The following is a 68,954-nucleotide window of genomic DNA, read 5'->3' as shown; positions in this document are numbered from 1 at the left end:
TAATATAATGGCATCTAACTGCAGGGACCAAAGTCTATGCTAATCATTCACTGGCACCAAAGAATTAACTTGAAACCTAGTAAAATTTTAACAGCAATCTCTTAATACAAATGCGTTCTATGGACTTACCATTGCATAATAGACTAGAAGCATTGACTTATGTTCTTGGATGTGGTAGGACTCAAAATATCAGCAGAAGATACAATAGTGCAAGGATTTGACCAGGGATGTGTGTGTGTGTGTGTGTGTGTGTGTGTGTGTGTGTGCACATGTGTGTGTGTTTATATTGTTGTTTAAAATAAGACTTTTTTAATATTTATTTATTTATTATGTATAAAATATTCTTTCTGCGTGTATGCCGGAAGGCCAGAAGAGGGCACCAGACCTCATTACAGATGGTTGTGAGCCACCATGTGGTTGCTGGGAATTGAACTCAGGACCTTTGGAAGAGCAGGCAATGCTCTTAACCGCTGAGCCATCTCTCCAGTACCCCCTTTTTTAATATTTATTTTTAAAAGAAGACTTTATTTATTTATTATGTATACAATATTCTGTCTGTGTGTGTGTCTGCAGGCCAGAAGAGGGCACCAAACCTCATTACAGATGGTTGTGAGCCACCATGTGGTTGCTGGGAATTGAACTCATGATCTTTGGAAGAGCAGGCAATGCTCTTAACCACTGAACCATCTCTCCAGCCCGTGTTTATATTGTTATACAAGGTCACAAGTGTGGAGCTGTAACAGCATAAACAAATGCAGACAGATTGTAAAAATATATACAGCTTTAATGGAGAAATAGGCCATTCTGTTGTAATAGGAGTGGCAGGGCTGCATCCCCGGCACCTTGGCTGCCTGGCTAGCTTATGCCCCAAAATAACAACACACAAATTGTATTCACTTAAACACTGCTTGGCCCATTATATCTAGCCTCTTCTCGGCTAACTCTCGCACCTGGACTAGCCCATTTCTAATAATCTGTGTAGCCCACGAGGTGGCTTACCAGGGAAGATCTTAACCTACATCCATCCTGGGTCAGAGCTTCATCGTGTGTGCCCAGGAGAGGGGAGCATGGCATCTGCTCCAGAGAGCAGAGCTGTCGAGTCTGAGCTCACTTCCTCTTCCTCCCAGCATTCTGTTCTGTTTACTCCACCCACCTATGTTTTAACCTATGAGAGCCAAGCAGTTTCTTTATTATAATTAACCAATGACCTTCCTCCATCATGGAGCCCTGGCACTAAGAAGTTGTTATGTAAACCAGATTGACCTTGAACTCATAGAGATTTATCTGTCTCTACTTTCCAAGTGCTGTGATTGAAGGTATTGCACCACTATGTCAAGAATGACTGTGCCTGTCTTAGACTGTTAGTTTCTCCAGTCATACCATCATGGGAACATGAATGTCCCCATCCTGAATGTCCTGTCTTAAGTTGAAAGAAGGCAAAGAAACTTAATTGTCATTGGTTACCATCTTCTGGTATAATAAGTTAAGGGAATGTGTGAAGCTTTACTCTGTGAAGTTTTGAGTGTACTTTCCAAAGCAAGTTTATAATCAGTTTGAAAATTACAGATAATAAAATAAAAAAATATGCAAATAATTGATTCAGAGAAAAAAAGAAAATTATTGGTAAACAAATTATGCCCAATAGAACACATGCTCCCATAACTGCAATACTACTAAGAAGTGATGTGAATGTTGACCATGATGGAACAACAGCCTTTTGTTAGAAAATATCTTCAACTGCTTTTGCTACAATAAAATCTAATTTAGCCATTTTCGTTTCCATAATCTTTTGCTATAATTTAACCAAATCTAAGGATTCAAAATGCCAAATTTCTTTAAGATGTGATTTAATTCTTTCCCAAACAATAACACTTTGATTACACACAGAAGATGTAACACAAATCCATGAATAGCATGACATTTCAATTATACTTTGTTTTTTAGGCTCTGTAGCTCATCTCATAAAAATTATACTACATTATACAAGCAAGGTATTCAAGTTCCATCTTTATCTTCTTGTGTCTCCTATGTCATAGAAACATTCTTAGATATTGATTAACAAACTCCACATTCTTTTTTGTTGTTGTTTTGTTTTTGTCTTTTGAGACAGGGTTTCTCTGTAGCTTTGGATCCTGCCCTGGAATTAGCTCTTGTAGACCATGCTGGCCTCGAACTCACAAAGATCTGCCTGCCTCTGCCTCCCGAGTTTTGGGATTAAAGGCATGCGCCACCACTGCCTGGCTCAAACTCCACATTCTTAATGGACAGAGACAAAGTCACTGAAGAAATCACAGTAATAGTAGGCATAACAAGAGCTGAACATCTCATTCCTTCATGTTATCCTCCTTCTTCCCCTTATCCCCCTCTGTTTTCTGTTCCATCTTCCCTTTGCCCCCACTCTCAATTTTCTAAGGAGAACTTCTCTATTTCCCTTCCCAGAGGATCCATGTATGTCTCTCTTAGGTTCTCTCTGGGATCAAGGACTATAGGCTGCTTATCTTTTGCTTTACATCTATATTCACTTATGAGTAATACCTTGTCTAACTAGGTCTGGATTACCACACTCAACATTTTTTCTAGTTCCACTTGCATGCAAATTTCAAGATGTCATTGCTTTTTTACTGAGTTGTACTCCATTGTGCAAATGTAGCACATTTTACTTATTCATTCTTCACTTGAAGAGCACTTAGGTTGTTTTCAGGTTCTGACTGTTACAAATAATATTGGTATAAACACAGGTGAGCAAATGCCCTTGTGGTATGAGTGTGCATCCTTTGGGTATATGCTGAAGATGGTACTGTTGGGTCTTGGGGGAAGGACAGAGAAGGAGAGAAAGGAAAGAGATACCTTGATTGAGGGAATCATTAAAGGACTAACAAGAAGCATAGCACTAGGGAAATTTCCAGTAATCCACAAGGATGACCCCAGCTAAGACTCTAAGCAACAGTAGAGAGGATGCCTAAATTGGCCTTCCCCTGTAGTCAGATTGATGCCCACCTTAATTGTCATCATAGAACCTTCATCCAGCAACTGATGGATACAGAGATTCACAGCAAAGCATGGGGATGAGTCTCTTCAGACTAGTCCAAGACAGGGAGGAGCAGTAATATGAACAAAGTGGTCAAGACCATGGTGGTGATTCCCACAGAAGCAGCTGGCCTATGCAAGTGAGAGCCCACTGACTCTGGACTGATAGCAAGGGAATCTGTGTAGGACCAAACTAGGCCCACAGAATGTGGGGAATATGTGAGGCATAGGCAGTCAGCGACATCACTGACAGTGGAACCAGAATTTATTCCTAGTGCTTGAAATGGCATCTTGGAGCACACTCTCTTTGGAGGATTACCTTGCTCACCCTAGATATAAGGGGGGAGGGGCTTAGTCCTGCCTTGAAGTGATGTGTCAGATTTAGTTTACTCTCAAAAGAAAGACTTACCTTCTCCGAGGATGGGGAGAGTAGAGTGGTAGAAGGGTGGGGTGGGAGGAAGGGAGGGAGTGGGCAAGGGGAAAACTATGAAAAATGAGAAAAGATTGCATTAAAAAAATAAAAGAGCCGAAATCCCTCTATAACTAGTCTGATAGCACATATCTGCCTATTTAAAACTTTCTTAATTTCTTCAGTCACTTGTAACTCTTTGTCATCAAACCATGGATCATTTACATGCACTGGAAATGTTACAAAAGATTGCTTTAACAGATGGGTATTATCATCCCTTTGAGAAATACACTTAGTCAAAGTGCAATTAGAACATGATACATTAAACACAGAAATTATCCACAGAAATATTCACCTTTCCTACTAAAAGAACTTAAGACATTTAAAAATAACCTTAAGCAGTTCTTCTTAGGGGAAAACAGATTTTGAAGAACTGGATTATTGTTGCTATTCTTGTTGTTTTGATCCTTTTGAATTTTTTTCTTTGTCTTCATTTTCAAAGTATTTTTAAAAGATTTTTTATTTTATGTGCATAATGTGTCTACATTTGTAGCAGGGAGGCTGCTAGTTTGTTCCTGGCCACTTAGCCCCAAAATAATCACACATAAACTGAATTATTTAAATCACTGCTTGGTCCATAGCTCTAGCTTCTTATTGGCTAACTCTTACATATTAATTTAACCCATCTCCATTAATCTGTGTATCGCCACGTGACAGTGGTTTGCTGGCTAAAGGTTCGGCATGTCTGACTCTGGTGTTGGCTCCATGGTGTCTCTCTAACTCCACACTTCTTTCTCCCAGCATTCAGCCTAGCTTACCCTTTCTACTTAAGTTCTGCCTTGCTATAGGTCCAAAGCAATTTTCTTTATTTATTAATGGTAATCACAGCACACAGAGGGGACTCCCACATCACCTCCCTTTTTCTGTTTAAACAAAAAGGAAGGCTTTAACTTTAAAATTACATATAATAAAACAAGTATCAAACAAGAATTACAGTTACAATATTTATATCTATTTTCCTTTTATCAAAACTAAGGACAACTATAACTATAATTCTTCAAGTCAATCAAATAATCCAGAAAGATATATTACCTAAGTAAACAGGAAGTACATTGCAAGCACCTTCCAAAACTCTAGAATTGACAGAGACTTCTCACTGCCTCTCACCCAAAATTCTTCTATACTGTTAGGGTGTCCATCTTCAGCCTAGAGGCCCATAGTATCTAGCAGACTTTTCCACAAAGCAGAAAGTTTCAAAGACAGTTCTGTCTATATTGGCAGTTTGTCAGTCCCTTTTTTTTATTCTGTGTCCCGAAGAATTCTAGCAGACGCTTTCATGAAGCAGAAAACCTGAAGGATCATCTCACCTTTATGCAAGCTCAGCAGTTATTTCTCTGTGGGTCTTAAATGTCCAGTTAAGCAGTCCAGGAAAAAGCAGTTTCTTGCCTAAATGGCTAACAAACTCCATAAGGAGCCTCTTTGATATTCATCTTCCTCTTGAAGTAGCTTGGTGCTGCCAGGAGCAGATGTGTCTCATTGTCATAAAAAGTCTTAAGCTCTTAAAACATTTTAAATGCCATATTCTGATGGTCTTTGAAAGATTTGAAGAATACCCATCTAACTGAAATATGTGTGTGTATATTTATATACATAAAACATAACTAACATGACTACCAGCTTGACTATTATAGATGATTATCAATTAACCTATATTTATTAATTTATGCATTACATATTTAATTTAACTACACAATCATAATACCTTAATCAAGAGCAGAAATATATATATATATCAGAATTGACCTTAAATTTGTATCAATAAACTAAGATTCATACCAATGCAAATCTCTATAACACATCCCCTTGTAAATGTAAACAAACATTTATAGACAATATTAGGGAATATGGGCATAGTTTTCTCCATACTGCTTCCTGCTGATTGGGGGCACTATTAATCATATCTTTCATGGTGTATCCTGTGTGCTAGGTTCGTCTTAGTCAGCAGTTAGGTGAAGTAATTTTTGAGGGTGTTCACAGCAACCTTTCAGAGGGGCATGGTCCATCAAACCATATTAGCCTGGAATGAATTCACAGGTTCTCATCTTCTGTGGAGACAAAAGAAGAACCTCTTTTCCAAAGCAACATATCCTTAAACTCAAATTCTGAAGTCAAGATACCTTTATAATATACATGCTGGTTTAGTTTAGCAACCCATTCAATTAAATCTCTCTGTACTTAGCTCCTTCACAGTAAAAAAAAAAATCAAAGAAAACACAATAATATACATAATCCAAACTCTCTGTGTCTTTCCCATTTTTATGTGGCTTTTTTTCCTTTACTCCTTTTTTTCTATGAGTATCTGTACTCTATCTCTTTAAAGACTTTACACATTTTTAAAGCATTAACCTTATTTTATGACTATACTCTTTTTCTTCTCTCTTCCAAGCCTATATACATTTATCTAACACTATGACTCATCTGGATTTGTCCTTATTGCATATTTGTAATCCAGGAGCGATTTTTAAAATGCTAAGTGCTTTTTAAAACTTAAGCTGCACCATTACTATGATATATATGGTACTTCCTACTTGCCCCACCCAGTTCAGCATGGTGGAGCCACTTGTGCCTTTAGGCCATGCACACCACCCCACTTCTAGGCACAGAGTCAGTCCAAGTTGCGGCCAAGCAAGCTGTAGCATGCTGCTTACAAACCCCATAGGCATCCTCCTGAATATTAACCTTCATCAGGCGATGAAAGGAGACAGAGACAGAGACCCACATTGGAGCACCGGACAGAAATTTCAAGGTCCAAATCAGGAGCAGAAAGAGAGAGAGCACGAGCAAGGAATTCAGGACCGCGAGGGGTGCACCCACACACTGAGACAATGGGGATGTTCTATCGGGAACTCACCAAGGCCAGCTGGCCTGGATCTGAAAAAGCCTGGGATAAAACTGGACTCGCTGAACATAGCAGACAATAAGGACTACTGAGAACTCAAGAACAATGGCAATGGGTTTTTGATCCTACTGCACGTACTGGCTTTGTGGGAGCCTAGACAGTTTGGATGCTCACCTTACTAGACCTGGATGGAGGTGGGGGTTCCTTGGACTTCCCACAGGGCAGGGAACCCTGATTGCTCTTTGGGCTGAGGAGGGAGGGGGACTTGATTGGGGGAGGGGGAGGGAAATGGGAGGCGGTGGCGGGGAAGAGACAGAAATCTTTAATAAATAAATAAATTTAAAAAAAAACCCATCCAAATGCTCGGTTTCCCAAAAACATCAGAGTTCAAGCTAGCAGCACGGCCCATGGCCGTGAAGCTGCTGTTTTGAAATGGCACTGCTGCTACCTCTGAATTAGCAAGACCTCTCTTAAAGGAACTGCAACATGCCACTTCTAACAAAGTCCATTTGGAAAAATGTGGCTAAACATTGTTTTTTAGTATCTAGAATTTCTTTCCAAGTCCTCTCGGGTTTTACATAGATTTAGTCCACTACATTGGCATCAATCAGTTGGCTATGTCTGTTATACTACTTGTGTGCCTGATTCCCATGAATGAGAGAAAATAGCAACAGATTCTCTTGGAACTGCTGATAGACAGTTGTAAGCCACCATGTAGGTATAGGTAATCAAATCAGAGCTTCTGTAAGAGTAACCAATGATCATCAACCATCCCTCCAGTCCCTATTCAGGGATTTTTTGCTTTTGGTCTTTGTATGGTTGGTTTCTTTTGTTTTTGATTGAGAAAAATCATGAAATTGGGTGAGTTGAGAGGTGGGCAGGATCTTGCTGGTATTAAGGGGATGAGAAAAAAACATAATAAAAATATATTATGTGTGAAAAAAACAGAAAGAAAGTAGGCTCATAGAGGATATTTATAGAATTAACTTAAGAGCAAACAAAGGGATAAAGGATATCCAAGAAGTGACATCAAGGCAAAATAACGTCAGGTCAGTATATATGTTATGTGGTAAATATCATATATATGTCAATGCAAAAACACAACTCTCTTTCAAAGGGGATAAAAGAGTGACACTATGAACCAAATATGAATGAGTACATCCCAGAACCTGAGATTTTGCCTATGCCAAATCCCATGTTCCTATGTTATATCAGTTTCCTGCAGTGTTATACTCACAAAAAGAAAAAAATTATACATCATGACATTTTACATCAGATGGAGGGTCACAAAAAAGTGGGAAAATATCAGCTATGGATCTCAGATCCTATCAGATGGCAGCATAAGATTTTTGATTGTCAGAAAATGGGGATTTTTGTACAGTCCAAAGACTATACTTAATGCTCACAAAGTCATTGCTCACAAATAGTAAGGACAGTAAACAGTTATTAGAAGGATGAGCAAAGGCCCTGAGTGATTTGACTCAGAACCAGCAACATTTTTTTGCACCACACCACTGAAGTTCTATTCATTTGATTAGCCTTTGTAGTAACAACCCCTTTCCATTCATTCACATGTGTATATATGTATGTATGTAGGTAGATAGTTTAATATGTTATACACATGGAGATGAATTTAAAATAGCATAATGTAACTCCTTGTGTACCTCTCTATTACTCACTGAACTGTAAGATCTCTGACACTTATCTTTCACTTACTGTTCTTCTGATATTAGAACAAAAGTTATTCTTACATTTACTACTTGAATCAACAAACTTTTTTTATTAACACATTTTTTATTAAGAAAATTTTTATTAAGAAATTTTTAATACAATCTTTTCTCCTTTTACATAACTATCCATATCCCTCCCCTCTATGAGGTTGGCACCAGTGAACTTTAAGATTCTGTCTTTATCAAGTCTGCCACAACATTAAGTAATATTTTTACGGAGGGAATGAATTGCTCAAAAACAGGTCATATAGTAAGGGTGGAGAATTGCATTGTAATTCTTTTGCATTAGCTTCCATATTCTTTTCATTAACTCCATTAAACAAATTAAAGATGAAGCAAATTACTCCCAAGGAAGAGAAAATGGAAAACACTTCACTATAGTTTCTATAAATTGTATATCTGACCAATGGCCACATGCAATGGAAATGATTAACTCTGATTTATTTTCTGGGAGTTGCAGCTCATTTTCCCGGGATGGCCATGGCAGGTGGTAAACAAAGTTTCTCAGAAAGTAAATGTTTAACAGACTAAGTAAAAGAAAAACTATTGGCAATTTTTTGGTTAGCTTTTAGGAAACAGTTCCCTCCCTAATACCAACAATGCAACAGATCTCAGTTCTATGACATTAATGTTATGTGAAGACAGTCATATTAAGAAGAGGTCAAGATCAACAATATTTAGTGTATTTCTGTCAAACAGAAATTTATTTAAAGGTTTATACTCTAATAGCTATAACCATTTCTATTTCCCATTGGAGACAGTCATTCCGCCTCAATGGCTTTTCAGGATCTCTTGAATCGAGTTGGAAATATGGGGAGATTTCAGATCCTTCAGATAGCTTTCCTTCTGATCTGCAATGCCTCGTTGACTCCTCAGACTGTTTTGGAGAACTTTACTGCAGCCATCCCTGGTCATCGCTGCTGGGTCCACGTCCTTGATAATGATACTGCCTCTGATACTGACAGTGGGATCCTGAGCCAAGATGACCTCCTGAGGATCTCCATCCCACTGGACTCTAACTTCAGGCCAGACAAGTGTCGTCGCTTTGTTCAACCACAGTGGCATTTCCTTCATTTGAATGGCACGTTCTCCAATATGACAGAACCAGACACAGAGCCCTGTGAAGATGGTTGGGTGTATGAAAGAAGTACCTTCCTCTCCACCACTGTCACTGAGGTAAGTGACTTCAATAAAAACAAATCCTCAACGCATTAACTACGACAGTGCATCAATAGTACAAATAGTGTGTATTCTTTGAGTTTAGTTATTGCCTAACAAAATGCAAGAGTCATATTCAATATTTCTAAAGAATCTGACATAAAGGTTTATGTTTTTGATCCTTTCATTCAAGGAATGACCTCAGATTAAAAAGTTATACTTAGAAGGAAATTTGACAACAGGGCCATTTACCAAAATAACAATAGCTTCTTCTTCTTCTTCTTCTTCTTCTTCTTCTTCTTCTTCTTCTTCTTCTTCTTCTTCTTCTTCTTCTCCTTCTCCTCCTCCTCCTCCTCCTCCTCCTCCTCCTCCTCCTCCTCCTCCTTCTCCTTCTCCTTCTCCTCCTCTTCCTCCTCTTGTTCCTATCTCATTCCAAGCCATGGGATTCTAAGTTGATTTACAATATCAGATATGACTTTCTGCCTCTGTAGGAAACTTTAAATCCAATCAGAAATGATTATTTTCCTAGTGCAACAATAACCATACTGCCCTGTAGGTTGGTTTTGTCATATATAGGATAAAGTGCTGGGTAAGGTCATTGATGTCTTTTCTCCACCTGCAGTCTACACCACAACATCTGGAACTATGAAATGAAGCCAACAAGTAGAAAGTTTCCATTTTGGTTTTACAGTGTTTCTCTATGACATGCAAAAATCTTGCATGGTGACTTCAGGAATAGGGTCTTAACATTTAGTTACAGTAGGTAACCATGTGCAATAATGACAGCTTGTGTTGTTTTGGATACCTATGAACCTTTCCTGACCAGTAATATATATACTATTATTACATATGTCTAGTACAGAGATTACCCCTTACCATCCCAGGTCTTTGGCAAGAATCATTGGACACCCAAATATTCTACCCTCTTTCAAGTTCCTTCTTTTAAATTATATTTTAAAATTAGCTTACTCAAAGAGTAAATTTCCATAAGGCTTTATGGCCATGCTCAAGGGAGGTTCTGGAGGTGGGAATTGGAGGGAGGAAAGAGAAGGATGGAAGTGATGTGAATGTATTTTCATTTAAACTTTTAAGAGCAATGAAAAGAATTTGAAAGAGGAGGAAGCATCCTTATACATGAAATCACAGAAACAGTGATTGGTTACACAAGACCAGCACAAGATCAAGCAATCAAAATTCCAGCATTGATGGGAGCAAAGCTCAGGACGCCCCATGCTTCATTGAAGATCTGTTAGTAGTTGTTGGTTCCTGGGGGCAGGGACTATTATCTTACTTTAGGGGTAGGCCAGTACTAGGTTATCTATGCTCCAGTGCACGTAAAGGAATCATTATCCAAGCAACAGAAATGCAAAAATAAAAAAAGAAAGAATGAAAGAAAGAAAGAAAGAAAGAAAGAAATTAGAAAGGACATGAAGTTTGGAGAGGGATGTGTTTAGGCATCTTGGAGTTTTAGGGGATATAAATGTTTGAGATTTTCATACTGCTATCTATACACATTTGAAATTCTAAGAATGAATGAAATAATAATAAGGAAATGTATGTAAAAGATGTAATTCTTGTGGGTCTAATAAGTTAAATTGCCCATGTGTTGTGCCAAGTCACCATTATGCAGCTTTGACCTCAATTTTAAAATATCTAGAGGGTTGCAGAAAGCATCACTGTATGATGGCTAAATGTGCAGTTCATGACAGAATGCACCTGGAGCACTCAAATACTCAAGTGTTCAAGATTTAGTAATGAGCACTGAAAAAAATCCTAGAAAGTGGGTAGTTTGTAGTTCATTGCACCCATGCATGAGCCCTAAGTTCCATTCTCTCTATTGACATAATTAAATAAATAAGATAGTGAACAGGTGCTGTCTGTGCTCTGCTCTAAGAGGAGTCATGGAAGAGGTTATGTCCTGGCACATAGGATACAGTAAAAAAAAAAAATAAAGATCATGAATTATTGTATTCTAGGACCTCATTTGACAATTTCTGAACAAAGGTAACAACTCACTACTACAACCTCCCTAAGAAAATAGAATTGATAAAGCTGAGACTGGATGGTAGAAGTCAGGTGATAATAAAATGGGAAGCTGGAGAGTAAGGATTTGGAAGTTCACATTGAAAAATTTTGAACAATTTACAGGACAGTCTGTCATCATGATTTCCTTCTCTTCCAGTGGGACCTGGTGTGTGGATCTCAGGTACTGGTTTCAATGTCTAAATTTATATTCCTGATTGGAAATTTGATAGGACCTTTCCTAGGTGGACACTTATCAGACAGGTGAGTGTCTGTGCTTTGCAGCTCTCTCTGCATGTGAGTATTTTCATCAGCTACAACTCACTCACTCTTTAAAAACAGTTCTTGCAATTTGTTCCTTTATCTGCACCTTTGACACTGGAGATAACTAAACACAAACAGATATTTCTGTTAGTGTTTAAAAGTCTATGTGTTGTGTTGACACAGAACTAATTCTTATTATACATGGAAGAAGTTCAAGGAAGTTTAAGACAATATGATAGACATGGTTTAGAAAATGAGAAAAGTTAACCACGGGGATTACACAAAATATTTTTTGTCTGCTATTTTTAACAACAACTGTTTGTTTCCCTGATGGGATCTTTGTCTTTTCCTTAGGTTTGGGAGGAGGTTAATCCTCATATGTGCTTTACTGCTGATGGCCATCAGTGGGACTTGTGCAGCCATGGCTCCCACCTTCTTCATCTACTGCTTACTTCGCTTCCTAACAGGGCTTTGTATCATACCCATACACACAAATAGTGTTTTGCTCAGTAAGTCAGAGTTTTTGATGGACATTGTTCAACCTTTTCTTTGATGTGGCTATCCTTCCCACCCATGGTAGAAATCAAGGTTCATTTTTCTTTCCTTTCAGTGTTAGAATGGACAAGTCATAAATTCAAAGCCTTGGTCACAACACTGTCAATGTGTGCTCAATGTTTTGGACTCATACTAATGTCAGGCCTGGCATTTATATTTCGAAACTGGCACCACCTCCAGCTGGTAGTATCTGTGCCAATATTTTTCCTCCTTATACCCACAAGGTATGAGTGTTCTTTCCTCCTCTCTTTTGCAATCCTGAGATGACCATATCTGTTAAATCAGTACATAAGAAATGCATTTGTCACTATCTCTGTAAGCTCATATGTGTGTCAGTCCTGTTGTGTCCAGAAGACAAAATTTAGTTGATCATGTGGGTGATATAATTAAGGAAAATGTATTCAGGGGTTCTTAATTTAAGGTACAGACATAAGATAAATAAGCATTTCTTACAACTGAACAAGAAATATGGAAATTATCTGATGAAATGTCCCTCACATTCAGTTGTATGACTTCTAGTAAAATCTGTATCCATGTGAGGGGGACAGACCAGTGTGGCTTCAGGTCTACATTCTAGGAATACAGGTGCACTGAATGGCTGATCATCTCCTGTTTTCCTAGGTAATGTACCTCATGATATAAGATTATATATTCTTGCTATAACTGAATGACTGACAAATATTAAAATTTTAATAAAACTGCTCAAGAATAAATTTAGTATATAGTAATATGACTCCTTGAGAAATATGAACAATATCTTCTTGAGTAGGTGGCTGCCTGAGTCAGCTCGGTGGCTGATTGTGACCAACAAACCCCAGAAGGGCTTACAGGAACTTAGAAAAGCTGCATGTATGAATGGAATGAAGAATTCTGAAGACACCTTAACCATGGAGGTGAGCATAATGCAAGCTCCTTATGACATATAGGAAACACAAGTGTAGTAATAAGAGCGGCGGGGCTGCGTCCCCAGCACCCGGCTGCCTGCTCGGCTAGCTTATGCCCCGAAATAATTACACGGACACTGTATTCTTTTAAACACTGCTTGGCCCTTTAGCTCTAGCACTTACAGGCTAATTCTCACATCCCGATCAACCCATCTCTAATAATCTGTGAGAACCGCTCTTACCGGGAAGATTCTAGCCTAGTCCATCCTGGGTCGGAGCTTCATGGCGTGTGTCTGCCCAGGAGCGGGGCATGGCGTCTCTCTCTCTGAGGCATCTGCTCCCGAGAGGAGAGCTGTGGAGTCTGAGCTCACTTCCTCTTCCTCCCAGCGTTCTGTTCTGTTTACTCCTCCCACCTATCTTCTAACCAATGAGGGCCAAGCAGTTTCTTTTTATTTAACCAATGACCTTCCTCCATCACACAAGGTTCACAAGTTTATGGGTTACTGCCCAAGAGACAATTTCCTTTTATTAAATCATTAAATGCAGTTTTTTCATTCAAAGATGACTTTGTAAGAAAAAACCTTCATTGATTATTTCTTTCAATTTTAAACTTTTTATTAGAACATATAAACTATATACAATGAATTAAGTCTGAAATTCTATACATACATATATTGCATTGATTCACTTATACCCCCTCAATATTACCATACCTGATGATTCTCATATACTTCCTAACAAGTTCTATTTCTACCTTCTATTACCCTAGTCTTTTTTGGTATCTTTTTTTTCTTTTTGTGATCTAATTTGTTTAATTAAGGTCATTTACTGAAATGAGTTGAGGATTTAAGAAACATGGGCAACTTACCTTACACTACTGAAGAAATGTCTGTCTCTCCCTCAACAACCATTAGCTGTCCATATTTCCTCAGGAGGGAGTATGGCTTTGTGAGGCCCTGTGAATTAACAATGACTAACTACACACAGATTGTGAAACAGAGATGGGGCTTATGAGCTCTTCTCTCAAAATTCCATCTACTCTCAAAACTGGTTTTTTGACTGTCATAACATTAGCAGGTCTTGTGCAGGTAAACACAGGTGATGAAAGCTCAAAGTTCCAACGTCCAATGCATGTCTGTAAGAAGGAATCACACACTTTCCACCACTTCTCAAGGACCTTACCTTCACCTTTCCCATGGTGTTTCTATAACCTCAAAAGGAGTGAAAAAGACATTTCTCTTAGAGGTGATACTGAATAGTCACTTACTCTTACTACTTTGACAGTTGCGAGTCTTCAAAGACTGAAACTCAATAAATGCAAAATCTTCTTTATTAAAGCTTACAGGAGCATTAACCTATGGCTATGGACAAAGACATTTAAAGACTACTTAAAGTTCTTTAGTCATCAGAAGATTCTATTATGAGCACTAGATGCCAGATATAGACCTTCAGAATGAAATGTTTTCCCTTCTGAGTTTCAGCCCTGCATTAAACCAGTTGTTTGTTGTTATATACCTACTCTTCTCTTTTGAAATGGGAATGTTTGTTCTGTTCCCTTGAATACTAGAAGGAAATCATGTATTTTTATATAAAATTTTGAGTTATGAAGGTAAAAGCATTGGTATTATGATTTCCAAAATAAAGAAACATTTCACAGGCTCTCAGAAAAAAAGAGAACCACTTGAGTCTCAGATGAGCCTTGTATTTATATTTACCTATAAGAGTCATTGCCTATCAAAACATAGAAATAAGATGTGGAAAGTTATGACTAAAAGATGATGTGTTCTGATATCAAGTTGACAAAAAGTAGAGTCATGATGATTAACTTTGATTGCACCTCAACAAGATCACCTAGAAGAAAACTTCCAGACACATCTGTGAGGGATGACTTAGTTTAATTCCCCCTCTCACCATTCCTCTGTGGGATTATCTTGATGACATTAACTGAAGATGTGACAGCTATACTAAAGGACAAAAGAACCAGCCTAGAGTTTGGGTCTTACAGTACATAAAATGGAACCTGGCTCAAAATAGGCACTCATCACCTTTGCTCTTCAGCATGTCACAGCCTAAATGCTGTGCAGTCTTGAAATTTTAATTTATGAACAAATTAGTACACAGCTTTGACATCAGTCTCTCTCAAATTTTCAGAACATAGTAAGAATACTGCCAGAATTTGTTGTAGTTTCTATTGTTTCTGTTGTTACTCAAAAGGGGAAGATGAATTTCCTCCTCCCAAACTCTCGGTGAAGTGACATTTCCCATCTGAAGTCTCATGGAGAATGCCTTCAGATTTGTATCAGCATTTCAGCATACAGAACTTCCACAAGAAACATCTTCTCTACTTTGCCTCTGAAACCTTTCCCAAAATCCATCACCAAAGCACAAGTGTGGTTTAAAACATGGTCAGATTTTTCAAATTAACAACTTCATGTACGGCACCAATTTATTTTGTTGACTACTTTTGCTTTGCTGTAACCAAGATCTCCATGAGCAATATTCGTGTCAGAAACAACAAAATGGAGTAAAATGGATTTGTGCTCACAGTTTGACAACAATCAGTTAACCATAATGAGCAGGCATGGCAATACTGAGATAAGAGTTTCTGGTAAAGGCTTGTTACATTATGGTGGACCAAGAAGCCATAACTAAAGGCCAGCTACCCTATTTAAAGGACCACCCCCATGAGGTAATCTTTACCTCTTAAGAGTTCCTCGGATTCTGAAACATACAACCAGCCAGAGAACCAACATCTCAGTATCACACTATGTATTCTTTCAAATATCAGGACTCTAAAATGGACACAAAGACCTTGAAAGAAATTCATTTTTCTGAGTCTGTTTTCCACCCAGGGAGGTAATGACTAGACATGGGACACTCATTGAAGAAGAATGAGATACACAGAAATAAAGCAAAAAAAAAAAAACCCAAGCAGACATGTACATACACATGAATGCACATATGAGAGCATCATAATAATTTGCTATGTCATTCAAATTCATTATGGTATGACTGAAGTTTTTTACAAGATTCTTTTTTTTATTTTATGCAATTCATTTATTCTTTTTCTATTTTATGCAATTCATTTATTCTTTCTTTTTTTATTGAAAAAATTTCTGCCTCCTCCCTGCCTCCCATTTCCCTCCCCCTACCCCCACTCTTCTCCCCCTCCCCCACTCCTTTTCCCCTCCCTCTCCAGATTTGACAAGATTCTTAATAACTCTTCACTTGATGGCTATATTCTGTAGCCACATACTGTTTCGAGGATCCTATCTAGAAAAAGCATGAGTTTCCTTTATCTACTTGGCTCTCACTTCCTATTCCTTTGATTATGCTTTCCTTAGGTCCCCTGATGTTTGTGTTTTTCACTAGACAGAACTAGTAGATACTGCTCTGGTATTCTGTGAGTGCTCAATATTTTGTGAGAACTAAACAGTTCTTGATGCTGTTGCTGAAGGTTGTGAGGACCACCATGAGGGAAGAGCTGGAGGCAGCACAAATAGAACCTGCTCTGTGTGACTTATTCCGCACCCCCAACTTGCGAAAGCGTATATTTCTCCTGTGCCTTTTGAGGTAGGCTTCACATGGTGACTCTTAAAATAGTATAGAAATGAATTTTCCCAACAACCAAGTTGGAGATAAAAAATGTGGAATTTCTGTATCTTCTGGCATTCAAGGGGTTTTGAATATAGAAATACAGAACTAACTATACAGTAAGGGGTATGTCTACCACACCCTGACAGATTTATCAACACAGACTCATGATGAATCTTCAATCATATTCCAGACTTCTCTGCGCTAACCATTTGCCATTTTCCACTTTAAAGGAGACAAAATTTCAAATGTAAACTATACAAGTATATACATTTCAATCAATACAAACAAATGCAAAGTTATAATATCCTCACTTGGAGAAAGCCCAGTTAGGGCCACAGGAGGGTCCAGTTCACTTGCAAATAAAAAATTAGTTTCCTTCAAGGGTATTTCAACAGAGAAAAGAACCAATCTTAAGGGCAAGTACCATTCCCAACAGTATGTGACCAACACAAATCTGGCTCAATGGTATCTTTGGAGGGATTTTTTTTGTTTCATAATGTTGTGTCAGGACATTTTGTTTTTTATCTTACAAGTCATTTATGTATACATTATAGAGTCCTGTATTGTGTTTTTATGGGATACCTGTGTGTGTGAACGTGTATCTCTGCATCTATATGTGTTTCTTTTGCTTTCCTTTTTTGTTCCTTTCCTTTTGTTTGTTTATCTTGTCCTATTCTGAATTATTTATGCTTTATCTTACCATAATATATTGTGATTCATTAGATACCTGTGTATTTTCTAATGAGAGACAGTAAGACTGAAGTCCCACATGTAAGGGAAAGTGAAGAAGAACTGGGAGGAGTTGGGGGAGGGGGAACTTACTCAGAATATATCGTATAAAAAAATCTATTTTTAATGAAAAACAAAAAGACCATGAACCTCGGAGTGGTAAGAAAGCGCTTGTGGGACTGGGAGAAGTTATGAGAAAGAATTGAGGAAGACTGTCACCAAAAAAACACTGTATATGATTCTCTTGTATAAACAAAATATTTTTAAAATTGAAAAAAGTTATAATCATTACTAAGTTCAAGTTATAGGGGAAAAAAAACTCTAAAAACCTAACTGGATCTATCGTGCCTCCCACAAAGTCTCTACCTCTCCTTAAAATCCAACAGTAATGATATCACATGTCTACATATGATGATTTCATGATCATTATTATATTATCAGTCAAGTAAATATTCCAAAATACAGATAGGCCATTATACTTTATCAACTAAAACAAATTTCTGGGGATAATCATATTCTTGCTTTTGGACATGAATTCTAAGTAGTATATGTGACTTTCCTCTTTGTTTCTTATAGATTTACAACAGCGATACCTGCATTTGGATTTATCATCCATCTCCAACACCTGAAAAGTAGTGTCTTCCTAATGCAGTGTCTCACTGCTGCATCAGCCATCCCAGCCTCTTTTGCTGCAATGTTTTTGCTGAATCGCATTGGCCGTAGAATAAGCCAATTCTTTTTCTCTTTCCTGTTGGGAATCTTCATACTGGCCACAGTGTCTGCTCCTGAAGGTGAATAAAAAGTTTATGGTGAAAGGGGGAAAATATCCAGTCCCCTTTCTTCAATGTTTTACAGGTCCTTCCTATTTATGAGAAAAAAATACATCCAGAGAATTTTCTGTAACCAGACATTGAGAAATATTCTTCCACTCACATACTGAGAGAAGAAACAAAAATCAGTAAGTTTAGTTTAAATATGTGAAAGTATCTGGAACATGAAGCCATTTATACCAAAGTATCTGCAGGTCAGTAATGGATCATTTGCTCATTGTTTAGTTACATTTTAAATTAAAATATAATTACATCATTTTCTGCTTCATTGTCCTCTCTGCAATCACTCTGGAGTATCTGCCCCTACCTCATTCAAGCTCAATAATATTTTCATGGCAGTAATGTATGTTTCAGATACTATAATTACAATCAGAAATGACACTTCATCTGTCCCACTGAGTCTTGTTGCTTCAACTTCAGTGACAAGATGTTTCGCAAGCTGTATGAATGCAGTTATGACTCTTGAGTCACTACAAGTACAACTCTAGTTGTGAAAGTTGTATCAAGATATTAATATTGCTTGTACTGAAGTGCAAACCAAGTGAAACGCAGTAGGAGTGGGACAGGCAGCAGGACTGCCAGACTTCAGTTGTGCAGATAAGTGCATGCAGGCAATGGGTACAGTACCCAGGCAGTCTTCAAGTTTTGCTGAAACTCAGGATATGTTTTAAATCTTCATGACTCTTGATTATCAGCAGCAACTCCTGACTCTTGCCTTTTCTCAAAAATACCTTCCAATGTTCAAGTTTTTAAGACTTTTCTTAGTTAATAGAAAATGGCTCTATGAAAACGCTGATGATTGTCCTAGAAGTCCTTATTCTTGACTCTTGAGACACTCTTTGAAGCAGAGCTGATCCCCAGCTTGTCTACATCTGTCTTATTGAGCATTGAAAAATGAATGAACATCTTGTGTGAATATTTGGAGTCTCTCAAAATGCGAGTGCCATGAGAAATGCAACTTCTATTCTTCTAATGTTTATTTTGTTTTTGACATTCATGCAGGTGTACAGAAAATGTACTCTGGTCGAGTTCACCCTCCACCATTCTTATCCATGTCATATTCTGGTTGAGTGTTTGAACGTGTACACAGACCTCATTAATTTTCCCATGAAATCCCTACATTATGTTGGAAGGACAGTGAGGTAGTGGGTGGAAAAGATGAAAGTTGATTAGCATCTCCTTAGTTTCATTAAGCTCTCTGCTCCTGAAGTTTGTCACAAGTATTGATTCTCCATAAACCAGTACATGGAGATAGGTCACCTTTCTTAAATTAATCGTAACTGTGGACGTTTATCTCTGTGTATTTTTTCCACTTTATATTCCACCCTTAGGGGGTGGAAAGCAATTTCCTTCACCTGACAATGACCGCTGTTCCTTATTTTCCTCTTCACAGAAATGCAGATACTGTGTGGAGTTTTGATAACACTGACCGGAGCAAATATTTATGCGGTTATTAGTAGTAATAATCTACATGCAAATGAGCTAATCCCCACTGTGATCAGGTACATGACTTGGTGTAAACACCTGGGTAGCTATCAACAGTGATCAACTGTAGTGATTACAAAACTGGTCAAAGTTTCTCAAAAGTTTGATTTATGTATAATACATTAAATCCATCTGTGAACCAGCAGTATGCAATAAGAAAGATCATATAGGACTATTTGGAATCACCCAAAACATAAATAATGTGAGGGATAAGAATTCTGTTCCTTTTATTTCTAATTAGGTTTTTATGACATTTATTTTTGTTTTAACATTTTTCCTACAGATATAGACTGCACTGTGGTTATGTTCACCTCTATCACTATTGTCTGTGTGCCATGGCTGCTGTATTTCTTCTTTTCAGCTGGTGTCACCTCTGCCCTCATATCTTGGTGTTCATGTGTGTATATGTGGGTGTGCTCAAGCACCCCTGCATGTGCTCATGGACCTGTCTTAAAGTGCATATAAGTAATGGTTTTCATCATAACAATATCATAATTCTTTTCAGCCTTCTGTACCTCCTTCTGCAAGCACTTCTTTCTGCTAGTTCAGCCCTTCTCCACGTCATTTCATCTCAATGTATGCTACCAATCTCTCTCCCTCATTCAAAACTTTTAACATTATAAATTTTAGCATAAAAAGTCTTTGAGAACAAAATGAACATCACATAGACAAAAATTAGCCAGATACAAGATATATGCATTTCAAGAACTTCTATCCAGTTAGAATAGCAATTCTTAAGCTGTAGAGCTTCGTATTCAATTTTACATTTTCACTATCAAATACGTTTTTCTGTCCTCACCCACCACCAAAAGTGAAAAAGTTCACGACACAGAACTGACAAAACATTTACCTTTATATCCTCTTTTATGTCTCCTGTCCGTTACAGGAATTCATTCCCGCTACATTCCCTAATATTCCATCTGTCTTCTCTTTATACTTGTTACACTGTACAAATGTGTACATTTGTTTACAGATGTGTGCATATTGTTAACTACAGTCTTCAAATGAGGGATAAAATGTGGCTTTCCTTTCACAGCTGTGTGGCATCACTTACACTTTCTAAGTCCATCCATTGTACTACAAATGCATAGTTTCATTTTTCTTGAGAGTAGAGTAAGATTCCATATATATATATATATATATATATATATATATATATGTATATATACACACAGCACATCTTTATTATCCATTCAACCATTGCTGAGCAACATTCATTCCAGGTAGATTTTTGCTATCATAAATATGTCAGCAATAAACATGGTAGTGCAGATATTTCTAAAACAAAATTTGGAGGCTTCAGTGTTTATATCCAAACATGCAATTGCTTGGTCCTTTGGTAGTTATTTTTGCAATTTTTTTTAGAAATCTCTAAACCAGTTTTCTCAGAGGCCGTATTAATTTGCACCATACCAACAGTGAATTAGTGATTCCCCACTCTATACTGCTTCTCAAATATTTGTTGTCATATTTCTTGATGATGACTATTTTGACCAAGGTGAGGTGATATCTCAAAGCAATTTAAATTTGCCTTTCCATGATTTCCAGGGATACTGAACATGTTTTAAAAGAGTATTGGCATTTTGTGTTCACTTCCTTCTTTTTAAATGCTATCTATTCAGTTTACTGGCCTATTTGTGGATCAACAGCTTCTTTTATTTGGTCTTTAATATCTACGATTTGTAAATTCTGGATATTCACCCCTGCCTGAAGTGTAGCTGGTAAAGGTTTTCTTCAAGGCTGAAGGCTCTGTTGATCATTCCTTTGCTGTGCAGAGATTTTATCTCCACTTAGTCTCATCCACTGGTACTGGGATTTGTTTCTGCCACTGGTGTTCTATTTAGAAAGCTTGGCTTACTCCAATACCCAAAGTTTGGTTTCCCTTATGTTTGTGCTAGACATTTCAAATTTTAGGCTTTTTTTATTATTTTACTTAAAAATAGGGAAAAACTACCTTTTTTCATTTTACATACCAATCCCAGTTCCCAATCCCTCCTCTCTTCCCATTCCCTCTACATACCCCCCACCCACTCCACATCCACTTCTCAGAGAGGATAAGGCACGTTGGTTTGGGGAAGATTCAAGCACCTCCCTCCTTTATCTAGGCTGAGCAAGGTATTCTTCCAAATATTATGGGTTCCCAAAAAGTCAGTACAAGCAGTAGGAATAAATGCTGGTGCCACTACCAGTGGCCCCTCAGTGTGCCCCAGCCACTGTCACCCACATTCAGAGTGTCTTGCTTGGTCCTTCCCTGCCGGCTGGAGGTGGTGAACTTCCCTCAGCTCAGATAAACTGTTGCAGTGGGTGTCCACACATAGCCTTGACCCCTTTGCTCATATTTTCATTCCTCCCACTCTTCAGCTGGACTTTGGGATCTCAGCCCAGCTCCACTGTGGGTCTCTGTCTTTGTTTCCATCAGTTGCTGGATGAAGTTCTATGGTGACATTTAGGATATTCATCAATCTGACTACTAGGCAAGGGCAGTTTGGCCACTCTCTCCACTGTTGCTTAGGGTCTTAGCTGTGGTCCTTCTGGATTCCTTGGAATTCCCCTAGTGCCAGGTTTCTTGCTAGCCCCACATTGGCTCCCTCAATCAAAATATCATTTTCCTTACTCTCCATCTCTGTCCCTCCTCTCTCTCACCTATCCCATTACCTCAAGTTCTCCTTCCCTCTCTCCTCCACTCCTCTTCCCCTTCTACCCTTCCTTCTCCCCACACCATTATGTTCCCAATTTTGTCAGGAAATCTTGTCTATTTCCCCTTTCCAGTTGGATTTATATATTTTTTCACAGGGTTCACCTTGTTACTTAGCTTCTCTAGTGTCATGGACTATAGGCTCATTACTTTTTGCTTTACAACTAGTTTCCACTTATACATACCATGTTCATCTTCCTGAGTCTGGGTTACCTCCTTCAGGATGGGTTTTTATGTTCCACCATTTGCATGCAAATTTTAAGACGTCATTTTTTTAACCAATGAGTAGTATTCCATTGTGTAAATGCACCACATTTTGTCCCTCCATTCCTACAAATTTTCTCTTAGGACTGCCTTGGCATCATTTTTACTTGTCTCAATGAATTTTTTAATTACCTCCTCAATTTCTTGTATGATACCCTGTTCAGTCAAAAATGTATTGTTTAGTGTCCAATAAAAATTTATGGCTTAAACTTTCATATGAAAATTTGAGATATATCAACCAAATAACCCAGTGATGCACCTCATGACTTTTAAAAATCAACCAGCAGCCAATTCTAAACACACTAGATGGCAAGAAATAATAAAGATTAAGGAATAAATCAATGCAATTGAGATTAAAGAACAATTGATAAAGCCAAGCAACTGGTCTCTGTAGTTTCTCTTATGATTGATTTTGGTTTTATTGGGTTATACTTTGATAGGAGACAAGAAACTGACTCACTTTTTTATTTGTTAGATATTACTTGTGTCATATTATGTGACGAGTTTTGGAGAATATTACATTTATTACTGAAAATTTTATATTTCCTATATGCTGCAATGAATATTCTATATATATGCATATATATGTATATATGTGAATATACATATATTATATATATGTGTGTGTGTGTGTGTGTGTGTGTGTGTGTGTGCTAAGTTCATCCATAGAAACTCAGCTATAAGCTGGGCGGTGGTGGCGCACGCCTTTAATCCCAGCACTCGGGAGGCAGAGGCAGGCGGATCTCTGTGAGTTCGAGACCAGCCTGGTCTACAAGAGCTAGTTCCAGGACAGGCTCCAAAACCACAGAGAAACCCTGTCTCGAAAAACAAAAAAACAAAAAAACAAAAAAACAAAAAAAAAAAAACTCAGCTATGAAGTCTCCATTTATACTTTGGAAGACATATCTAAATTTAAGAATGGAGTATTAAAATTGCCAACTATTATTGCAACAGAAGTTATATGATATTTTATGTACTTTTACTGTTTATCTTATGAAATTAGATGTACCAATATTTTGTGCATAAAATTTATAATTGTTATATTTGCTTGATTAACTCTTCCTCTTATTAATATGTAGTGCCCCTTTTTTCCCTCTTTAAGTAGCTTTGATTTGAATTTTAATTTGCTTCATAGCTACACCTCCTTGTTTACATTTGTTTGACAGTTTGTCTTCCATCCTTTAACATTCAGGGTTTTTTTTAGTGTCTTTCCTAGATGAGTTTGTTTCTTGGCCACAACATACAATTTTGTTCTTGTTTGTTAAATCTCTCAATTAGTCTGCAACTTCCTCGTGGTGAATTCAAGCTAGTTACTCTTAAGTTTTTTATAGAAAGGGTTGGCATTTCCTGAAAATTTATTAGGTGATGGTCTAGCTTTCTGTATTATTGATTGACCAGAACCTAAAGGAATAAAGATTCCAAATGGAGAAGTGTTGAGAGAGGAGTGCCACCAATGCAAATACAAGGAAGACAGAAAGCTGGGATCAGGAGGTCTTCCTGAGTTGATGACTCATGACAGCATGTTTATTGAGAAAGTACAGCATCTTCTATACTTTTTTCAGGAGAAATAGGACAGAATCATCAGAAAGCTATCACTTGGTGGGAAAATATAGCAGGAACTAATCAAACAATATTATGCCAAGAGTTCACAGAATGTCTCAAGTATGTCACACACCAATTACAATGAAGCCATGCCCAGCCCAGGACAAGATGCTGCCAAGTCTGGTACTGGAAAAGGTCACAGAACTAGCTCTGCCTCCAAGAAAGGCTTGGACTGGCCTGACTCCCAGTAGTTGATGCTTATTTTCTTCCTCCAGTATTAATTTTGAGGGTTTGCTGAGTTGCAGCGTTGCATATGGTTGTTTCTATTCCAAGTGCAGTTTGTTTATCTGTGGTGCTGACTAAGGGTATGCATGCACATGCTCACATGGAGAAAGCCACCTTTCATTCTCCTCCTTGCAAATCATTTCACTAAGAATGTTTCTGCAGTGCCTGCTTGGTTGTCATTAATTACCTTAATTTGTAATTGTCTTGGACTACTCTCATTTCTCCATCGATTTGGAAAAATAAATTTACTGGCTATAACATTTTTTTCTCTAACACATATATATTCAAAGCTTGACATATTTCATTTGATGTTCTTCTGGCTTTTATGGTTGCTGGAAAAAAGTCTGTGGAAATTCTGACATTGCTGCCTTGTGTGCGAGTGGTTGCCTTTTCCTTGTTCTTTTCAGGATTCCATCTTTACTTGTATTTTGGAATACTGACTATAACATGTCACAGAATATTTCTATTTTTGTTATGTGGTTTTGGAGTTCTCTATGCCTCTTGAAATAGTATGTCTGCCTTCTGTACATTTGGGATGTTTTCTGCTTTAATTTACTTAGTGGGCTATCTAGTTCATTACATTTACTTGTTCTTTTTCTATACCACAAATTCTCAGGATTGGCCTCTTGGACATATCCCAGAGCCTATTAGAATATGATGTGTTTGTTCCTCTTCTTAGAGGAATGTCTCTATGGCATTCAGCTATTAGGACTAATGAAACTGGTGTATTGAATGAATTGCTAAAGTTGTCATGGTTGTATGCAAAGGACCGAAGGTAGATCTGGATACTAAGAACCAAGGTGACCAGCTGACACCAAAACCTTGGTCTTTATTATTTTTTTATTGCTTTATAAATAATACCATTCAAAATTTCCACTTGCTTCCCTCCTCCTATTTTCATCCCGCTTCCCATTCACCCTTCCCTCTCCTCCTCCAGTCCTAAGAGTGAAGGGTACCCTGCTCTGTGGAAAGTCCAAGGTCCTCCCCCTTCCATCCAGGCTTAGGAATGTGTGCATTCAAATAAACTAGGATCCAAAAAAAGCCAGTACATGCAGTAGAGACAAATCCCAGTGCCATTATCATTGGCTTCTCAGATCGTCCCAGTTGTCAGCCACATTTGGAGGGTCCAGTTTGATCACATGCTCATTCAGTCCCAGTCCAGCTGGCTTTGGTGAGCTCCCATTAGATCAGGAACACTGTCTCAGTAGGTGGACCAACCCCCTCACTGTCCTGACTTCCTTGCTCATATTGTCCCTCCTTCTGCTCTTCAACTGGACCTTGGGAGCTCAGTTCAGTGCTCTGATGTGGGTCTCTGTCCCTATCTCTATCTGTTGCCAGATGAAGGCTCTATGATGATATTCAAGATAGTCGTGAGTCTGACTATGGGACAAGGCCAGTTCAGGTTCCCTCTCCTTCACTGCCCATGGTCCTAGCTGGGGACATCCCCATGGACACCTTGGAACCCCTCTAGAGCCAAGTCTCTTGCCAGCCCCAAAGTGGCTCCCTAATTAAGATATCTTCTTCCCTGCTCCCATATCAGTCCTTCCTCCAGCTCACCCATCATACTCCCCCAAGGTCTCCACAACCTTTCCCTTCTCCCTTCTCTCTCCCCCCTCCCCTTCCCCTAGCCCCACCTCCACCCCATGCTCCCAACTTTTTCCTGGTGATACTGTCTGCTTCCAGTTTTGAGGCGGATTTATATATGTTTTTTCTTTGGGTTCACCTTATTACTTAGATTTTCTAGGATTGCGAACTATAGGCTCAATGATCTTTATTTATGGCTAGAATCCACTAATGAGTGAGTATATACCATATTTATCTTGTTGGGTCTAAGCTATTTCACATAGGATAGTGTTTTCTATTCCCATCCATTTACATACAGAATTCAAGATGTCATTGTTCTTTGCCACTGAGTAGTACATTAATGTGTAGATGTGCTACACTTTCTTCATCCATTCTTCCGTTGAGGGGCACCTAGGTTGTTTCCAGGTTTTGGCTATTACAAATAATGCTGCTATGAACATGGTTGAACAAATGCTTTTGTAGTATGATTGAGCATCTTTTGGGTATATTCCCAAGAGTGGTATTGCTGGATCCTGAGGTAGGTTGATTCCCAATTTTCTGAGAAACCACCATACTGATTTCCAAAGTGGTTGTACAAGATTGCATTCCCACCAGCAATGGATGAGTGTTCTTGTTACTCCACATTCTCTCCAACATAGGATATCATTGGTGTTTTTGATTTTAGCCATTCTGACAGGTGTAAGATATCTCAAAGTTGTTTTGATTTGCATTTCTCTGATAGCTAAGGAAGTTGTCCTTACGTATATTTTGGCCATTTGAGATTCTTCTGTTGACAATTCTCTGTTCAGTTCAGTACATCATTTTTTAATTGGCTTATTTAGAATTTTAATGTCTAGCTTCTTGAGATATTTATATATTTTGGAGATCAGACCTTTGTCTGATGTGGGGATAGTGAAGATATTCTCCCATTCAGTAGGTTGCCTTTTTGTCTTAATAACTGTGTCCTTTGCTTTACAGAAGCTTCTCAGTTTCAGGAGGTCCCATTTATTTATTATTGCTCTATTGTCTGTGCTACTGGAGTTATATATAGGAAGTGGTCTCCTGTGCCCATGCATTGAATGCCACTTGCCACTTTCTCCTCTATCAGGTTCATTGTGGTCAGGTTTATATTGAGGTCTTTAATCCATTTGAACTTGAGTTTTGTGCATGGTGATAATTTTGGATTTATTTTCATTCTCCCATAGGTTGACATCCAGTTATGCCAGCACCATTTGTTAAAGATGCTTTCTTTCTTCCATTATATAATTTTAGCTTATTTGTCAAAAACCAGGTGTTTATAAGTTTGTAGATTAATACACAGGTCTTCTATTTGATTCCATTGGTCATCTCTGTTTTTATGCCAATACCAAGCAGTTTTCATTACTGTAGCTCTGTAATAGAGTTTGAAGTCAGAGATGGTAATGCCTCCAGAAGTTCCTTTATTGTATAGGATTGCTTTCGCTATCCTGGGTTTTTTGTTTTTCCATATAAAGCTGATTATTGTCTTCTCAAGGTCTGTGAAGAATTTTGATGGGATTTTGATGGGGATTGCAATGAATCTATAGATTGCCTTTGGTAGAACTGCCATTTTACTATGTTGATCTTACCAATCCAATAGCATGGGAGATCCTTCCACTTTCTGGTATCCTCTTCAATTTCTTTCTCAAAACTTAAACCTTAAAGTTCTTGTCAAATAGATCTTTCACTTCCTTGGTTAGTGTTACCCCAAGATACTTTATGCTATTTGTGGCTATCATGAAAGGTGATGTTTCTCTGATTTCCTTCTCCACTTCTCTATCCTTTGTGTATAGGAGGGCTACTAATTTTTTTGAGTTGATCTTGTATCTTGCCACATCACTGAAGCTATTTATCAGCTGTAGATCTCTGGGAAAGTTTTTGGGGTCACTTATGTATACTATCATATCATCTGCAAATAACGAAAGTTTGACTTCTTCCTTGCCAATTTGAATCCCCTTGATCTCCTTATGTTGTCTTATTGCTATTGATAAAACTTCAAGCACTATATTGAAGAGATATGGAGAGAGTGGACAGCCTTGTCTTGTTCCTGATTTTAGTGGAATGGCTTTAAGTTTCTCTCCATTTAATTTGATGTTAGCTGTCGGCTTGCTGTATACTGCTTTTATTATATTTAAATATGATTCTTATATCCCTAATCTCTCCAAGATTTTTATCATAAAGGGGTGCTGAATTTGTCAAAATGCTTTTTCAGCATCTAATGAAATAAACATATGGTTTTTTCTTTCAGTTTATTTATATGATGGATTCTATTGATAGATTTTTGTATGTTGAACCAGCCCTGCATCTCTGGGATGAAGACTTCTTGATCATAATGAATATTTTTTTGATGTATTCTTGAATTTGGTTTGCCAGTATTTTATTGATAATTTTTGCATCTATGTTCATGAGTGAGACTGGTTCAGTCTTTCTTGGCTGAGTCTTTTGTAGTTTTGGTAACATGGTAACTGTAGCTTCATAAAAAGTGTTTGGCAATGACTCTTCTGTTTCTATTACATGAAATACATTAAGGAGTATAGGTATTAGCTCTTCTTGGAAGTTCTGGTAGAATTCTGCATTAAAACCATCTGGTCCTGGGTTTTTTTTTTTAATTGGGAGGTTTTTGATGACAGCTTCTATACTGTTTTATAGGTCTATTTAAATTGTTCACCTGGTCTTTATTTAATTTTGGTACATGGTACTTATGTTAAAAAAATGTCCATTTCTTTTACATTTTCCAATTTTGTGGCATACAGGCTTTTGTAGTAAGACCTAATGATTCTCTGAATTTCCTCGGTGTCTGTTGTTTTGTCCCCCTTTTCATTTCTGATCTTGTTAATTTGAGTGTTCTCTCCCTGCCTTTTGATTAGTTTGGATAGGGGTTTGTCAATCTTGTTGATTATCTCAAAGAACCAGCTCTTTGTTTCATTGATTCTTTGTATTGCTTTCTGTGTTTCTATTTTGTTGATGTGCCTTACCCTCTCTGTATGTGGAGGAAATGGGAGGAAGGAAGGGAGTGGGAACTTGGATTGTTATGTATAATGAAAAAAGAGTAAAAATTTCCAAAGCAAAGTAATTACCAGCAACCTTAATTTATAATATACTACACATTGATTCTCATAACAATGCAGTTTGCTAAAACCCAATACAGTAAATTCAGTTTTGCTAATGTTTTTTTTTAAATTCTGTTTTATGTTTCAAGGGCAAGAGCATTAGGAGTCACTGGAATTGCTACTAATGTGGGGGCAGCCCTGACTCCCCTCTTTATGATCCTCGCAGTCTACTCTGCCTCTCTACCCTGGATCATCTATGGAGTCTTCTCCTTCCTTGGTTGCTTTATCCCTCTTCTCCTTCCTGAGACTAAGAATCAGCCTCTGCCTGATTCCATCCAAGATGTGGAAAATGAGTGAGTAACACCTCTACCTCCCATTTATGACGTGAAAAGTAAAATAACATTCAGACCATCTATCTCTCTCCCAAGCAGTCAGACATCTAGACTTTTTCCCATTTGGTCAGTTTCTCATAGGAGTCTTCCCTGTATCCATTCAAACTGTAGATACAAATCTGCTTGGATTTCTTTAGAAAAAAGACCAGCTCTATGAGGATGCACCCAGAGACTTCTTGATAAAAGTAAAAAAAATTGGTCTTCTTCCCACTCTGCCTTCACATAAAACACATGAAGAATATGTGTTAATGTGTAACATATGTATGTATGGAGAGGCCAGCAAAGGGCCGTAGGTATTCAGTTCATACTTTTCCCATTCTGAGGATTCTATTAATGAACCCAGAGATGGGATGGAATCTAAAGAGAACCAGTGAGAATTCTGTCTCTTCTTCCCACAATACTGTGATTAGAAGCATCTGTGCCCATGCCCAGTTTTTCACACTATTACCTATTATTTGAACCCAGGGCCACCTTCTTCTGCAGGAAATACTCAATACATTGAGTATTAACCCATGAAACAGCTATTTTTGCCTGTATTTCACAAGTATGCACAAATACAAATGGCATTTCATCCTTCAGAATCAGAATAATCTATCAGACCAATGAGTGCTGGTAAGCTGTCTGAAACTGGTAGTTTCTGGAGGCTTGGGGGTCCACCATGATCAATGAATAACGTAGAAGAAATAGAACTGGACACAGGTCACAGTGCATCTGAGAGAAGGACTATTTGCTGTGAATTTCACACCATCTTGGTTTCATTAAGTATGAAATGTTCACAACAGAAAGAATGACAAGGTCAATAACAAGATTAAACATAAAAGAATGGGCAGGATTTTTAAATTTGTTATGTGTTTCCTGTGCTTTTTTCCTTCAAACCTCCTTGGAGAATATTATGACCACTAAGGTAGTAAGCAGCAAAGTTAACTCATAGAACTTACTAGGAAATAATTGTTTTTTATTTCCCAGATTTACTCAAGTCCTTTATAGGAATCTTAGATTTTTACAAAAGCTAAGGGGTAAAGGATAAGGATAAGATTTCTCTTATGAATTCAGGAGATGCCTTTATTCTCTGTGTCATTTCAGGTCCATCTACATTTTTGATGGTATTTGTTGTGTATGTTCTAGGTGGAAAGGTTCAAGACAAGCAAAGGAGGAAGGTGCCATCATCAAAGTGACATCATTTTAAGGAACTCTGGGAATTGCCCTCTGCTCAAAGAACAGAATAAATAAAAATGTCACTCAGAATGCAGTGTCCTAGGATCATTCCTACATATTAGCAAGCTTTTCATTAAACACCGATACAAATATAGATTGTATTTTATACTGTTTTACTAAATTATCATTTTTTTTAAACCTATTATTATTCACAGTAAGCAATGTGAAGATGCCACACAAGTGCCTGCCCTGGCTCCATGTGGTGGGGCAGTAGTTGACACTACAATGAACAAACATATAATGGAAACATGGGAAAGATAGAGTACTTGGTGCAAAGATGGGAGAGAAAGAGAAGTGCAGCAGTTCATGTGCTGTCGATGGAAGTGGAGCTGGTGATTTAATGGCTGTGAAGAAGAGGCAGGTAGGAGGAGCCTTTTGCTGCAACCTGAAGCCAAGTTAAGCTTTGGTGCCTTGCTTTCACTGGGGTCATACTAATTTAAATAGCCTGTGATGCCATCTAAGGCCACGGAGATGTCTAGGTCCTCACTGCCACCAAAGATCATGTCCTAGTCCATGGCCTTGTCAGAACCAAGATCTGAGTTGATGTCCATGGCCCATGTGCCCACCAAGGGCCACTCAGATTATCTATGGTCTGTGCTGTTGTTTGAGGTAGTTTAGTTGTCTGGGAGCCATGATACCACTGAGAACCAAATTGACCTGAGTATCCTGTACCGCCCCCTGTGATCATGGTGATGTTCTGATCCAGGTTAATGCTGAAGGCTATATCTGGGTCCATGGACCTATTGTAGCCATAGTCTGTGTTAATGTACATGGTCCGAGGTACCACCAAAGGCCTTACAGTTGTCCATTGTCTGTCCTATCCCCTGAAACCATGGTTACATCCAGGTCCTTTGGGTCTGTGGTCCTACTGCTTCTGGTGTCTATATTGATTACTGAGTCCTGGGTTGCATTAGGGCCACTCAGATGTCTATGGTCTAGGCTGCCTTGAGGATGTCTGGGTCTAAGGTACCACCAAGGGTCATGGGTTCACATCTCAGCCGGAGTCTGTATTTATATCCATGGTCTGTGTTTCACCAAAGTTTACATTCACCATCCGTGCTGTCACCTGAAGCCATGCTGATATCCCAGCACCATACTTAGGTGACTCCATTCCCACTTGCTGTAAGAATACTAGTCCCACTCCTCACCAGCTGCACTACTCAAGAGAGCTGTTCCAACCTTTTGCCTGGGAAGTGTGGGAGAGCTGTCCCTGATGGTGTGAGCCTGGGTAAGCTTGCCACAACCTTTGTAGGCACTCTGGTGGCTTGGGCTTGGAAGAGATGTCCACCCTCTGCTGGCCACCTATGGCAGGTGGGAGAGCTGGTCCCGAAAGTGGGATAGCTGGTCTCACCCCTTACCAGTTGCAACATCAGGAGAGGAGACCCCACTTCTCCCCTGGGCAGCAGAGTAGAGCTGGCCCTGGTGACAATGTTGCCAGTGAGCTGGCCCTGAGAATATGAACTCAGGAAAGCTAGTCTCCCACCTCACCAGAGCAATATGGGGCACCTGGCCTGGAAGTCACAAGAGCTGATAAGCTGGCCCTGCCCTTTGCTAGCTCTATCACTCCATGGAGTGGCCCCATACCTTACATGAGAAGCACAGTGAGTTGGACATGGTAGCACGGGCACAGGACAGCAGCCTGAGGGTGTGACACTGGGAGAGATAGTTCTGTCCATTGTTGGCTGTGGCCTCTGGTGAACTAACTGGTCCTGCCCCTACCTGGCACAGTGCTGGAAAGTTGGCTCTTGCAGTGTATGTGAAGGGCAAAGTGGGGTGCTGGCACTGGTTCATGAGTTCAGGAGTGCATGTGGACTGATCAATTCGGCTACCATCCAGGAACATATCCAAAGTATTGATCTGGCCCACCCTAATATCTACCCTCTCTATGAACTGCTGGAGCATGTGAAGGGGCCAGCACAACAGAATCAAAGCTGCAGAATGTCCATGACACAGGGAAACCACAGGATACCTGAGAGGAATCCTGGTGAGAATCCAAAATTGGTTAGTGTAGTAGGGTCTCAAGCCAGCCAAATGAATCATTGCCATGAACATTTGCAAGTAAAGCTATTTGGGTAAAAGTGTATCCTGTGTCAGAAAATGTGGCACATTGCAGTTTTCACAGGAACTTTGTCTACTTATATGCTTGCTTGTTTTTGTTTAATTTTTTGGTTGGTGTTGGGTGTGTGGCAGAGGTGGAGGGTAGATAGAGAGGGATGGGAGATGGCTAGGATTGGGGTGCATTATATAAAGTTCTCAAAGGATAAATAGAAAGTTTTTTTAAAAGAAATAGTGTGAAGAAAGCAACAATATATTAAAGGAAATTTTACAGAGTATTTTTATAGTCAAAGATGATTGCCAAGTTTCTAAATAGTATGGTGGTGACCATCTTAGCTCTGATGTAGGGCCTCAGAAAGATTGTCATGACTGACCCTTCCCTTGGTTTCTGGTCTTGGCCATTTGGCATAGTATTTAAGGGTTGAAAACAACAGAAGGATTTCTGGAGTAAATATATTTATTTCTAGTGGCCAGTAATGTATGTGGGAAAGGAAGGTGAGGAGGAATAGGAGGGTAATAAAGAAGAAGAGGAGAAGGAAAAGAGGAAAATGACAGGAATATAAAATTGGAATGAATCCAAGAACCAAATACTCCTTTCAAAGGTCAACCCCAGTAACCTTATACCACAAAATACACCCCTATGGTGATTTGAATTAAAATGCTCCCAAAAGTGGCATTTTAGAATGTTTGGCTCTGTGGGAGTAGGTGTGGTATTGCTGGAGGAAGTGTGTCACAGTGGAGGGAGATTTTGAGATCTTCTATATGCTTTTCCAATGCCACAGACCACTTCCTGTTGCCCACCAGATGAAAGACTCTCAATGAAGAATTGTTTTGGGATTTTGATGGGGATTGCATTAAATCTATAGATTGCTTTTAGTGGGATTGCTATTTTTACTATGTTGATACCACCTATCCAAGAGCATGGGAGATCTTTCCAATTTCTGGTATTTTCTTCATTTTGTTTCTTCAAAGACATAAAGTTCTTGTTGAATATGTCTTTCATGTCTTTGGTTAGTATCACCCCGAGATATTTTATGTTATTTTTGGCTATTGTGAAAGGGATATTTCTCTGGTTTCCCTCTCCCTCTCAGTTTCTTTAACATTTGTGTAGAGGAGGGTTTCTGATTCTTTTGAGTTGATCTTCTATCCTGCCACATCACTGAAGGTATTTATCAGTAGTAGGAGTTCCCTGTGGGGTTTTGGGGTTGCTTATCTTAACAGCCCTTGAAAGAACAATAATCAACTTCATATGGAAAAACAAAAAACCCAGAATAACCAAAACATTTCTGTACAATAAAGGAACTTCTGGAGGGATCACCATTCCTGACATCAAGTTCTATTACAGAGCTACAGTAATGAAAACAGCTTGGTACTATCATAAAAGCAGAGAGATTAGCCAATGAAATTGAATCAAAGACCCAGATATTAGTCACACACCTAAGAACACCTGAATTTTGATAAAGAAGCTGAAATTATACAATGGAAAAAAAGAAAGTATTTTCAACAAATGGTGCTGGCATAACTGGATGTCAACATGCAGAAGAATGAAAATAGATCAATATCTATCACCATGCACAAAACTCAAGTCTAAATGGATTAAGGACTTTAATATAAAACTGGCTACACTGAACCTGATAGAATAGAAAGTGGGAAGTAGCCTTCAATACTTCCTAAATATAACCGCAGTAGCACAGACACTGTGAACAACAATAAATAAATGGGACCTCCTGAAACTGAGAAGCTTCTGTAAAGCAAAGGACACAGTCAAAAAGACAAAAAGCAGCCTACTGAATGGTAAAAGCTCTTCACCATCCCCACTTCATACAAAGGACTTGAATAACAAACTATAGTTGAAGCAGAAGAAAATTACCTAAAAATAACTTTAGGAGAATGTTAAAGAGGATGTGAATAATTTCCTTAAAGAAATGGAGAAAAAGACAAATAAATTGGAAGAAATAAAAAATTACTTACAGAAAATGAAGAAAAAGCAATCAAATATATAAACTATTCAAAACCTGAAAACTGAAATAGAGACAATAAAAAAAACTGAGGGAAATATAGAAATAGAAATTATGAGAAAACGATCAAAAACCACAAATGGAAGCATAAACAGCAGAATACAAAAGATGGAAGACAGAATCTCAAGCACCGAAGATACAATAGATGAAATAGACTCTGGTGTGGGAGGTCCTTCTGTCTCTGTGTTGCTTTATTTAGTTAATGAATAAAGAAACTGCTTTGGCCTGTTGATAGAATAGAACGTAGGTAGGCAGGGAGAACTGGACTGAATGCTGGGAGAAAGAAGGGTGGAGTCAAAGGGATGCCATGGATCTGCTGCCAGAGATAGATGTGCTAGAACTTTGTTGATAGGCCACAACCTCATGGTGATACATAGATTAATGGAGATGGGTTAAACTAAGATGTAAGAGTTAGCAAAATAAGAATTTAGAGCTAATGGGCCAAGCAGTAATTTAATGAAAACAGTTTCTGTGTGATTATTTTGGTTCTGGGCAGCCAGGACAAACAAGCAGACCTTCCTTCAACAAAACTCATTGGTCAAAGAAAACATTAAATCTAGTAAAAACTTAACACAAAATATCCAAGAAATATGGGACACCAGGGATAGAAGAAAAAGTCCAACTCAAAAGCACAGAAAACATATTTAATAATATTATAGAAGAAAACTTTCCCAATCGAAAGAAGGACTATTAAGAGCTGTAAAGGAAAAAGTTCAAGTAACATATAAAGGCAGACCTATCAGAGTTATACCTGATTTCTCAATGGAAACAATGAAAGCCAGAAAGACCAGGCCAAGTGTTATGCAGACACTAAGAGACCAGAGATGTCAGCCCAGAATACTATACCCAGCAAAACTTTTATTTACGATGGATGGACAAAACAAGATATTCGATGATTCAACCAATAACTAGCCACAAACCCATCCCTACACAAAATACTAGAAAGAAACTCCAACCCAAGGAAGTAGGCAACATCAACAAAACCAAAGAAAATAGAATATCTCACAGCAACAAATCCCAAAGAAGGGAAAAATACACACAATAACATCACCAACAATGAAAATTAAAATAACAATCTTGCAATCACTGGTTATTAATATCCCTTGATACAAATGGACTCAACTCACCTATAAAAAGACACAGGCTAACAGATTGGATATGAAAACAGAATCCATCATTCTGTTGCATGCAATAAACATACCTCAACCTCAAAGAAAACCATCACCTCAGAGTAAAGGGTTGGGAAAACTTATCCAATCCAGTGGACCTAAGAAACAAGCTATCCTAATATCTAACAAAATAGGTTTCAAACTAAAATCAATCAAAGGAGACAAAAAGAGGCATTTCATATTAGTCACAGGAAAAATTCATCAAGAGGAATTCTCAATACTGAACATCTATGCCTCGAAGGCAAGGGCACCCTCATATGTAAAAGAAACACTTCTATAGTTTCAATCACACATTAAACCCCACACTCTAATAGTGGGATACTTCAACAGGGCACTCTCACCACTGGACAGAATGGTCAGACAGAAAATTACCAGAGAAATAAGGGAATTAACAGATGTTATGACTCAAATGGACTTAGCAGACATCTATAGAACATTCCATGCAAACATAAAAGAACATACATTTTTCTCAACACCTCATGGAACGCTCGCAAAAATTGACCACATACTAGGTAAAAAAGCAAATCTCCACAGATACAAAAAAAACTGGATTAACCCCATGTATCTTATAGGATCACCATGTCTTAAATTAGAATTCAACAGCAACACTAATTCCAGAAGCCTGCAAACACATGGAAATAAATGATCCTAACCTGAATCATCAATAGGTCAAGGAAGAAACAAAGGAAGAAATTAAAGACTTCTTAAAATTCAATGAAAATGAGCACACAACATACCCAAATTTATGGGAAACAATGAAAGCAGTGTTAAGAGAAAAGTTCAAAGCATTAAATGCCTACATAAAGAAGCTGAAAAATCCCTCACCAGTGAGTTAACAGATCATTTGAAAACTAGAACAAAAAGGAACAAACTCACCCAGGAGAAATAGATGGCAGGAAATAATTAAATTGAGAGCTGAAATCAACAAAGTAGAAACAATGAAAACAATACAAAGAATCAATGAGACAAAAGAGTTGGTTCTTTGAGAGAAAATCAACAGAATAGACAAACCTCTATATAAACTATTCAAAATGCAAGGAGAGAATATCAAATTCACAAAATCAGAAATGAAAAAGGGGACATAACAACAGACACAGAGGAAATCCAGAGAATCATTAAGTCATATTTTGAAAACCTGTATTTCACAAAATTAGAAAAGTTAAAGGAAATGAATAACTTTCTGAATAAATATCACTTACCAAAATTAAATCAAGACCAGATAAGCAAATTAAATAGACCTATAACTGCTAAAGAAATAGAAACAGTTATCAAAAGTCTCACAACCAAAAACAGCCCAGGACCAGATGGTTTCAGGTCAGAATTCTACAAGATTTTCAAAGAAGAACTAATACCAATACTCCTCAAATTGTTTCACACAATGGAAACAGAAGGAACGCCAAACTCTTTTTATGAGGCTACAATTACCCTGACACCCAAAACACATAAAGACATTACTAAGAAACAGAATTACAGTCCAATATCACTTATGAATATTGATGCAAAAATAGTCAGTAAAATGAGCAAGAGAGTCAGGATGGCAAGGGGTATGCCCACCCACTGATATGGTGGGGTTGATCTAATGAGAGCTCACCAAAGTCAGCTGGACTGGGACTGATGGAGCATGTGATCAAACCGGACTCTCTGAAGGTGGCGGACAAGGAGGGCTGACTGAGAAGCTGAGGACAATGGCACTGGGTTTTGATCCTACCGCATGTACTGGCTTTGTGGGAGCCTAGTCTGTTTGGATGCTCACATTCCTAGACCTGGATGGAGGGGGGAGGACCTTGGACTTCCCACAGGGCAGGGAAACCTGACTGCTCTTTGGACTGGAGAGGGAGGGAGAGGGGGATGGGGAGAGGGGGAGGGAAATGGAAGGAGGGGAGGAGGTGGAAATGTCCCAATGAGGAGCAGAAGGAGGGAGAACGTGAGCAAAGAAGTCAGGACCACAAGGGGTGCACCCACCCACTGAGACAGTGGGGCTGATCTATTGGGAGCTCACCAAGGCCAGCTGGACTGGGACTGAAAAAGCATGGGATAAAATCGGACGCTCTGAATATGGTGGACAATGAGGGCTGCTGAGAAGCCAAGGACAATGGCACTGGGTTTTGATCCTACTTCATGTTCTGGCTTTGTGGGAGCCTAGCCAGTTTGGATGTTCACCTTCCTAGACCAGGATGGAGTGGGGAGGACTTTGGACTTTCCACAGGGCAGGGAACCCTGACTGCTCTTCAGACTGGAGAGGGAGGGGGGGAGGATTGGGGAGAGGGGGAGAGGAGTGGGAGAAGGGGAAGGGAAATGGGAGGCTGGGAGGAGGCAGAAATTTTTTTTCAATAAAAAAAAATAAATAAAAAGAACAGAACCCTGCCCCCATTCTATGTTTTTCTTACCACCTATATGATTATCATCATTGTGGATGAGCTGTCATTTCTCCTTTCCAAGAGGTTCCTTCTCTTCAAACCGAACCTTTATTAATATTGATGGCATCCACAGGTTTCTTCTCCTGTGGAAACAAGAGCAAAACCCCTTCCCCAATGCAGTACATCTCCTGGCTTTCATTGCAAGGTCAGCACATCCTTGAAATAAACCAGTTGATTTAATTCAGCAGACTTTTCCATTATCCAATGTCTTTCTGCTGCTGTTGTCCCTTTCTCATTAGCGTTAAGAAAATTTAAGGTTAATAAAGCATTACATAATCTATTTCTGGGGGTATTTTTCACCCCTTTCTGTTTGTTTAGCATATCCTTTATAGTTCTAGTTGATCTTTCTATAACTGCCTGACCTGTAGGAGTGTATGGTATACCTGTAACATGCTTAATATTATAATAAGCAAAAAAACATTTTATTTTCCTAAAGATATAAGCTGGACCATTATCTGTCTTTATTTGTGCAGGTATACCCATGATGGCCATTATTTCTAATAAATGAGTGATTACTGAATCAGCTTTTTCTGAGCTTAAAGCAGTTGCCCACTGAAAACCTGAATAAGTGTCAATGGTGTGATATACATATTTTAATTTGGGCACCAAGTGTTGGAGAATTAGGTCAGTGCGATAAATAACCAGACCAGCTCAAGAATGGCAGTTATATTTTAATAGTTGAAAAAGGAAACTCATGCTACAAGAGTGGGAGGTCCAACATCCTATATGCACAGAGAGAGAGAAGGGTGCACCTGGATCTCCCAGTATTTCTACTTGGGCCCCAGGTAGCCACACCCTAATTAGATGTGATTGGTTGATAGTTTCCCCATACCTGGTTTACCTGTCCATTGATGAGATAGGAGTGTTGAAATATTCTCCTATTAGTGTGTGGGGTTTGATGTATTCTTTGAGTTCTAGTAATGTTTGTTTTTTTTTTTTTTTTTTACATATGTGGGTGCTTTTATATTAGGGGCATAGATATTCAGGATTTTTTTTTAATATTTATTTATTTATTATGTATACAATATTCTGTCTGTGTGTATGTCTGCAGGCCAGAAGAGGGCACCAGACCTCATTACAGATGGTTGTAAGCCACCATGTGGTTGCTGGGAATTGAACTCAGGACCTTTGGAAGAGCAGGCAATGCTCTTAACCTCTGAGCCATCTCTCCAGCCCCAGATATTCAGGATTGAGACTTCATCCAGATGAGTTGTTCCTGTTATGAGTATAAAGTGTCCTTCTCCATATTTTCTGATTGATTTTATTTTGAAATCAATTTTGTTAGATATTAGTATAGCCACACCCACTTGTTTCTTAGGCCCGTTTGCTTGGAAAACCTTTCCCCAACCCTTTTCTCTGAGGTAGTGTCTGTCTTTGAGGTTGAGGTGTGTTTCTTGTAAACTCAGAATGTTGGATCCTGTTTTCATATCCATTCTCTAAACCTGTGCCTATTTATAGGTGAATTGAGTCCATTGATATTAAGTGATATTAATGGCCAATAGTTGTTAACTCCGGTTATTTTTTTTTTGGTGGTAGTGTTTGTGTGTTTCCCTTCTTTGAGTTGTGCTGGTAGAGGGTTGTCAGATGACTGTGTCATTATGGGTGTTGTTGGCTTTCTTGGGTTGTGGTTTTCCTTCTAGTACTTTCTGTAAGGCGGGTTTGTGGATATGTTTTGTTTAAATCTGTTTTTGTCCTGGAATATCTTGTTTTCTCCATCGATGGTGAAAGAAAGCTTTACTGGGTATAGTAGTCTGGGCTTGCATCTATGGTCTCTTAGTGTCTGCAGCACTTGTCTCTAAGATGTTCTGGCTTTCATGGTTTCCATAGAGAAGTCAGGTGTGATTCTGATAGTTTATCTTTATATGTTACTTGATCTTTTTCCTTTGTAGCTCTTAATTTTCTTTCTTTATTCTGTTTGTTTTGTGTTTTGATCATTATATGGCGAGGGGATTTTTTTTGACCCACTCTATTTGGTGTTCTGTATGCTTCTTGTACCTTCATATGGATATCCTTATTTGGGTTGGGAAAGTTTTCTTCTGTAATTTTGTTGAATACATATTTTGGGCTTTTGAGCTGGAATTCTTCTCCTTCTTCTACCCTTATTATTCTTAGTTTTGGTCTTTTCATGGTGTCCCTGATGTCCTGCATGTTTTGTGTTAAGAATTTGTTAGATTTGCTGTTTTCTTTGCTCAATGAGTTCATTTCTTTTATAGTATCATTAGTGCCTGAAATTCTTTCTTGTCTCTTCTGTATTCTGTTGGTTATACTTGTCTCTGTAGTTCCTGTTCATTTACCCAGATTTTCTGTATCCAGCCATCCCTCAGTTTGTGTTTTCTTTATTACCTCTATTTCGGTCTTCAAGTCTTGAACTGTTTTCTTTACCTGTTTGATTGCGTTTTCTTGGTTTTCTTGGGTATCTTTGAGGGATTTATTAATTTCTTCTAACGTTTTGTTTGTCTTCTCTTCCATTTCTTTAAGGGAGTTTTTCACATCCTGTTTAAGGGTCTCTATCATTTTCATAATGTTACGTTTAAGATGATTTCTTCTACTTCTTCTGGATTAGGGTCTTCAAGTCTTCCTGTTGTGTGTTTGCTGGATTCTGGTGTAATCATGTTGCTTTTCAGGTTGTTGAAGGAATTCTTGCACTGGTGCCTGCCCATCTCTTCCTTGAAATGAGGCCAGGAAAGTCTGGGCATTTTGGTCCAATCTTTGCTGTAGCTGACTGTGTACTTGGGGGTGTTTCTTGGTCTACCCTCTCTTAGGTCCCCTCAGCACTGGAGCTGGCTCTCAGAGCCCCTCTTCCCTGAAGCAAACTGTGCTGGTAGATCTAAGGAGCCCGCAGATGGAAAGGAGTGCCTGGGAGCAAGATGGGGTGTGGTAAATAGAGAAAGCCAGTAGCCAGGGAAATGCCCCGCTGGATGTCCAGAAATGTTTAGGGAATTGGAGGGGCCCTGTACTCCATTCTGGGACCATCCGGCCTGGAGGGCACACACTTACCCCTCTGGATGGATCTCCTCAGTACAGGAGCAGGGCCTCTTGCTGGATCAAGGACCTCACAAAGAAAAGGGCTAGCTTGGGGGGAGCAGGGTTGTGTGAAACAAAGAAGCCCCGGTGGCAGGAACGCTCACCACGGGCTCCCCAGACCCTCAGCCCCGAAGCAGGCTGAGCTGGGAGATCCTAGGACCCCGCAGATGGAAAGGAGTTCTTGGGGGCAAGATGCAATGGGGTAAATAGTGAAAGCCCCACCTGAATGGCCAGAAACATTTAGGGAATTGGAGGGGGCCTGTACTCCATTCTGGAACCATACGGCCAGTCAGGCACACACTTACCCTTCTGGATGGATCTCCCTAAATTTATTCTTGAATAGACTTTTAAAGATCTAATACCTATCAGTAATTCAATTATAGCAAAAATGTAAAATCTTATATCATGAGGTACATTGCCTAGGAAAACAGGAAATGATCAGCCATTCAGTGCACCTGTATTCTTAGAATGTAGACCTGGAGCTACATTGGTCTGTCCCCCTCACATGGATATAGATTTTACTGGCAGTCATAGAACCTGAATTTGATAGATGTTTCTCCAGATAATTTCCAAATATCTTGTTACCTTGTAGGGAATATTTGTTTATCATATGTCCCTTAAGAACTTCTGAATACATTTTCCCTAATTAAATCACTCAGAGGAATGATGATGCCAATGAAACTTAGTCTTCCAGACCCAACAATACAAACACATATATGAGCTCACAGAGATTGTGACAAATGCATTTCTTATGTCCTGATTTAATCTCAGGATTGCCAAACATAGAGGAGGAAAAATATTGGCACAGACATTAACAGCTGGAGGTGGTGCCAGTTTTGAAATACAAATGCCAGGCCTGATATTAGTATGAGTCCAAAGTTTGAGCACACAATGTCAATGTTGTCACCAATGTTTTAAACTTAGGGCTTGTCCATTCTATCACTGAAAGAAGGAAAAATAAATCTTGATTTCTACCAAGGTTGGGAAGGACATTCACATCAAACAAAACCTTGAACAATGTCTGTAAAATCTCTGACTTACTGAGCAAAACACTACTTGTGTATATGGGTAAGACACAAGCCCCTTTGAGAAAGCAAGCTAAGCAGTAGATGAGGAAGGTGGGAGCCCCAGCTGCACAGGCCCCACTGATGGCCATCAGCAGTAAAGCACCCGTGAAAATTAACCTCCTCCCAAACCCGAGGAAAAGACAAAGATCCCATCAGGGAACAAAACAGTTGTTGAAGACAACAAACAGGAAGCATTTGTATAATCCCTATGGTTGACTTTTCTCTTTTTTCTAAATCACGTCTGCCATATTCTCTTAATCTTTGTTGAACCTCTTACATATACAATAAGAGTTAGTTCTGTATCAGTACAACACAAAAACTTTTAAACATTAACTAAAATATCTATTTGTGATTATTGATCTCTAAGGTCAAAGGTGCACTTAGAGGAACAAATCTGCAATGACTTTTCTAGAGCGAGTGGGTTGTAGCTGATGAAAATACTCACATGCAGAGAGAGCTGCAAAGCACAGACACTCACTTGTCTGATAAGTGTCCACCTAAGAAAGGTCCTATCAAATTTCCAATCATGAATATAAATTTAGACACTGAACCTAGTACCTGAGATCCACACACCAGGTCCCACTGGAAGAGATGTAAACCAGCATGTCAGCCTGTCGTGTAATTTGTTCAAAATTCTTCAATATGAGCTTCCAATCCACGAAACCCATCTTCCTCTCCAGCTTCCCATTTCATTATCACCTGACTTCTAACATCTAGTCTCAGCTTTAATACACCTCTCCTCTGGAATCTTACTCTATTCATTTAGCTTAGAGTGAGTAGTGGCTTACGACCTATGTTCAGAAGTTCTCAAATGAGTCCATAGAGTGCAACAATTCACGATACTTAATTTTTTTTTTTTACTGGATCCTATATATCAGTGTACAACCTTTCCATGACTCATCTGATAAACACCAAGATAGAGCCTGATAACTCTTTTTACTTTACTTATTTACTTGCAAACTTTTGGCAATACAGAGAGTGAAACTCAGTGCCCATGCATGGGTGGAATGTACTAGCAATTACCCACATTCTGGTCTACAAAGGAATGTGAATTACAGGGAGTTTCTCCTCAGTGCTCAATACTGAATCTTGGGCCTCACAAATGCTCCAGATGCATTCTGTCATGAACTACATATTTAGCTAACACTTGGGCTTTGTACAGCCTTCTAGATAATTTAACTTTGAAAACAAAGCTGGGAACTTGGATTGGTATGTATAATGAGAAAAAATAGTTTGTTTTCTTTTTTAAAAAAATAAAATAAATCAAAGATGAATAATGCTGACTTGTCACAACAAATGAGCCCTTTAATTAGACACACAAGAATTTTATCTTTTACATATATTTTCTTATATTATTTAATTCATTCTTAGAAATTTCATACATGTATACAAAACACTATGATAACATCCAACTTTTATATCCCCTAGAACTCCCTCCAAGATGACTGAAAACATCCCTCTACAAACCCCATGTTCTTTTTCTTTTGTCCATATTATTTTCTTTGGTTAAGGTTGCCTATATGTACACTAAAGCATCGGTAACCTAGTATTGGCCATACCCCTAAAGTAAGATAATAGCCCCTCCCTTAGCAACCATCAACTACTAACAGATCTTCAGCTAGGACTGGTGCCTCCTGAACGTTGCTGCAATCTATGCTGGAATTTCGATTGGCTTAAACATGTGCTGGTCTTGTGCAAGTAATCACTGTTTCTGTGAGTTCATGTATCAGGGTGTTTCTTCCTTTTTCAAATTCTTTTTATTGCTCTTAAAATATTTAAAATATAATCATATCACTTTCATTCTTCCTTTTCTTCAGTCCAATCCTTCCCTCCAGCACCTCCCTGAAGCATGTCCGTAAAGGCTTGTGGAAATTCACTCTTAAGTAGGCTGTATTCAAAATAAAATTTAAAAGAAGGAATTTGAAAGAAGGTACAATACTTGCATTGACAATCATGCTCCCTGAAGAACCGGGATGTTAAGCAGTAATCCCAGTGCCAGGTATATGTAATAATGTTACATGAGTTACTGCTCAGGGAAGCCCCACAGGTCCCCCAAACAACATAAGCTGTTACTGTTGCTCATGGTTACCTACTGTAACTAAATGTTAAGACTCTATTTCTGAAGTCACCACACACATTTGTTTGACTGACACAGAAAACATTGTCAAACCAAACTGCAAACTACTTGTTTTCTGCATTTTATAGATGCAGACATTGCTATGTAGACTGAAGGTAGAGAAAAGACATCCATGGACTTACCTAGCACTTTACCCTACATTCTACAAGACAGCACGGTCACTGATGCAATAGTACCATAACTGTATAGGAAGACAATCATTTCTAATTGCATTTGAAGCTTTCTATAGAGCAAGAAAGTCATGCCTGATATTGTAAACTCACTTAGAATCTCATGACTTGGAAGGAGATAGGCCCTGAAGAAGAAGCTACTGTTGTTATTTTGCTAAATGGCCCTATTGTCAAATTTAATTCTCAATCCTACTCTTAATCTGAGGTCATTTTTGGAATAAAAGGATGAGAAACATAAATCTTTATTTATGTTTAAGTCATTAGAATTATTGAATATAACTTTTGCACTTAATCAGGAAATAACTGAGCTCAATGAATATACACTATTTATGCTATTGCTAAACTGTTATAATGAATTCAGTTAGGGGCTGGTATTATTGAAGCCACTTCCCTCAGTCACAGTAATGGAGAGGAAGGTTCTTCGGTCATATATCCAGCCATTCACACAGTGCTCTGTCTGGCTTTGTCACATTGGAGAAGGTGCCATTCAAATGAAGGAGATGCCACTGTGGTTGGACAAAGCAATGACACTTCTCTGGCCTTGGGTTGGAGTCAGTGGGATGGAGATCCTCAGGAGGTCATCTTGGCTCAGGATCCCACTGCTAATGTCAGATACAGTGTCATTGTCAAGGATGTAAATCCAGCAGCGATAACCAGGCATGGCTGCAGTGAAGTTCTCCAAAAGAGTCTGAGGAGCCACCGTGACACTGCAGATTAGAAGGAAAACCATCTGAAGGATCTGGAATCTTCCCAAGCTTCTGACTCAATCAAAAGATCCTGAAAGGCCATTGAGGCTGAAAGACTGTCTCCAGTGGAAAGTGGAAAGGCTTATACCTATGGGAGTACAAACATTTAAATGAAGTTCTGTTTTACAGAAACACAATAAATAGGTTTGATCTTGAGCTCTTCTCAATATGCCCGTCTTCATGACACACCAATGTCATAGAAATGTGATATGTTGTGTTCTTGGTATTAGAGCAGGACTTGTTTCCTGAAAAGTAACCCAAAAACATCTGCTAATATTTTTTTCTGTAATCTAGTCTGTTAAACATTTATTTTCTGAGAAACTGTGCATTGCTCCTATGGTCAGCCTGACAATAAACCAGAGTTAATCAGTTCCATGGCATGAAGCCACAGGTAGTAGGTACAATTTTTCAGGAGCTACAGCATGGTGTTTTCCATTTTCTATTCCTTGGGAATGTTTTGTTTGGTCTTGAATTTGTTTAACAAAATTAATGAACATGATCTAGAAGTTAATGTGAAATAATTATGGTGCAATTCTCCACTTTTGCTACATGACCTGATTTTGATCAGTTCATTCCCACTGCAAATATATTGCTCAAAGATGTGGGAGGCTGGCCAAAGACAGGGCCTTAAAGTTCACCAGTGTAAAGTTCACATATATATTTGATGTTTCAGATAGTAAATGTGATCATTGCTTGTGTTCAAATATCAGAAGTACAATATGTGGAAGTTAAGTGTTGAATAGCTTACAAGTCAGTGAATAATAAAGAGGTACACAAGAAGGAATATTTTACTATTTTAAATTCATCTCTATGTGTATAATATACACACACATATATGTATATACACATATATTAGCATATATATACATATATATATGTATATACACACACATACGGATGAGATTTCCTGAAAAGGAGTTATCACTACAGATAAAGGCTAATCAACTGATTAGACCTTCAGGTTTCAGCTGTAGAACCCAATCACTCTGGGCAATCTCTCACCTTCCTAATAACCATTTACTGTTCTCACTTTTGGTGAGCAAATGGCTTTCTAAACATTAAGCAAATCTTTTGGGGATATGCAAACTAATCCCTAATTTCTAATAACCAAAACCAGATACAGCCATCTGATAGCACCTGAGGCCCATCCTGAGCTTTTTCCGCTTTTTTTTTTTTTTTTTTTGGTTTTTCGAGACAGGGTTTCTCTGTGGTTTTGGAGCCTGTCCTGGAACTAGCTCTTGTAGACCAGGCTGGTCTCGAACTCACAGAGATCCGCCTGCCTCTGCCTCCCGAGTGCTGGGATTAAAGGCGTGCGCCACCACCGCCCGGCTCTTTTTCCGCTTTTCTGTGACTTGCCTATCTAATAAAAAAAAATCCCATGCACTTCGTCTTCTGTTGGTCTGTTTTTTAAATAAATATTTAGTGTCAGAATCATGTGATTTATTTCCTTTCTTTGCTACTTAGTCACTAAGTAGTACTCAGGTATGTAAGCCCCAGTAGGTTATGCAATCCCAAGTGTTCAACCATAAACACATGGACATATGAGTAACACTAAATGAACTCAATGGGTCTCACATATGTACATATGTGTGTATATGCAATAGCAATAATTAAAGAAGAGGTCATGAATTTGAGAGGAAGTTAGGGGTATGGGAGGAACTATTCATGAGAAGGGATTAGAAATTTTTTCCATGCAATACTCCCATATGAAATCCTAAAAGCATATATATAGATAGATAGATACAAATTAAAAGTAATTATTGACTATACAAGTTTGCACTTCCACCAGTAAAGAAAGTTTCCCTTACTCCACATCCTCTCCAGCATAAGCTTTCATTAGTGTTTTTTATCTTAGCCATTTTGACAGATCTAAGATGGTATCTCAGAGCTGTATTGATTTGCATTCTCTGACAGCTAAGGATGTTGAACAATTCCTTAAGTGCCTTTTGTCCATTTGAGATTCTTCTGATGAGAATTCTCTGTTTAGAGCTGTACCCCCTTTTTAATTGGACTATTTGGTATTTTGATGTCTAGTTTCATGTGTTCTTTGTATATTTTAGAGATTAGCCCTCTATCGGATGCGGGGTTGGTGAAGATCTCTTCCCATTCTGTAGACTGCCGTTTTGTCTTGTTGATTTTTCCTTTGTGTTACAGAAGCTTCTCGGTTTCAGGAGGTTCTATTTATTAATTGTTTCTTTCAGTGTCTGTGCTACTGGTGTTATATTCAGGAATTGGTCTCCTGTGTCAATGTGTTCAAGTGTACTTCCCACTTTCTCTTCTATCTGGTTTAGTGTGGCTGGATTTATGCTGAGGTCTTTGATCCATTTGGACTTGTGTAGCAGTTTTTCAGAAAATTGGGTATAAATTTACCTCAAGACCCAGCAGTAGCACTCTTGGACATATACCCAAAGGATGCACAATCATACCAAAAGGATATTTGTTCAACTATGTTAATTGCAACATTGTTTGTAAGAGTCACAACCTGGAAAAAACATAAATGCCCCTCAACTAAATAATGGATAAAGAAAATGTATACATTTACACAATGGAGTACTACTCAGCAGATAAAAACAATGACATCTTGAAATTTACAGGCAAATGTATAGGACTAGAAAAGTCCATCCTGAGTGAGGTAACCCAGATGCAAAAAGACAAACATGGTATATACTCACTCATAATTGAATATTAGACATCAGCAAAAGATAATCAGCCTACATTCCACAACCCCAGAGAAGCCAGGAAACTTGGAGACTCCATGAGAGACATACATGGATCCCCACGGAAATGGCAAAGAACCAACATCTCCTGAGTAAATTAGGAGAATTGGGGGAAGGTAGAGGGTAGAAGGGGAGTGAGGATGGAAGAAAGGGAGAGGAGAACATAAGGGGTTGGGAAGGTCAAGTTGGGGAAAGGACAGAGAGGGAGAGCAAAGAAAGAGATATCTTGATAGAGGGAGACATTATGGGGCTAGCGAGAAACCTAGTGAAATTACCTGGTGTGAGTGAGAAGAAAGCATGAAACACGCAACAAACCCACTTAGGAATTTATTAGAGGAGACGTGTACAGGCCTGGTGAAGTCAGTGTGCAGAGACAGAGAGAGCTGAAGATGACTCTTCCAGTTTTTAAAGGCTGCCTAGCTCATTTGCACAGGGGGATGATGTAGCTATGTCATACACAGATAATGGGAGCTCACAAATGCACGCAAGGGCTTATATAGCTGCTGCATCATATGTAGGTGATGCAACCATGCCGTGGGTCTGGGATATCTTACTCAGTAAAGTGTTTGCTATTTCCACCCATTTGTATGCAAAATTCAAGATGTCATTGTTTTTCACCGCTGAGTAGAACTCTAATGTGTATATGTGCCACACCTTCTTTATCAATTCTTCTATTGAGGGGCACCTAGGTTGTTTCCAGGTTCTGGCTATTACAAATAGTGCTGCTATGAGCATAGTTGAACAAATGCTTTTCATAGTTCAACAAATGTACAACAAAGTGGTTGTACAAGTTTGCATTCCCACCAGCAATGTTCCACTTCACATCTTCTCCAGCATAAGCTATTATTGGTGTTTATGATCTTAGCCATTCTGACTGGTGTAAAATGGTATCTTAAAGTTGTTATTCACTCAAAAGTGGATATTAGCTGTAAAGCAAAGAACACTGACCTATAGTTCATGATGCTAAGTAACAAGGTGAACCTTAAGAAAAACATACACAGATCCACCTGGCAAGGGGAAATAAAGAAGATTGCCTGACAAAATTGGGAGCATGTGGGTGGAGAGAAAAAAAAGTGGGTGGAAGTAAAAGAGGAGGGAAGGACAGGGGAGAGTGGGATAATCAAGATGGAGGAAGGAGAGAGATGAAAGCAAAGAAAGAGATATTTTGATTGAGGGAGCCATTATGGGGTGAGCAAGAAACCTGGCACTAGAGAAATTCCCAAGAATCCACAAGAATGACACCAGCTAAGACCCTAAGCAATAGGGGAGCGGGGGCCTGAACTGGTCTTGCCCTGTAGTCTGATTGATGAATGTCTTAAATATTACCAAATAACCTTCATCCAGCAACTGATGGAAACAGAGGCAGAGACCCAAGGTAGAGACTTGGCTGAGCCTCCAAAGTCCAGTTGCAAGAGTGGGAGGAGTGAAAATATGAGCAAAGAGGTAAGACCATGATGGGGGCACCCACTAAAACAGTTTATCTGAGCTAAAAAGAGCTCACCAACTCCAGCCGGCCAGAGAAGGAACCAGCATAGGACAAATTGGATCCTCTGAATGTGGGTGACAGTTGTATGGCTGGGGCAGACTACAAGGGCACTGGCAGTGGCACCAGGATTTATCTCTACTGCTTGTACTGGCTTTTTGGGAATCCATTTTCTTTGAATGGATACCTTGCTCAGCCTGGATAAAGTAGGAAAGCCTTGGACCTTGCCCTAAACAATGTGCCTTATCCTCTCTGAAGAGTGGATGGGAGTGGGGTGGGAGGTAGGTTGAGGGTATGGGAGGAGGGGATGGAGTGGGAACTGGGATTGATATGTATAATGAAAAAAGATAGTTTGTTTTCTTTTAAAAAATAAATAAAGTTATAAAAATTAAACAAGCATAACTGAAAATACACATAGGTATGCTGACTCTGAAAACTAAAACCACCCCTGAATGAGGGAATATCATTAATAAGATATTATTTCAATATGCCCCTATGTGCAATGTTAGCTCCGGAGACGTGTGGCATGACGTACAAAGCTACGGTTAATGGATATAACCATGACAAGCAGAATTAAACTTATCTGCATAGAAGAGTCCCCTTGTTGAAAAGTCAATGTTCATTGGCTCAATTTAACCTTTGCAAATTGAACACCCGCCAATCTGGTCCATCTTCATTCCCATGACATAAACCAATACATGCTGGGAAATTACAACATCATTCCTCCTGCTGCCATCAGGTCTATGTCACAACGGTGACTCCAGTAGCTGTTTGCCTACCCTATTTCACTCTACAGTGTATACAATAAACTATTCCTCCTGTTCTGTTCTGAAGGCCAAAACTTTGTTCCACACACAAATCCTTTTCCTATTACTGAAAGGTACAGTAGACTACTTGACTCATATTTGTAATTTTAAAACTCAGTGGTCATTGAGTTTTTTAATCTAAGAATTTAGTTGGTTAATTACAAGGACAGCATGGTAACTGCCCTGGAGAGAAATGGATGGGATCAAGGCTACCTGATTGAACATCAAAAATTTTGTCTCAGAAATATTTTTCTACAAGGCAGGAGGTTATGCTGTTCTAGACTTAATATGCCTTCCCAGGGATAAAGCATTCCACACACTTAAAAGTTTAATAAACAAAATCTTATTAAAAAGAACATACATCCAGAGGTGGCTGATGTTAAAAGAGGAACCACCCTGGCACAGATTTTATATTCCATATATGCTGACATCCTTAGGATAAGGCTCTGGGTTGTACTTTGAACAATTTAAATAAGGACAGGAGAATACAAGTCAAGTCACTTAGGCAGATAAGAGTTTTACAGAACAAAACTGAAAAATATATATCTTAATATATGACTTAAAAGATAAATAGATCATGCTGTATGATCTAAAAGACACATTCAAAAGAAGAAGCAAGGTCATAATCCTCACACAGCAAAGGACACAATAAACAACATGGGATAGTCACCTCTCCGCATGGTAATAACCTAAATGAACGGCTCTTCTAAGCTATTCCAATCTCAGAATAAAGTTCCTTTTGCTTCTGTGCAAGCAAGCTGAGAGGAAGGCCACAGCTGCTTCTATGAAGAACCAGGAGTTCATTTTTAACGAGCCCTGGCTGCTGACTGTCTCTAGGCTATGATATTCTGTATAGAATTTCATTTCTTAAGCTTTATTTTATGGATATGTGTGTTTGCCTGAATGCATCAGTGAGCAATACCAGTATGGGCCAGAAGAGGGAATCAGATCCCTGGGAACTGGAGTTACCATAGTTACTGGCATTGAAACTAGTTACCATGGTTACTGGCACTGGAACCTGTGTCCTCTGCAACAACACCAAGCACTTTTAATTGCTAAGCTATCTTTCAAGCCACATTTTTTAATCTAAAATTTATTTTCATACATTTTTATTGAAATATATCACTTTTCTCTTCACTTTCTTCCCTCTATCCTCTCTCAAATTCTTGCCTTCCAATTTCTTCTTTTTTAAGTATGCGTGCATAAGCATGTGAAAATATATGAATAAAACCTGCTCAATCCATTACAGTCAATTGTGTTTTATGGTTTCAGGACTGAACCTTCTGTTGTGGATATAAAATCAGGAACTCATCCCTACCTGAAGCTAATTAACCCACTTGCAGGGGTGTTTTACTCTTTATTGAGCAACATGACTCTGATCCCTAAGTGACTTAGGCTTCCTTTTACAGAAAACATTACCAAAAATAGAAAACTTGCAGTGGTAAATACCTCAGCTAACACTTGCTTGTAAGAGGAGGGGCCACTTGTTGGTCCCCAGCTGCTCAGAATGCCAACATAATCACACAGAAACCATATTGTTTAAATCATTGCTTGGCCCATTAGCTCTAGCTTCTTAGTGGATAACTCTTACATATTAATTTAACCCATCTCCATTAATCTGTGTATCGCCACGTGACAGTGGCTTACTGGCAAAGCTCCATCTGGCATCTGTCTCTAGGAGGGCTACATGGCTTCTCCTGACTCTGCCTCCTTTCTCCCAGCTTACTTTTCCCTACCTAGCTCTGTTCCCCTATAGCTATGCTATTGGCCCAAAGCAGTTCCTTTTTTATCAGTGGTAATCACAGCATACAGAGGGGAAATCCCACATCACTTGCTAGTGCCATGGCCCTGAAGTTTTATAGCTGCAATGGAGACTATGGACACTGTCTCCCCAGTTTCCTAGGGCCTCCCAACATGTCCTATTTACCATTGTCATCTTGGATGACTTTCAAATCCTGAAATTCCTCCCTCCACATTCTAAGTACCATGATTAAAGGTCATTAAAGTATGGTGCCTTAGGTGGCTTCAACTTTATTTAGTGAGGCATTGGAATGATAGGAAGCGCAAGGTGAGTAGTTACACTTCAGGTTATTGTAAAAGTTCTTATCTCTGTGAGCCTAGGTCTCACCATCTGTAGAATGAGGACACTACTGCGCACCAGCCCCTGATAAATTATAATTGATTCAAAGATAAAGTAAAACAGTATTTCTCATAGTTGGAAGACAGAGGACTTTAAGGCAGAAGAGCTACATTTGATGAGAGCCTTCTCCTGTTACTGGAGTTAGGACCAGCTAATATGACCTGCCTACCCTAATTCAGCCACTCACCCTTGTTAAGCCAATTAAAGAACCAGGTTACACTAGGTGGTGGTGGTTTATGTCTCTAATTCTACCACTCTGGAAGCAGAGGCAGGTGGAACTCTGTAAATTTAAGGCCAGCCTGTCTACAGAGCTGGTATATCCAAAGCTACAAAAAAAAAAAAAAAACCTGTCTTCAAAATAAAAGGAACCAAGATATTTACTTGTCTGTGGCATGCTCATCAAGACAAGGTTTCTCTGTAGCTTTGAAGCCTGTCATGAAACTAGCTCTTGTAGACCAGGCTGGCCTCAGTCTCACAGAGATCTGCCTGCTTCTGCCTCCCTAATACTAGAATTAAAGATGTACACCACCACTGCCAGGCTCTGAAGCCTCCAATCTTAAAGGCCAGTTCTGGACCAAAAACCTGTGTTTCTGAAGTCATAGAGTTTACTTTGGCCTGTGGTGCTAACCACAGCCCTCTGATAGTAGACAGACTTTACTTCTTAAGTTTGGTATCTTTCCTCCAGCAAGTTCACAGAATGTAAAGACCAGGGTTTTTATCCCAGCTGGTTATCTTGGTGTTTAGTATCCAGCTCTACCCTTGGCCCTTTGCACACAACCATGACAACTTCAGCAACTCACCTGATGTAGCCAAATGCCATGTAGACATTCCTCTAAGAAAAGGCACAAAGACAGCCTATCCCAATTATCTCTGGACCATGTTTAGGAAGCCAATACAGAGAATTCATGGTGTGGAAAAGGGAGATGTAAAATGCAATGGAGGATCATTAAAGAAAAATTATAGCAGAAAACTTCCCAAACGTACAGAAGACAGACATCCGAATTCAAGAGGTGTATAGAACTCCCAACAGACATAATAAGAGAAGAAATATTCTGTGGTATATTATAGTCAGGATTCCAAACTATAAGTAAAGAAGGAATCCTGAAAGAAATATACCCAACAAACAGAAATATACTCAGAAATAACTCAGCAGACCCTCAAAAATTAATGTTGCAGGGCACAGGAGACCACTTCCTATGTATAACCCCAGCAGCACAGACACTAAGGGCATCATTGAATAAATGGGACTTCCTGAGGCTGAGAAGCTTCTGTAAAGCAAAGGACACTGTCACTAAGACAAAAAGACAACCCACTGACTGGGAGAAGATCTTCACCAACCCTGCAACTGACAAAGGTTTGATCTCCAAAATATATAAAGAACTCAAGAAACTAGACCGTAAAAGGCTAATCAACCCAATTATAAAATGGGGCACTGATCTGAACAGAGAATTCTCAACAGAAGAACTTCAAATGGCCAAAAGACACTTAAGGTCATGCTCAACTTCCTTAGCGATCAGGGAAATGCAAATCAAGACAACTTTAAGATACCACCTTACACCTGTCAGAATGGCTAAAATAAAAAACACCAATGATAGCCTTTGCTGGAGAGGTTGTGGAGAAAGGGGTACACTCACCCATTGCTGGTGGGAATGCAAACTTGTGCAACCACTCTGGAAAGCAGTGTTTCGGTTTCTCAGGAAATTCGGGATCAACCTACCCCTGGATCCAGCAATACCACTCTTGGGAATATACCCAAGAGAGGCCCTATCATGCAACAAAAGTATATGCTCAACTATGTTCATGGCAGCAATGTTTGTAATAGCCAGAACCTGGAAACAACCTAGATGCCCTTCAATGGAAGAATGGATGAAGAAAGTATGGAATATATACATATTAGAGTATTACTCAGCAGTAAAAAACAAGGACTTCTTGAATTTTGCATACAAATGGATGGAAATAGAAAACACTATCCTGAGTGAGGTAAGCCAGACCCAAAAAGAGGAACATGGGATGTACTCACTCACATTTGGTTTCTAGCCATAAATAAAGGACATTGAGCCTATAATTCATGTTCCTAGAGAAGCTAAATAAGGTGAATCCAAAGACAAACACATAGGCATCCTCAGGAATATTAACCTTCATCAGGCGATGAAAGGAGACAGAGACAGAGACCCACACGGGAGCACCGGACAGAAATCTCAAGGTCCAAATCAGGAGCAGAAGGAGACGGAGCACGAGCAAGGAACTCAGGACCACGAGGGGTGCACCCACACACTAAGACAATGGGGATGTTCTATTGGGATCTCACCAAGGCCAGCTGGCCTAGGTCTGAAAAAGCATGGGATAAATCCGGACTAGCTGAACATAGCGGACAATGAAGAATACTGAGAATTCAAGAACAATTGCAGTGGGTTTTTGATCCTACTGCACGTACTGGCTTTGTGGGAGCCTAGGCAGTTTGAATGCTCACCTTACGAGACCTGGATAGAGGTGGGCAGTCCTTGGGCTTCCCACAGGTCAGGGAACCCTGATTGCTCTTCGAGCAGATGAGGGGGGGGGGGGACTTGATCGGGGGAGGGGGAGGGAAATGGGAAGCGGTTGTGGGGACGAGGCAGAAATCCTTAATAAATAAATAAATTAAAAAAAAATTAATGTTGCAGGAAGAAAATAAGCATAAAATGTTAGGAGCCAGGCCAGTCCAAGACCTTCTCTGAGGCCCCCAAAAAAGGACAAATGTTCATGTCCAACGACAGACTTTGCAACATCTTTTCCTAGGCTGGGGATTATTAGTCCCAAGGCTTCTTTGAAATTGGTCTTTGACATACTTGAGATATCCTGTGATCCCTTTGCACAATACTGATTGATTAGTTATCTGATAATTTTATCCCATAAGCATTCTTATGACTCTGTCCCATTTTCCCCTGCAAACAGTACATAAAATGCTGTTTTAATGATAAAAAGTTTATTTTTTAATAAGCTTTCTATCACGAGACATCGGTTCATGTAGACCTCCTGACCCCAGCTTTCTGTCTTCTCTATATTACCATCCATGGTGCTCCCCTTTCAGCACCTTTCCATCTGATACCTTTATTCCTTCGGGTTCAGGTCAACCAATAATACAGAAAGACAGCCCATCACTTAACAAATTGATAGGAAATAGTAATCATTTCTATAACAAACTTAAGAATAAATAGCTTGAACTCACCACTACAAAGACATAGACTAAGTGACAGAATTATAAAACTAGAAATAAGTGATATTTATGTGCCAAGAAACACATTTATCCAGCAAAGATACTAAAAAACCTGAATATCAATGGATGGAAGACAAATTGCCAAAGAAATGTAAGCAAGCAGGTGTAGCTATCTTGCAAACCAAACTTCAGAACTACTTAGAATAGATAAGGAGGGACGTTACATAACAATAAGAGGTATCAGGGACCTCTGGGAGTCAGCCACAGTGTCTTCTCAAGGTTCTGAAGAAGACTTACAGGAAGCAGGGTAATTAGAAGGATCTGAGAGTGATAAGAACTCTCCACTATGTACTTTTCCACGTCAGTTTCTTTATTCGTCTCCTGCTATTCTACTTCTGTTCTGCAAAATTTTCAGTTTGCATACACTTGCAAAACAAAGACAGTTCTCTGAGTTTGGACGTCCCTTTATCTTTGAAGGTCCCAAATGTGATCTAAATGAAAGACTCCTTTGCTGACTGCACATCCTGCCAAGTGGAAGGTAGTTGCAGGGAGGTGGCTTCTGCTGCATCTCAGGGAACGAAGCAGAGAGAGACTAGGGGAACCAAGGTCATTAACTACGTGGCTAAATTTCCTACTGGATCTATACTCTGCTTAATCTTGAACTAAGGGAGAGTGCTTATGACTTCACAAGAGATCTAACTGTAAGAAACAGCTGATAAACAACAAACAGGTAGTAGGCCCAGTGCCTTGAGAACTGGATTTATCACCATCAGAACACATTCATTCTGGTGGGCCAACCTTCTATTCTATCATTTGAAATCTCACTGCATGATTCCTGCAGACTGCAGCATCTTCCCATTTTTCATTTAATAAATGCCGTGTATGGATATCTCTCTGGGCAACAGGTACTTCAGATCCTAAGCACCTGAGGGTGACTGAATCAGTGGTGAGCATCTGTAGGGTCAAAGCGGAAGTTGAAATTGAACTAAAAAGTAAAATTTGTAATCAAGGCAATAATAAACCATTTTAGTTATGAAAGGGCAGTGCCAACTTGTCTGAAAGTATACATAGTAAGATTTACATAGCAGAACAGTTGCCAGGAATACATATGGAGAATGTGTGACAATATGTACCTTAGAGAATCTTAGACGGAATTTATACATTTAGTAACAGAATTAGTAATAGAACATTTTTTAAAGGCATTCCAGGCCCTGGACTGTAGAGTTCAATATAGACACATAGGTAAGTGACAGGGATGTAGATATGACTCATGGTTTCTTCCTGCTGGCATGTGGGTGAAGCTGGGCATCTTGAAGTTTGGAACTCAGTGGGAACCCAGGGAAGAGCAGGCTGTTTCAGAATCTTTGGAGCTGTCTGTGTCCAGAGAATAGAATAGGGTCCCCTGGAGTGAGAGCTGTAGGGCAGGGCACAGGGCTACAGCAAGAAAGTGACAATCTACAACCCTTTATAAATAATTAGAATTTCTGCTTGGACAAATAAATAATAATGGCAGAAGATGAAGTTAAGAAATTTTAAAGAACTTTTTTCCTTGGGTGTACATTTGGAATTTTTTTTTAAATATTTATTTATTTATTATGTATACAATATTCTGTCTGTATGCCTGAAGGCCAGAAGAGGGCGCCAGACCTCTTTACAGATGGTTGTGAGCCACCATGTGGTTGCTGGGAATTGAACTCAGGACCTTTGGAAGAGCAGGCAATGCTCTTAACCACTGAGCCATCTCTCCAGCCCCACATTTGGAATTTTTAAGAATATTGTTTTGACAGATGAGATAAGAGCATTCCGGGACAGGGAGAGAGGGAAAATCTCCCCGCCCTAAAACAGGTAAGTGGTAAAACAAACTGTTAGCAAATAATATTTATCTGAGTTCCTTTTGACCTGCAATGGTGCTGGTGGATCTAAATTGATCTCTTGAAGTTTATAAGAATTTTTTTAAAGGGCAAACATGTAAGATATACTAGGTAATTATTGTTTGTATTCTGCACACCTTTAATCCCAGCACTCGGGAAGCAGAGACAGGTAGATCTCTGCAAGCTTGTGGCCAGCCTGGTCCACAGAGTCAGTTCCAAGAGAGCCATGGTTGTTATACAAAGAACCCCTGTTTTGGAGGACTAGATCCTGTCTTTGTATCAGACAAAGGAAGGCATTTTGTTCCAGAGTACATATAATAGAAATATAACCCTGGCAGAAATTAGAATAAGGCATAGTTTTATTTATTATGAGGATTTAAAACTTTTTAAATGGTAGGTGGCTAAATAAGGAATTATTTATACCAATAATAGTATGTTATAAATATAGTTTTGAATATAATATAGAATATAATCATTTGTAAGATCAGCCAGTGATCAGTATATTTTAAGTATTAAAAGCTTACAATTTAAGTAAACTTTATCCTTACCAGTTTCCAGTTAGCGGTAGTAATTTATGACTAGTCATTGAGTTATAGTTTTAATTATTTGAAATGGTTTAGAATATGATTAAATTTAGTTTTAGTAATTTATAACTTAATAGACACATGATCAATCATTAGGTTGTATTTATTATCTTTAATAGTTTATTGGTGTGGGAAGTCCTCTGTATATGTGTTGTTTTTATTGGTCAATGAATAAAGAAGCCGCTTTTGACCAATGGATTAATAAAATATAGCCATGTTGGAAGATATATATATATATAGATAGATAGATAGATAGATAGATAGATAGATAGATAGAGAGTAGTCAGAGTAAGCAAGAAGACATGTCACCGGACTGAACCTTCCCAATAAGTCACAGGCACGTGGCAATACACAGATTAATAGAAATGGTTTAATTTAAGATATGTGCTAGTGGGGGCTGGAGAGATGGCTCAGAGGTTAAGAGCATTGCGTCCTCTTCCAAAGGTCCTGAGTTCAAGTCCCAGCAACCACATGGTGGCTCACAACCATCTGTAATGGGGTCTGGTGCCCTCTTCTGGCCTGCGAGCATACACACAGACAGAATATTGTATACATAATAAATAAATATTTAAAAAAAAAAGATATGTGCTAGTTAAAAAGTTGCTTAAGTTATTGGCCAAACAGTATGGCAATTAAAATAGATTGTGTGATTATTTTGGGTTGGGAAGCTGGGAATGAACAAGCAGCCTCCTACAACAGATTGGTAGCCAACGTGGCAGCTTCTTATAACAGTTTACAATAAAAAACAAACCTTATTTTTAAGAGTGTATGATTTGTTATTTTTATAAAATTAAAATGTGATGTTTTATCTTTATTAAATTTAGTTTAAAGATAATAAGTTTGAATTGAAGTCATTTTAATATGGAAATGAAAGCTCTAAACAAGAAATACAACATATATAAGAAGACTGGCAATTTTATGAATTATTATAATGTATTATGAGATAAATTAGGTAAAGAGATCAAAACAAATGTTTTATGGGTTAAAAAAAAGGGGGAGTGTTTTTAGAGATGGTAGAAAAACAGCTATACCTAGCTTTCTGAATAGAAGAAACTGTTCATTTTTTAACCCAAAGTCATATCTTTTTTTTTTTCCAAAGTCATATCTTTTGCTTTGACTCCAAGTTATAATTCTGGTCTAGCTGTTGATAGACACCTGTTCACTGCTTGTCCTACAATGCGGATTTCAGTACAGATCAATGCTACTATATCTGAATTTTTTTCTTCCTGTAAACTAAAATTCATGTAACCTTCAGAAAGTCAAAGAAGTCATAAGCCTTGAACCCACCTTTTCTAGGTCACACAGGCTCCAGGTAAGTACAGACCAAGATTCTCCACCTGTCTATTTCTAAGAATCTCTCCCTGCTTGGGATTTCTCTCTGTCCTCAATCACTATGGACCTGAAAATTCCATATGTAGTGTTTTCTTTAAAGTTCCTACATTTTAAGTTCTGTTCCTAGTCTATATTTGTCTCAGCAGATTTCCATGTGGTTGATCCCCACCATCCAGGGAATGTCTATAACCTGCAAATTGCTGAATTCTGGACTTGCTGAAAAGCAATGTAAAGCAGTCAAGCCATTGTGACTGCTCTGTCCTTTCAGATGGATCAGCAAATAAGACATCTCTGATAAGTGCTGCATTGCCCATCCTTTGACTAGCCCTTCAGCCTTCTTGGGCCATGTTGAAGCCCCAGTGTCAGCTGAAAACAGTCACAAAAGACAATAGGTCATGTCTTGCCCCTCTAACTGGCTGAAATCCTAACTCAAAAGGAAACTTCCTGACATAGGGGACAAAATGATGACCTGTAATGCCAATTGACATACTAGAAAAGTGAGCTCATATTTATATACAGAAAGATTCCTTAACTGAAACAATGTTGCAATATAAGGCACTTTTTCTTAAAGCCATATAGCACCTCTTTGACTTAAGAAAGAAATGTTACTTCTGTATAAACATTAGGAATTTTCAACTGGCCATCCTCAAAGAAACATTAGAAAAAGGGGACCTGAGATGGAAAAAAAAAAAGTAGCTGGCCCACTGCTTATTTCCAGATGCCTCCTAAGTAATAATTCTGATGTCAGCCATCAAACAAACGTCTTTGACCCTTCTGCTTCTGCTAATTACTTTTGGCTCTTGCATCACTGGTGCCTTAAATAGATAATATTTCCTGTCTGGGAACCATTAAGCTGGTGGTTATTAGATTCTTCATTCTGAGACTTCTTATTTCTGCATTCTAGTTCATTTGATTCCTCAAGTGTACTATATGTAGAGAAGGAGTGTAGAAGGAGGAGCGGTGGGCTGCGTTCCCACCCAGTTCCGCAAGGCTAGCATTACCCAAAATAATTACACGGAAACTGTAGTCTTTAAACACTGCTTGGCCCATTAGCTCTAGCCTCTTATTGGCTAACTCTCACATCTTGATTAACCCATTTCTGATAATCTGTGTGGCACCACGAGGTGGTAGCTTACCAGGAAAGATCTTAACCTGCGTCTGTCCCGGAGAGGAGAATCATGGCGACTGCCTGACTCGGCTTCTTTCTCCCAGCATTCTGTTCTGTCTACTCCGCCTACCTAATTTTCTGTCCTATCAGGGCCAAGGCAGTTTCTTTATTAACCAATGAAAGTAACACATAGATCCTCCTCCATCAAAGGAGGTAAAAAACATTTAGGGTTTTTGCACTGAAGTCACTCTACACAGCAGTCTGGGTATTGGTGGCCCTGGTAATAGGGCTAGAGAGAGCAGGCTTGGTAGGCCTGAGAACTACTGCACTTGTCACTGATGGTCAGAACTTTAATCTCCTGAGCCAACAGATTGATCAAGACCTATCTGAACTGAAAACAACCTGACTTCCTCTCCGGACACTCTGGCAGAGGTCATACTACAGAACAGATGGTAACCTGACCTCCTCTTCATGCAGCAAGAAGGCACTTTCATGACTCTCAGAGAACAATGTTGTTCTCATGCCAATAACTAGGGAATAGTCAGAGTAAGTTTGAGTCTAACTAAACAATAATTAAGAGAATAGTTACATTCAAACCATGAAAACTGGTATGAGTAACTATTTTTCTACTTGTTTGCTCCCTCTCACTTGTGGGCCACGTGTTCTGAATGCAATCATGACATTTGTAAATCAGTTACTCAGTACGATTACACTTATTGCCCTGATGAGCCATTGTGAACACTTTACAAATTCCTATTGGAGACAATGATCTCTAAAAATGTAGAGATTCCCCTATCGGGTGAGTTGAATGTTAAGGAACATTTTCTTTTAGTTTTAGCTTTACTGATGTCTGCATTGTTCTCTATGGTGCCTGCTATGATCATTTCCAGAGCTGTTAAGCTAAAGGTCTTCTTTCTGATTTGTTCCTCCTCAGTCATAGGATAAATTAATTGCACATTGCAAATTGTTTCCATTGTTCCATGAACTGACTTACCATGAAATGTTTCATGGGATATTAACTGTCTGACCATAAAGTTATCACATATAACTCTCCTAAATTATTTATTTCTGTTTTATGTATGTTGGTGATTTTCCATGAGTGCCCCGTCCTCTGAAACTAGAGTTATAGATCATTGTGAGCTGCCATTTGGGTGCTCTGGAAGAAAAGTCAGTACCCTTAACCACTTAGCCATCTCTCCAGCCCTGTGTACCTTCCCAGTGATCATAACAGGAAGTCCAAAATTCCACTTTTAGTCATTTGATTGGTTGTTACAAAGAAGTTGCCTTACTTTGGTCAACTGTCATTTACATTCTCCTACCTTGGCACACTGAAAATTTGCCATAGCCATGAAAAATATTTACCTTGCAAAATCTTAGCTCCTGCTTTTCAGTACCGTATCATTTGGAAGTTCCACCATTGCAAATGACCCTACTGAGTAGGAACTGCCAGGGATTGGCCATTAAGAGAAGTTCCTTGGAAATATAAGGAACATATCTAAACATATTAAAGACAATATTCAACTAGCCAACAGCCAACATCAAATTAAATGGAGGGAAACTCAAAGTGATTCCCCTAAAATCAGGAACAAGACAAAGTTGTCCACTCTCCATAACTATTCAATATAGTACTTGAAATTCTAGCTAGAGCAATTAAGACCTGGGTAGTTGTTAATGGCAATCATTTATAGTGATAGCAAATATGGCCAAAGTTTATTGGAAGTTTCTTGGTTGACCCAATGTTTATCCAAAAATGTATTTCTTAGTGTTTAATTACTTTTGTGGTTTCTATAGCCTCTCTTATGGTTTATTTCTGATTTTGTTGGATTGTGGTCTGAATGGAAACAAGGAACTAACTCAATTTTGTTCATCTTTTTATACTTGACTTATATACTAATTTTAATTTTAATACTAATACACATCAAAGAGCTAGTTCACATAAAGAATATTCAGATAGACCACATGGAGTTCCAAGGAGGGTGAACCAATTAACACAATACCCTATCAGGGTATGAGGAATGCTAAGACCCCAGTTTTCTATATCTGTTATTTTTCTATTATGGTCACTCTAGTCAGGTGTGTCCAGCCTGCAGCATGTGGACTTTATATGTCCCACAATAGCTCCAAATATATCCTGACATATTTATTAATGTCACAATATCAAAAGCTAAGATACCCCTGCTGGGTGCCCTAGGAGGACAAATTACATCTGTGAACTCCAGTTCTCAATTTGCTAAGCCATGATTCTTTTTTGGGAGGATGATAAAACAAAATTTTTAAAAATTTAATTATAACCATGATGAATATGAATATGCATGTGTGTACATGAGTGTTTACTGTGGTGTTCTTTCAACTATTCTTTTTGTATAAAATTGTCATATTAAAATATAAAAATATCAAAGTTGTATGATAGTAAATTAACATGTGAAAATCAGTTTTACCTGTATATAAGCAAAATGTGGAAATATTTTTTCAACAGTAGTAAAAATCATACAATACTTAGGAATAAATTTAATGAAAGACACAGAAATTTGTATACTGAAAGTAATAAAAATAACTAATGATAGAAATAAAAAGATCAAATTAAGGGAGAAGTAAACTTTTTTAAAGTTTATGAATTAAAAGACAGTATTGCTGAGTCACATCTTTGCATATTAACAGATATACAAGAAATTCCATTCAAAATTCCAGGCTGATTCTTTTTTTAAGTTAGTGGGGTCATTTTTATGACAAAAGGAAATACATTAATGGATAACATGAATTTTAGAAAGAAATATAGAATTTCAAGAATTTTGCTACTTTTTTGCCCTCCCATCCCTCCTCATCTTTTTTTAAAATTTTTTTTATATTGAGAAAGTTGTTTTTTATTTTATTTTTTTCTGCTTCCCTCTCTTCCTCTCCTCTCCCTTTCTTCCTCTCCCATGATGCCCATACTCCCAATTTACTCAGGAAAATCTTGTTTTTTTATACTTCCCATGTACATTAGATCCATGTATGTCTCACTCTTTGTAGTCTAATTTATCTGGGATTGTGAATTGTAGGCTGGTTTTTCTTTGATTTATGTCTAAAAGCCTCTTACGAATGAGTACATATGACATTTGTCTTTTTGGGTCTGGATTACCTCATTCAATATGATGTTTTTTAGATCCATCCATTTGCCTGCGAATTTCTGGATTTCATGTTTTTTCCCACTGTATAGTACTCCGTTGTGTAAATGTATCACATTTTCCTTATCCATTATTCGGTCGAGGACAATTTAGGTTGTTTCCAGGTTCTGGCTATGACAAACAATGCTGCCATGAACATAGTTGAGCACATGTCCTTGTGGTACTATTGAGCATCCTTTGGATGTTATGGTGTAAATGAACGGCAGACAATTATAATAAAATATTTAGCTTTAATAAGGGAAGGACTTACAAAGCTGAAGTTCCCACAGAGAACAGGAAAACAGAAGGGGAGGCGGGGAGCACACCCACAATATTTATAAGTAAATAATATCCTCAGGGGACCCCACCCTACAAGCAAGGTGATTGGCTGGGCTTCCCCTACAACTCCTTCTTTTGTCTAAATAAGCTAGAGCCAAACCAAATACAACTATATACAATAGGAATAAATAATAAATATACTAAACATTCTATTTCAAGGAGTCTAAATAATGTAGAGAGTAACTACAATTATCTAATCTTCAACTCCGTCAAAGATCTGAGAAGGGAAATAATATTACTTAACAAACGAGAAATATCCAAAATGTGTAACAAATGACAGAGACAACTGACTACCTGGGCAATCACCCAAAGTCTCATTTGCAATGTTGAGTCAACCAACTTTGGCTAAGGCCTAACATAACTGACATACCATTATTAAAGGCAAGAAACCTTTTAGAACTATCCTACCCTGTCTTGGCAAGATAAGATAATCCTGTTTCATCCACTTATGGATGTTTTGTATCTTTGTCAGTAGTTGAGGTATGGGCTTTTCTTAACCCAAAGGCCAGTTGTGCCAAGAAGACAAGCTCCCAGTGGAGTGTCTTTGGTGCTCAACGTTCTCACGGGAGTAGAGCAGTGATGCCAGGAGTGTTTGTGTCTCGTTGGCATGGAATTCTAGGTTAGATTAAAGGCCATTTTCTACAGCTCTTTAAAAAGGTTGACAATTATACTATCTATACTAAATATAATCTCTATGTATCTAAAAAAACTAATTATCCTAAATATAAATATGACAAACATATAAATCTCAATACCTATCTAACTTGAAGACTAAGAGAATAAACAACTGCAATATATGAAGACAATGATCTCCAACTGTAAACAATGTCATTATATAAATAATACCAGAAGTAGAAATGTACATTGTAATATGGTAAATGTATCAATACAATATAGGCAGAGTTAAAAGCATACTCCTATATGAAAAATAGAGGTAGGAGCACTCACATACAATATTCAATATATCAATATACAAGAATCAGTACCAATACATTTTTTTAAAAACAGTAATTCACAAATACCAATCATCCCCAAAAGTGGTATTGCTGGGTCTTGTGGAATGTTGTTTTCTAATTTTCTGAGAAATCTCCATATTGATTTCCAAAGTGGTTATACCAGATTGCACTTCCACCAGCAATGGAGGAGTGTTCCCTTTACCCAACATCCTCTCCAGCATAAGTGTCATCACTGTTTTTGATTGTGACCATTCTTAGAGGTGTAAGATGGAATCTCAAAGTGGCTTTGATTTGGATTTCTCTGATGGCTAAAGACGTTGAGCATTTCCTTAAGTGTCTTTCAGCTATATTAGATTCATGTGTTGAGAGTTCTCTGTTTAGGTCTGTACTTCATTTTTTTCTGTCTCTTTTTTTTAATTGATTTCTATTGAACTCTACATTTTTCTCTGCTCCCCTCCCTGCCTCTCCTGTCCCCTTCAACCATCCCCCAAGGTCCTCATGCTCCAAATTTACTCAGGAGATCTTGTCTTTTTCTATTTCCCATGTAGATTAGATCTAATTTTTATTGTCATTTTTGTCTAAGTTCTCTGGGATTGTGGTTTGTAGGCTGGTTTTCTTAGCTTTATGTTTAAAAAACACCTATAAGTGATTACATGTGATAATTGTCTTTCTGTGTCTGGGTTACCTCACTCAAAATAATGTTTTCTAGCTCCATCCATTTTCCTGCACAATTCAAGGTGTCATTATTTGTTTCTGCTATGTAAATGTACTACATTTTCCTTTTCCATTCTTCGGTTGAGGAGCATTTAGGTTGTTTCCAGGTTCTGGCTATGACAAACAATGCTGCTATGAACATAACTGAGCACATGTCCTTGTGGCACAATTGAGCATCCTTTGGATATATACCCAAAAGTGATATTACTGGGTCTTGAGGCATGTTGTTTCCTAATTTTCTGAGAAACCACCACACTGGCATCCAAAGGGGCTGACCAGCTTGCATTCCTAACAGCAATGTAGAAGTGTTCCCTTTTTCCTATAACCTCTCCAACATAAGTTGTCATCAGTTTTTTTTTTTCTGAAGGCCAGAGTCAACTTTTATTTTTGTATTCTTATATATATATATATATATATTTTTTATTTATAAAAATTTCTGCCTCCTCCCTGCCTCTCTTTTCCCTCCCCCTCCCCCCACTCCCCACTCCTCACTCCTCCCCTCCAGTCCAAAGAGCAGTCAGGGTTCCTGCCCTGTGGGAAGTCCAAGGTCCTCCCCCCTCCATCCAGGTCTAGGAAGGTGAGCATCCAAACAGGCTAGGCTCCCACAAAGCCAGTACATGCAGTAGGATCAAAACCCAGTGCCATTGTCCTTGGCTTCTCAGCAGCCCTCATTGTCCGCCATATTCAGAGAGTCCGGTTTTCTCCCATGCTTTTTCAGTCACAGTCCAGCTGGCCTTGGTGAGCTCCCAATAGATCAGCCCCACTGTCATCAATGTTTTTGATCTTGGCCTTTCTTACAGATGTAAGATAAAATCTCAAAGAAGTTTTGATTCGCATTTCTCTGATGAATAAGGATGTTGAGCAAAAGTGCCTGTTAGCCATTTTAGATTCCTCTGTTGAGAATTTTCTGTTTAGGTCTGTACTCCTTTTTTTTTAATGGATTATGTGTTTTTTTGATGATCAATTTCCTGAGTTCTTTGTATATTTGGAGATCAGACCTGATCTGTCTGTTGTGGGGTTGATGAAGATCTTTTCCCATTCTGTAGACTGACATTTTGTCTTGTTGACCATGTCCTTTGCTTTACAGAAGCTTCTCAGTTTTAGGAGGTCCCATTTATTAATTGTTATCTCAGTGTCTGTGCGGCTGGGAAGTGGTCTCCTGTGCCAATGCATCAAGTGTACTTTCCAATTCCTCTTCTATAAGGATCAGTGTGGCTGGCTTTATGTTGAGGTCTTTGAGTTTTCTGCATTGTGATAGATATAGGTCTATTTTCATTCTTCTAAATGCTGATATCCAGTTATGCCCGTACCACTTATTAAATATGATTTCTTTTTTCCATTTGATACTTTTTACTTCTTTGTCAAAAATCAGGTGTTCAGAGGAGTGTGGATTAATATCTGGGTCTTATATTCAGTTCCATTGGACCTCCTGTCTGTTCTTATACCAATACCAAGCTGTTTTCAGTACTGTAGCTCTGTAGTAGAGTTTGAAGTCAGGGATTGTGATGCCTCCAGAACTTCCTCTATTGTACAGGATTGTTGTGGCTATTCTGGGGTTTTTGCTTTTCCATATGAAGTTGAGTACCGTTCTTTCAAGGTCTGTGAAGAATTTTGCTGGGCATTGTATTGAATCTATAGATTGCTTTTGGTATGATTACCATTTTTACTATGTTAATTCTGCTTACCCGAGAACATGGGAAATATTTCCACTTTCTTGTTTTTTATTCAATTTCTTTCTTTAAGATTTAAAGTTCTTGTCATATATATCTTCCACTTGTTTGATTGGCTGTCCTAGAAATCTCTCTGTAGACCAGGTAGCGCCCAAACTCATAGAGATCCACCAACCTCTGTCTCCATTTGCTAAGATTAAAGGCCTGTACCAGAAGTCGGGCAGTGGTGGCACACACCTTTAATCCCAGCACTTGGGAGGCAGAGGCAGGTGGATTTTTGTGAGTTCAAGACAAGCCTGGTCTACATGATCTAGTTCCAGGACAGGCACCAAAGCTACACAGAGAAACCCTGTCTCAAAAAAAAAATAAGTCTATACCAGAGGGACAGATTATATTAAAGGCAAAACCCACAAGAATACCTTGAGTATCTGCACAAGCAAGTCAAGAACTGTTAAGTAAACAGGGTTTTTTTTTTTTTAGTAACTAAGGGAACCTCGAGGTTCACAGTGTGATCAAATATCCAGCAACATTTCCCTCTTTTGTCTATATAAAGAAAAAAGGTTTTTTTTTTAAATTTTACTTCAATTTTTTTAATACTGAAAGAGAGAAAATAGAAGGAAAGAAAAGAAGAATGGTGTCAGTGATGCCAATGAAGGGCCGAGCTGGAGACAGAGAAACCACTGCAAAGCTGCTGCTGCTGCTGGGTGATGGTGGCCCACACCTTTAATCTCAGCACTTGGGAAGCAGAGGCAGGCAGATCTTTGTGAGAGAGAAAAGGTTTTTAACTCTAACATAACAAAACTATACAATTATGAAGCTATTTCTGACAAACTTTGTACAATGCCCAGCTTGGTTATACTTGGCAGTATAGGTATCGAGTATTTTGAGTACTAAGTCATATAAAATAATTGTGTTGTCTCACATAAACTCTACAATTTGAATATCCTGAGCAGTTCATAGTCCTAACCTGATATCTAGGTGATCTTTGACAGCCTAGTGACATTCTGGTTAGGTAGAACACAGCAGGCAACCAAAGGTGCCCACCGATTGCCCAAACTCTGATGGTGGAAGACGCATGGGGCAGGATTGTACAGGGATCAGTATTTCCAAACGCCATGTGGGTTCACCCTTACAGATCTTCATCATCTTCTTAAAGACTTCATTTACTGCAAACTTTGCCAGTGTTCATATTCTGCTCATAATGAGAAAATTTCATCATTAGTAAAAGGGACCACAATTTCTGATGAGTCTATTCCTGCTAATTGGCAAGTCACATTTTTCCTATCAGAATCAATTCAGAAATCTTTTCTACAAAGGTCTTTAATTTTTTAACTCTACTTGAGTACTAAAAATATCCTTTCTAAGATATTATATTCTCGCTACATAAGGATTCCTGTGGGAGAATAAGTAGACTGCATTTAACTAAAATACAATCAAACTTTGGATTCAAGAGATCCACATGTGCATCTTCTAAATTTCTTT

The 68,954-nt window shown here is 38.6% G+C and overlaps 1 protein-coding gene and 1 pseudogene across 1 annotated transcript; one reads left to right on the top strand and one right to left on the bottom strand.

Annotated features, from left to right (window-relative positions):
- Positions 1–8,664: 8,664 nt before the first annotated feature.
- Positions 8,665–30,686, top strand: LOC121454362 (solute carrier family 22 member 19-like). The gene is made up of 10 exons (XM_041661662.1): positions 8,665–9,241; positions 11,406–11,509; positions 11,864–12,018; positions 12,120–12,288; positions 12,834–12,957; positions 16,406–16,521; positions 17,851–18,065; positions 19,498–19,606; positions 29,156–29,359; positions 30,524–30,686. Exons 1-10 carry the CDS (start codon positions 8,840–8,842, stop codon positions 30,582–30,584), a joined length of 1,659 nt encoding a protein of 552 aa, XP_041517596.1. The 5' UTR covers positions 8,665–8,839; the 3' UTR covers positions 30,585–30,686.
- An 11,377-nt stretch (positions 30,687–42,063) lies between these two features.
- LOC121454769 lies at positions 42,064–45,459 on the bottom strand (annotated as a pseudogene).
- Between the last annotated feature and the right edge of the window lie 23,495 nt (positions 45,460–68,954).

This window comes from Microtus oregoni, unplaced genomic scaffold (assembly GCF_018167655.1).
Source record: "Microtus oregoni isolate MIOR12 unplaced genomic scaffold, Mior012 000012F_ref0000307, whole genome shotgun sequence".
In the NCBI taxonomy this organism is placed as follows: Eukaryota; Metazoa; Chordata; class Mammalia; order Rodentia; family Cricetidae; genus Microtus; species Microtus oregoni.
The sequence above is the reverse complement of the archived record's forward strand: the minus strand, read 5'-3'. Positions and strand labels throughout refer to the sequence as shown.

What these genes read in the sequence shown, in the direction of transcription:
- LOC121454362 (XM_041661662.1), top strand. Translation starts at nt 8,840, where the DNA reads ATGGCTTTTCAGGATCTCTTGAATCGAGTTGGAAATATGGGGAGATTT. An exon ending in TTCCTCCTTATACCCACAAG is followed by an intron (nt 12,289 to 12,833) that starts GTATGAGTGTTC and finishes CTTCTTGAGTAG; the next exon opens with GTGGCTGCCTGAGTCAGCTC. An exon ending in ATCCAAGATGTGGAAAATGA is followed by an intron (nt 29,360 to 30,523) that starts GTGAGTAACACC and finishes TGTATGTTCTAG; the next exon opens with GTGGAAAGGTTCAAGACAAG.